At 61.2% G+C, this 64014-nt stretch overlaps 4 protein-coding genes across 7 annotated transcripts; 2 read left to right on the forward strand and 2 right to left on the reverse strand.

The window, feature by feature from the left end:
- Positions 1-2879: 2879 nt before the first annotated feature.
- Positions 2880-5180, reverse strand: LOC128829783 (solute carrier family 35 member G3-like). The gene is made up of 2 exons (XM_054015188.1): positions 5132-5180; positions 2880-3960 (listed from the first exon to the last, which is right to left on the reverse strand). Exon 2 carries the CDS (start codon positions 3927-3929, stop codon positions 2880-2882), a length of 1050 nt encoding a protein of 349 aa, XP_053871163.1. The 5' UTR covers positions 3930-3960; positions 5132-5180.
- A 14764-nt stretch (positions 5181-19944) lies between these two features.
- ZBTB4 (zinc finger and BTB domain containing 4) lies at positions 19945-40690 on the forward strand. 4 transcript variants are annotated; one of them, XM_054015191.1, is made up of 4 exons: positions 19945-20049; positions 26491-26567; positions 30293-30369; positions 33354-40690. In XM_054015191.1, the coding sequence occupies exon 4, from the start codon at positions 33369-33371 to the stop codon at positions 36957-36959; it is 3591 nt and encodes a 1196-aa protein (XP_053871166.1). In that variant the 5' UTR covers positions 19945-20049; positions 26491-26567; positions 30293-30369; positions 33354-33368; the 3' UTR covers positions 36960-40690. The 4 variants fall into 4 exon arrangements, with proteins under 4 accessions (XP_053871166.1, XP_053871167.1, XP_053871168.1 ...); XM_054015192.1 differs by lacking the exon at positions 19945-20049 and adding an exon at positions 23028-23212; XM_054015193.1 differs by lacking the exons at positions 19945-20049; positions 26491-26567 and adding an exon at positions 28247-28408.
- Positions 40691-41610: 920 nt separating this feature from the next.
- SHBG (sex hormone binding globulin) lies at positions 41611-49956 on the forward strand. Its single transcript, XM_054015195.1, has 8 exons — positions 41611-42048; positions 46078-46193; positions 46389-46578; positions 47087-47248; positions 47739-47904; positions 48365-48510; positions 49141-49360; positions 49595-49956. Exons 1-8 carry the CDS (start codon positions 41965-41967, stop codon positions 49762-49764), a joined length of 1254 nt encoding a protein of 417 aa, XP_053871170.1. The 5' UTR covers positions 41611-41964; the 3' UTR covers positions 49765-49956.
- An 11309-nt stretch (positions 49957-61265) lies between these two features.
- On the reverse strand, positions 61266-63214 carry LOC128829784 (rhodopsin kinase GRK1-like; the record flags this gene model as incomplete). The annotated part of the gene is made up of 2 exons (XM_054015190.1): positions 61266-61696; positions 63013-63214. Coding segments are annotated over 2 exons (498 nt in total), but the record flags the coding sequence as incomplete, so codon positions are not given.
- Positions 63215-64014: the final 800 nt, after the last annotated feature.

A 64014-nucleotide genomic window follows, 5' to 3' on the forward strand; every position in this document is an offset into this window, starting at 1 on the left:
TTTGGGCCCCATTCCCCGCCCCCCTGAGCCAGCCAGTCCCCGCCCTGGGGCCCGAGGGGAGCCGGCGCCCCCTAGAGGGGACAGGCCCCCTGCCCCATTCCCCACCCCCCTGAGCCAGCCAGTCCCCGCCCTGGGGCCCGAGGGGAGCCGGCGCCCCCTAGAGGGGACAGGCCCCTGCCCCATTCCCCACCCCCCTGAGCCAGCCAGTCCCCGCCCTGGGGCCCGAGGGGAGCCGGCGCCCCCTAGAGGGGACAGGCCCCTGCCCCATTCCCCGCCCCCCCTGAGCCAGCCAGTCCCTGCCCTGGGGCCGGAGGGGAGCCGGCGCCCCCTAGAGGGGACAGGCCCCATGTCCCCTGAGCTGGTCAGTACACAGCCCAGCTGTCTGGTGCCTGTATCTGGGTGACTCTATTAGCATGTGAATGAGGAGCTTGAGCTGGGCCAGATGGGAGACCCCAGCCGGTCTGGATGGGGGGTTGCGCTGAAGGTCTCCTGCCTGCTAATTCCCCCCCCCCCCCCCCAAAAAAAAGCTGGTGTTACAAAGGAATGGAACAGAAATGTCCTAATGAGCAGATATTAAATAAAGCCTGAATCACCTGCCTTCCCTCGTCCGCCTGGCCTTTCTGCCTCCCTGCTCTAACGCACCACCCCTACTCCCCTCCCAGAGCTGGGGAGAGAACCCAGGAGTCCTGGCTCCCAGCCCCCCCTTCTGTGACCCACCAACCCCTACTCCCCTCCCAGAGCTGAGGAGAGAACCCAGGAGTCCTGACATGTTCCCCCTCCTGTCCAAAATGAGAAGAGTTTATTATGAGCATGGCGGGAGTGCTGCCCAGACCCCCCTGTCCGAAATTGGGGCCCCATCATGCCGGACACTACCCAGCCCCCCCCCCCCCAAGATCGGGGCCATTCAGGGAGTCAGCACGTTACACCCACTGGGCAGTTCTACTGCCAGGCGTCAATTTCTGTCCTCAACCAACTGCAGCTGCTCAGAAAGGGACTTGACTCTCTGTGACCCCTATCCCCCCCCCCCCCCCCCCCAATCAACCTGGCTGGATACACTGGGGCAGCTCCGAAGGTACCACGCTGGTAACACTAATGTCCCAGAGCCCACACGGGCATCCCTTTGCTCCCTTTCAGCCCAGGCCCCACCTTAAACCTCAAGCTTCAGGGCTGTAATGGCCAAGGGTCAGGAAGGGATCTATGGGGCAGGATGGTTATCAGCCAATGGGGTACTTACAGCTTCATGGGGGCCTATTTAGGGTGGCCAAGACAGCCCCACCCGCCCAGCGAGGGCACCTTGCCCCGGGGGACACCTGTATCGAGCTGCCCTGCAGGCCCATCCTCAGACATACACATTTTATTTCTGGCTCTCGGCTCTGGCCCCGTGGCGTCCGCAAGACCTGTCGGGGAAGAGCTCTGGGAAGCCAAAGTCTGGCATGTCCAGCAGGCCCCGGGGTGGGGTGGGGCCGGTCCCTTCCATCCACACTGCATGGGAAGGGTCTGTACCGGGCGGGTGTGTCCACACCAGGAAGTGGGTGCTAAGCCGGTGCCCATAAGAGGGCACTGGTGCCCTGTGGGATCAGGCCTCGTTTCAGCATCGGAGGGTCCCAGCATGGCCTGGTACATGGGGTTCTCCTCTGGGTGTGTCCATGGGGTGGAGAGTCCCATCCAGGCCTGGTACATGGGGATCTCCTCCGGGTGTGTCCATGGGGTGGAGGGTCCCAGCCAAGCCTGGTACGTGGGGATCTCCTCTGGGTGTGTCTATGGGGTGGAGGGGCCCAGCTCGGCCTGGTACATGGGGATCTCCTCTGGGTGCGTCCATGGGGTGGAGGGTCCCAGCTCGGCCTGGTACATGGGGATCTCCTCTGGGTGTGTCCATGGGGTGGAGGGTCCCAGCTCAGCCTGGTACATGGGGATCTCTCCAGGTGTGTCCGTGGGGCGGAGGGTCCCAGCTTGACCTGGTACATGGGGATCTCCTCCGGGTGTGTCCATGGGGTGGAGGGTCCCAGCTCGGCCTGGTACATGGGGATCTCCGCCAGGTATGTCCATGGGGCGGAGGGTCCCAGCCAAGCCTGGTACATGGGGATCTCCTCCAGGTGTGTCCATGGGGTGGAGAGTCCCATCCAGGCCTGGTACATGGGGATCTCCTCCGGGTGTGTCCGTGGGGTGGAGGGTCCCAGCCAAGCCTGGTACGTGGGGATCTCCTCTGGGTGTGTCTATGGGGTGGAGGGTCCCAGCTCGGCCTGGTACATGGGGATCTCCTCTGGGTGCGTCCATGGGGTGGAGGGTCCCAGCTCGGCCTGGTACATGGGGATCTCCTCTGGGTGTGTCCATGGGGTGGAGGGTCCCAGCTCAGCCTGGTACATGGGGATCTCTCCAGGTGTGTCCGTGGGGCGGAGGGTCCCAGCTTGACCTGGTACATGGGGATCTCCTCCGGGTGTGTCCATGGGGTAGAGGGTCCCAGCTCGGCCTGGTACATGGGGATCTCCGCCAGGTATGTCCATGGGGCGGAGGGTCCCAGCCAAGCCTGGTACATGGGGATCTCCTCCAGGTGTGTCTGTGGGGCGGAGGGTCCCAGCTTGGCCTGGTACGTGGGGAATCTCCTCCGGGTGTGTCCATGGGGTGGAGGGTGCCAGCCAAGCCTGGTACATAGGGATCTCTCCAGGTGTGTCCGTAGGGCGGAGGGTCCCATCTTGGCCTGGTACGTGGGGATCTCCTCCGGGTGGATCCATGGGGCGGAGGGTCCCAGCTCGGCCTGGTACATGGGGGTCTCCTCCAGGTGTGTCTATGGGGCGGAGGGTCCCAACTAGGCCTGTTACCTAGGGGTCTCCTCCGGGTGTGTCCATGGGGCACAGGGTCCCAGCCGAGCCTGCTCCCTGCCCTCACCCCTCCTCATCCTCCCCCTCCTCCTCGTCCCGCGGGTGGCAGCTGACGTTCTGGGCGGCAATGATGGAGATGCTGCCCAAGATGACGCCTGCCCCCATGACGTCGAAGGGCGTCACAACCTCCCGCAGCACGTAGTACTGCACGGCCAGGGTCACCACCACCTCGGAGTGCAGCACCGCGCACACCAGGGCCGGGTGCGCCAGGGTGACGGCGTGACTGGCGCAGAGGAAGGAGACCACGGCCAGCATCCCGATGGCCACCGTGCAGCTCCAGGTGAGCGGCTCAGCCGGCAGCACCGGCTCCTGCAGCAGGAACATGGCCGGGGCGCACACCAGGCCCCCCAGCGCCCCGAAGGCGAAAGCTGCTGTGGGCAGCTTGGCCGGGAAATCCAAGGCCCGGAAGATGACCAAGGCCAAGGCCAAGGCCACGCCGCCCAGGCAGGCCAAGGTGTAGCCGAAGGCGTCGTCCAGGCGGGTGCTGGGGTCCAGGCTGAGCAGATCTGGCACCACCATGATGAACAGGCCCAAGGTGCTGCCCAAGAGCCCAAACCAGTCGTAGCCGCTCAGCGGCCGGCTCTCCACGCACAGGGCCAGCAGGGCCGAGCCCAGGGTGGAGGAGCCCTTGCGGACGGTGGCGGCGTTGGCACTGGGCACGGCCACGAAGGAGCTGTAGGCGCAGGCCACGGAGACAACATTGGCAGCGGCGTGCAGGAGGAGGCGGCGGCGGGCCTGGGCGGGCCCCAGCAATGGGGCCTGGCCGCAGCGGAGCCGGCAGGCGAAGGCCAGGTGGAAGAGGCAGCGGACCAGCAGGATCTCCAGCGAGGGGATGGCGGAGGCGTCGTGGGCCATACGGGTGAAGGGGGCCACGAAGCCGGCTGGCACCCCACCCCCCAGCAGGGCCACCAGCAGCCCCTTCATGCTCTCCGAGAGGCGGTACCGACGCCAGGGGGCCCAGCGGGCTGGGACCGCGGGGGAGCAGGGGCGGGAGGAGCGCAGCAGGGTGGCCAGCGGCCAGGATGGTGTGGGCGGAGCACTGGGGGGCCGCATGGCCGGCGGGGGGCAGCGCTCACACCGCAGCCTAGGGGAGAGAGGGAGGGAGGGGGAGGTGAACGGGGCATTGGCAAGACGTGCACCCCCCTCCCCCATGAGCATCTACCCCATCCACCCACCCTGTCCGTCCGCCTGTCCAGCCCCATCTACCCCATCCACCCACCCTGTCCGTCCGTCTGTCCAGCCCCATCTACCCCATCCACCCACCCTGTCCGTCCGTCTGTCCAGCCCCATCTACCCCCATCCACCCACCCTGTCCGTCCGTCTGTCCAGCCCCATCTACCCCCATCCACCCACCCTGTCCGTCCGTCTGTCCAGCCCCATCTACCCCCATCCACCCACCCTGTCCGTCCGTCTGTCCAGCCCCATCTACCCCCATCCACCCACCTGGTCCGTCCGTCTGTCCAGCCCCATCTACCCCCATCCACCCACCCTGTCCGTCCGTCTGTCCAGCCCCATCTACCCCCATCCACCCACCCTGTCCGTCCGTCTGTCCAGCCCCATCTACCCCCATCCACCCACCCTGTCCGTCCGTCTGTCCAGCCCCATCTACCCCCATCCACCCACCTGGTCTGTCTGTCTGTCTAGCCCCATCTACCCCCATCCATCCCTCCATCCCTCTGTCCATCTATCCGTCCCTCTGTCCTTGCACCCACCATCCCCATCTACCCCCTCCACCGCATCTGTCCAACCCCATCTACCCCCCTCCATTCACCCCGTCCATCAATCTGTCCATCCCCATCTCCCCGCATCCATCCGTTCCTCTGTCCTTCCATCCACCCTGTTCGTCCCCATCTACCCCCATCCACCCCCCCGTTTGTCTGTTCGTCCCCATCTACCCCATCTACCCACCCTGTCTGTCTGTCTGTCCATCCCCATCTACCTCCATCCACCTGCTCTGTCTGTCTGTCCCTCCATCCCCATCCACCCCGTCCCTCTGTCCATCCATCCATACATCTGTCCTTCCATCCACCCCATCCATCCATCCCCATCTACCCACCACCACCGCATCCGTCCCTCCATGCCCATCTACCCCTCTCCATCCACCCCTTCCATCCCCATCTACCTCCATCCATCCGTCCCTCTGTCCTTCCGTCCACCCGTCCGTCCGTCCCCATCTACACCGATCCACCCACCCCGCCTCCATCTGTCCGTCCAGCCGGCCGCGCCTCCCGTCCGGTCCCGTGCGTGGCCCTCACCTCTGGCCTCGGTCTGGGGTCGGGTGGGGGGCCTGACTCGTGCCCCACGGGCAGGACTCAGGGAGGTCCTGCAGCAGCTGCTCAGCTCCCTGGGAACTGTGATGTCACCCACACGGCTCTATGACATCACCTCCGCCACAGATGATGTCATGACCCCCCTCCTCCCACCCCCTGGCTGGGCTGATTGCTACGGGGTTAGGATTTGGAGGGACTGGCTAAGCCATAAAAGGAGGTGTGCAGGGGTGTGTGTGTGTACACACTCAAGTGCAACCTGGTGTGTGTGAGAGATGTGGGCCAGTGTGTTGTGAGTGTGCAATCTGGGCCTGTGGGAGATCTAGGGGGTGTGTCGTCTAGGCCTCTATAGTGTTACTGGGTGATTTGAGTCTGTGTGTACATGTGAGATTTGTGTGTGTGCGTGTGCGCGTGCACATGTGTTTGAGAGATGGATCCAGGCATATGTGTGTGTGTGTGTGCACATGCATGTGAGAGATGGATCCAGGCCTCTGTGTGTGTGTGTGTGTGTGTGCACATGCATGTGAGAGATGGATCCAGGCATATGTGTGTGTGTGTGCACACGCATGTGAGAGATGGATCCAGGCATATGTGTGTGTGTGTGCACATGCATGAGAGATGGATCCATGCCTCTGTGTGTGTGTGTGTGTGTGTGTGCACACGTGTATGAGAGATGGATCCAGGACTCTGGGTGTGTGAGACAGAGATTTGGGAGAGTGTGTGTGTGTGTGAGAGAGAGACAGACAGATGGAGAGCAAAATGTCTGTATGTTCGTATATATGATGGAGTTGGTGGGTGTGATTTAGGCATGTGTGTGTATGTGAAAGAGAGAGATATAGGCCTGTATGTGTAATCTAGGCCTCTGTGTGTGTGTGCGTGCATACAATCTAGTCCTCTGTGTGTGATCTAAGCCTGTGTGTGTGATCTAGGCCTGAGTGTGTGTGAGCTAGGTCTGTGTCTCTGTCTAGATCTTTGTGTTTCCAATACCTCAGCCTCTGTCTGTCCAGGGGTCAGCTATTTAGGGTTGCGTGTGAGAGAAATCTGGGCATATGTGTGTGAGAGATCTAGTATGTGTGTGTATCTGATATCTAAGCCTTTGTGTGTCTGTGAGTGAGATATCTAGGCCTATGTGTGTGCGCATGTGTGTTAGGCCTCTATGTGTGTGCACGTTTGTGTGTGTGTGTGATCAAGGCCTCTGTGAGAGCTAGGCCTTTGTGTTTGTCTAGGCCCTTGTGTTTCTGATATCTAGGCCTTTGTGTTTTGTGATGAAATATTTAGGCCTGTGCATGAGAAATGTGTGTGTGTGTGAGTGAAAGAGAGACAGAGAGAGAGTTCTAGGTCTCTGTGTGATCTAGGCCTTTTTCTGCCTGTGTGTGTGTGTGTATCTGATATCTTAGGGTTACCATACGTCCGGACCATATTTCCCCGGACATGTCTGGCTCTTTAGTTGTTAATTGCCATCTGGGAGGATTTTTTAAAGATATAAAAACGTCTGGAAAATAGGGACGTATGATAACCCTACCCACTGCCCCCTCTCCTCTTGGGGTGTCGGCTCGCTCAGCCTGCGGATTGCAACCCCCCGTGCTGCTGCAACCCTGCGCTCCATGGCTAGGAGCGGTGGCGTCTCTGCAGCCAGCTGCTGGTGCAGGGGACCCGCAGCCGCTTCTCCCTCCTCCGAGCATCCCCCGGCTCTGACAGAGCCTCAGTCTCCCCCCTCCGTCCCGGCCATGCAAGGAGCCCCCCCGCCAGCGATCTGTGCAGCTGGGGCTGCCTCCCCCCACCCCCGGCCGAGCCGCTGCTCGGGGGTGAGTCCCGGCGCAGGGGAAAGTCGCTCGGTGCGCGGCGGTGCCGTCGGCTCCCCCACTGGGGAAGGGCCCGCGCTCCAGCGCCTCCCGCAACCTGAGCTGCCGCGGCCTCTCCGGGTCCGGCTGGGAGCGGGGTGGAGGCTCCCCTGAGGGAGGTGAAGGGTGGGGGATTCTGAGGGTAGGGGGCTATGGGAGGGGGTGAGGGGCTCTGAGGCAGGGGCTGCGGAGGGCAGGCTCTCAGTAGAGGGGGCACTGAGGCAGGAGAAGGCTGAGGATGGGCCCTGTGGAGAGCGGGTGGCTCTGGGGTGAGTCCTGGGGGGTCTGGCTAGGGTGACCAGTCAGTAAATGTGAAAAATCGAAACAGGGGTTGGGGGGGTAATAGGAGCCTATATAAGAAAAAGACCCAAAAATCGGGACTGTCCCTATAAAATCGGGACATCTGGTCCCCCTAGGTCCGGCGGGCGGGTGGAAGGCGGCTCGGGGTGAGGCCTGGGGTGGTCTGGCAGGCGGGAGGAAGCATCTCTGGGGTGAGGCCCGGGAGGTCCGGAGGGCGGGAGGCAGCTCTGGGGTGAGGCCTAGGGGGTCGGGCGGGCGGGAGGCAGCTCCGTGGTGAGGCCTGGGGGGGTCTGGCAGGCGGGAGGAAGCATCTCTGGGGTGAGGCCTGGGGGTTCCACTGGGCGGGCGAGAGGCTGCTCTGGGGTGAGGCCTGGGGGGGTCCGGCGGGCGGGCAGGAGGCGGCTCTGGGGTAGGGTTACCATACATCTGGATTTTCCCGGACATGTCTGGCTTTTTTGTCCTCAAATCCCCGTCCGGAAGGAATTTCCAAAAAGCCGGACATGTCCGGGAAAATAGGGAGGCATGGTAAGGGGACCGACTCCTCCCCGGGCTCCAACTTTCCCGGCTCCCGCCGCTCTCCACCGCAGCAGGGGCCGAAGCAACTTCCCCAGCGCAGCAGCAGCCGGGGGGCGGGAGGGAGGAGGGGGAATGTGGGGTGCTCAGAGAAGGGGTGGAGTTGGGGCGGGGCCAGGGGCGGAGTTGGGGCCGGGCCAGGGCCCCGTAGAGTGTCCTCTTTTTTCAGTATTGAAATATGGTAACTCTATGATATCTAGGCCTGTGTGTGTGTCTGTGTGTTAGGCCTCTGTGTGTGTGTGTGTGTCATCTAGGCTTCTGTGAAAGCTAGGCCTTTGTGTTTGTCTAGGCCGTTGTGTTTCTGATATCTAGGCCTCTGTGTTGTGTGATGACATATTTAGGCCTGTGTGTGAGAAAAATTGGTGGGTGTGTGTGTGAGTGAGAGAGAGAGACTCACACACACACAGAGTTCTAGGCCTCTGTGTGATCTAGGCCTTTCTGTGCCTCTGTGTGTGTGTGTGTGATTTGTGCCTGTATGTGAGATCTGGGTGTGTGTGTGTGTGTGAGAGAGAGAGATCTAGGCCTGTGTCCATGTGTGATCTAGGCGTGTGTGCGCAAGACAGAGAGATATCTAGGCCAGTGTGTGTAGGATTTAGTGTGTGTGTGTGTGTGTGTATGTGTGTGAGCTGGACCTGTAACTTTGTGTGGGTCTGATATCAAGGCCTGCGTGTGTGTGAGATTTGTGGGGCGTGTGTGTTTGTACGTGTGATCTAGGCCCGTGCGCATGAGACAGAAGAAGATAGTGCAAGGCCTCTGTGTGAGATCTAGCCCCCTCCAGATGTGTGTGTGTGTGTGTTTAGCTCACATACACACCAACACACACAAGGAGGCCTCTGCGTGTGTGATCCAGGCTGCTCTGTGTGTGCGTGCACGTGCTATCCAGGCCGCTGTGTGTGCACGCGTGTGATCCATCCCTCTGTATTTGTCTGTGTGCAATCCAGGCAGGTGTCTGTGTGTGTGCATGCATGATCCAGGCCTTTGGGTGTGTCTGATGGTGTGTGCACACGATCCTGGCTAGTGTGTGTGTGTGTGTGTGCCCACACATGATCTAGGCATCTGTGTGTGTATGCGTGTGCAATCCAGGCCCATGTGTGTCAGTGTACACACACAATCCAGACCTGTGTGAGTGTGCATGCAATCCAGGCGTCTGTGTGTGTGTATGTGTGTGATCCAGGCGTCTCTCTCTGTGTGTGTGTGTGTGTGTGTGTGTGTGTGTGTGATCCATGCCTCTGTGTGTATGCGCGATCCATGCCTCTGTGTGTATGCGCAACGCAGGCCCCTGTGTGTGTTATGTGAGACAGATGCGTGTGTGTTGGTACGTCTGTGTGTGTGATGCAGGCCCGTGTGTGTGAGTGACACAGAGCCCTCTGTGCGTGTGTGTGTGTATGTTGGGGTGTGTGTCTGCTTGGGTGTGCACGTGATGCAGGCCTGCAAGTGTGTCAGTGTGAGTGTGCACCAGGTGCTGGCCAGGGCTCTGGTTATGTGTCTATGTCTCTGGGTGATGCAGGCCTGTGTGTGTCTGTGAGTGTGTCTGTGTGTTTCAAGATGTGTGCGCGTGACACAGGCTTGTGTATGTGTGTGTCTTACTGTGTGTGTGTGCATGTGTATTAATCTGTGGCTCTGTGTATGATGCAGGTCAGTGTCTGTGTGTGTGTGTGTGATGCAGGGCTGTGTCTGTGTGTGTGTGTCTGACAGGCCGGTGTGTGTGTCTGTGTGTTTGACGCAGACCTGTGTGTGTGTGTGTGTCTGACAGGCTGTGTGTGTGTGTCTCTGGGTGTGTGACAGAGGCCGGTGTGTATCTGTATGTGTCTGTGTGTGTGTGACAGGCTGGTGTGTGTGTCTGTGTGTGTCTGTGGGTGTGTGATGCAGACCGGAGTGTGTGTGTGTGTGACAGGTTAGTGTGTGTGTCCCTGGGTGTGTGATGCAGGCCGGTGTGTGTCTGTGTGTGTGTGTGTCAGGGTATGTGACGCAGGCTGGTGTGTGTGTGTCTGTGTCTGACAGGCTGGTGTGTGTGTCTGGATGTGTGATGCAGGCCAGGGTGTGTGTGTGTCTGTGTGTGAGCGCAGGGAGGCTGGTGAGTGTGTGTGTGTGTCTGACAGGCTGTGTCGGGGTGTGTGTGTGTCAGAGTGTGTCGGTGTGTGTCTGTGTGTGTGTGTGTGTGTGAGATGCAGGCTGATGTGTGTGTGTTGGGGTGTGTGTGTGTGTGTCGGGGTGTGTGTGTGATGCAGGACGGTGTGTGTGTCGGAGTGTGTGTGTGTCGGGGTATGTGTGTGACGCAGGCGGTGTGTGTATGTCGGGGTGTGTGTGTGTCTGGGTGTGTCTGGGTGTGTGTGTGATGCAGGCAGTGTGTGTGTGTGTGTGTCGGTCAGAGTGTGTGTGACGCAGGCGGTGTGGGTGTGTGTCAGGGTGTGTGTGACGCAGGCGGGGTGTGTGTGTGTGACGCAGGGGTGTGTGTGTGAGTGTGACACAGGCGGTGTGTGTGTGTGTGTCGGGGGTGTGTGTGTGTCGGGGGGCGTGTGTGACGCAGGCGGTGTGTGTGTGTCGGGGTGTGTGTGTGTGTGTCGGGGTGTGTGTGTGTGTGTGTGACACAGGCGGTGTGTGTGTGTGTGACGCAGGCGGTGTGGGTATTTGTCGGTGTGTGTGTGTGTGTGTGTGACACAGGCGGGGTGTGTGTGTGTCGGGGGTGTGTGTGTGTCGGGGGGCGTGTGTGACGCAGGCGGTGTGTGTGTGTGTCGGGGGGTGTGTGTGTGTGTCTCGGGGTGTGTTGTGTGTGTGTGTGTGTGACGCAGGCGGTGTGGGTATTTGTCGGGGTGTGTGTGTGTCAGGGTGTGTGTGTGTGTGACGCAGGCGGTGTGTGTGTGTGTGTGTGACGCAGGCGGTGTGTGTGTGTCGGGGTGTGTTGTGTGTGTGTGTGACGCAGGCGGTGTGTGTGTGTCGGGGTGTGTTGGGTGTGTGTGTGTGTGTGTGTCGGGGTGTGTTGTGTGTGTGTGTGTCGGGGTGTGTGTGTGTGTGTGTGTGACGCAGGCGGTGTGTGTGTGTCGGGGTGTGTTGTGTGTGCGTGTGACGCAGGCGGTGTGTGTGTGTCGGGGTGTGTGTGTGTGTGTGATGCAGGCGGTGTGTGTGTGTCGGGGTGTGTGTGTGTGACGCAGGCGGTGTGTGTGTGTGTGTGTGACGCAGGCGGTGTGTGTGTGTCGGGGTGTGTTGTGTGTGTGTGTGACGCAGGCGGTGTGTGTGTGTCGGGGTGTGTTGGGTGTGTGTTTGTGTCGGGGTGTGTTGTGTGTGTGTGTGTCGGGGTGTGTGTGTGTGTGTGTGTGACGCAGGCGGTGTGTGTGTGTCGGGGTGTGTTGTGTGTGTGTGTGACGCAGGCGGTGTGTGTGTGTCGGGGTGTGTTGTGTGTGTGTGTGACGCAGGCGGTGTGTGTGTGTCGGGGTGTGTGTGTGTGTGACGCAGGCGGTGTGTGTGTGTCGGGGTGTGTTGGGTGTGTGTGTGTCGGGGTGTGTGTGTGTGTGTGACGCAGGCGGTGTGTGTGTGTCGGGGTGTGTCGGGGTGTGTGTGTGAGTGTGACACAGGCGGTGTGTGTGTGTGTGTCGGGGGTGTGTGTGTGTCGGGGGGCGTGTGTGACGCAAGCGGTGTGTGTGTGTCGGGGTGTGTGTGTGTGTGTCGGGGTGTGTGTGTGTGTGTGTGACACAGGCGGTGTGTGTGTGTGTGACGCAGGCGGTGTGGGTATTTGTCGGTGTGTGTGTGTGTGTGTGACACAGGCGGGGTGTGTGTGTGTCGGGGGTGTGTGTGTGTCGGGGGGCGTGTGTGACGCAGGCGGTGTGTGTGTGTGTCGGGGTGTGTGTGTGTGTGTCTCGGGGTGTGTTGTGTGTGTGTGTGTGACGCAGGCGGTGTGGGTATTTGTCGGGGTGTGTGTGTGTCAGGGTGTGTGTGTGTGTGACGCAGGCGGTGTGTGTGTGTGTGTGTGACGCAGGCGGTGTGTGTGTGTCGGGGTGTGTTGTGTGTGTGTGTGACGCAGGCGGTGTGTGTGTGTCGGGGTGTGTTGGGTGTGTGTGTGTGTGTGTGTCGGGGTGTGTGTGTGTGTGTGTGACACAGGCGGTGTGTGTGTGTGTGACGCAGGCGGTGTGGGTATTTGTCGGTGTGTGTGTGTGTGTGTGACACAGGCGGGGTGTGTGTGTGTCGGGGGTGTGTGTGTGTCGGGGGGCGTGTGTGACGCAGGCGGTGTGTGTGTGTGTCGGGGTGTGTGTGTGTGTGTCTCGGGGTGTGTTGTGTGTGTGTGTGTGACGCAGGCGGTGTGGGTATTTGTCGGGGTGTGTGTGTGTCAGGGTGTGTGTGTGTGTGACGCAGGCGGTGTGTGTGTGTGTGTGTGACGCAGGCGGTGTGTGTGTGTCGGGGTGTGTGTGTGTGTGTGTGACACAGGCGGTGTGTGTGTGTGTGACGCAGGCGGTGTGGGTATTTGTCGGTGTGTGTGTGTGTGTGTGTGACACAGGCGGGGTGTGTGTGTGTCGGGGGTGTGTGTGTGTCGGGGGGCGTGTGTGACGCAGGCGGTGTGTGTGTGTGTCGGGGGGTGTGTGTGTGTGTCTCGGGGTGTGTTGTGTGTGTGTGTGTGTGACGCAGGCGGTGTGGGTATTTGTCGGGGTGTGTGTGTGTCAGGGTGTGTGTGTGTGTGACGCAGGCGGTGTGTGTGTGTGTGTGTGACGCAGGCGGTGTGTGTGTGTCGGGGTGTGTTGTGTGTGTGTGTGACGCAGGCGGTGTGTGTGTGTCGGGGTGTGTTGGGTGTGTGTGTGTGTGTGTGTCGGGGTGTGTTGTGTGTGTGTGTGTCGGGGTGTGTGTGTGTGTGTGTGTGACGCAGGCGGTGTGTGTGTGTGTCGGGGGTGTGTGTGTGTCGGGGGGCGTGTGTGACGCAGGCGGTGTGTGTGTGTGTCGGGGTGTGTGTGTGTGTGTCGGGGTGTGTTGTGTGTGCGTGTGACGCAGGCGGTGTGTGTGTGTCGGGGTGTGTGTGTGTGTGTGATGCAGGCGGTGTGTGTGTGTCGGGGTGTGTGTGTGTGACGCAGGCGGTGTGTGTGTGTGTGTGTGACGCAGGCGGTGTGTGTGTGTCGGGGTGTGTTGTGTGTGTGTGTGACGCAGGCGGTGTGTGTGTGTCGGGGTGTGTTGGGTGTGTGTTTGTGTCGGGGTGTGTTGTGTGTGTGTGTGTCGGGGTGTGTGTGTGTGTGTGTGTGACGCAGGCGGTGTGTGTGTGTCGGGGTGTGTTGTGTGTGTGTGTGACGCAGGCGGTGTGTGTGTGTCGGGGTGTGTTGTGTGTGTGTGTGACGCAGGCGGTGTGTGTGTGTCGGGGTGTGTGTGTGTGTGACGCAGGCGGTGTGTGTGTGTCGGGGTGTGTTGGGTGTGTGTGTGTCGGGGTGTGTGTGTGTGTGTGACGCAGGCGGTGTGTGTGTGTCGGGGTGTGTCGGGGTGTGTGTGTGAGTGTGACACAGGCGGTGTGTGTGTGTGTGTCGGGGGTGTGTGTGTGTCGGGGGGCGTGTGTGACGCAAGCGGTGTGTGTGTGTCGGGGTGTGTGTGTGTGTGTCGGGGTGTGTGTGTGTGTGTGTGACACAGGCGGTGTGTGTGTGTGTGACGCAGGCGGTGTGGGTATTTGTCGGTGTGTGTGTGTGTGTGTGACACAGGCGGGGTGTGTGTGTGTCGGGGGTGTGTGTGTGTCGGGGGGCGTGTGTGACGCAGGCGGTGTGTGTGTGTGTCGGGGTGTGTGTGTGTGTGTCTCGGGGTGTGTTGTGTGTGTGTGTGTGACGCAGGCGGTGTGGGTATTTGTCGGGGTGTGTGTGTGTCAGGGTGTGTGTGTGTGTGACGCAGGCGGTGTGTGTGTGTGTGTGTGACGCAGGCGGTGTGTGTGTGTCGGGGTGTGTTGTGTGTGTGTGTGACGCAGGCGGTGTGTGTGTGTCGGGGTGTGTTGGGTGTGTGTGTGTGTGTGTGTCGGGGTGTGTTGTGTGTGTGTGTGTCGGGGTGTGTGTGTGTGTGTGTGTGACGCAGGCGGTGTGTGTGTGTCGGGGTGTGTTGTGTGTGTGTGTGACGCAGGCGGTGTGTGTGTGTCGGGGTGTGTTGTGTGTGTGTGTGACGCAGGCGGTGTGTGTGTGTTGGGGTGTGTGTGTGTGTGTGTGTCAGGGTGTGTTTGTGTGTGTGACGCAGGCGGTGTGTGTGTGTCGGGGTGTGTCGGGGTGTGTGTGTGAGTGTGACACAGGCGGTGTGTGTGTGTGTGTCGGGGGTGTGTGTGTGTCGGGGGGCGTGTGTGACGCAGGCGGTGTGTGTGTGTCGGGGTGTGTGTGTGTGTGTCGGGGTGTGTGTGTGTGTGTGTGACACAGGCGGTGTGTGTGTGTGTGACGCAGGCGGTGTGTGTGTGTCGGGGTGTGTTTGTGTGTGTGACGCAGGCGGTGTGTGTGTGTCGGGGTGTGTTGGGTGTGTGTGTGTGTGTGTCGGGGTGTTTTGTGTGTGTGTGTGTCGGGGTGTGTGTGTGTGTGTGTGTGACGCAGGCGGTGTGTGTGTGTCGGGGTGTGTTGTGTGTGTGTGTGACGCAGGCGGTGTGTGTGTGTCGGGGTGTGTGTGTGTGTGTGATGCAGGCGGTGTGTGTGTGTCGGGGTGTGTGTGTGTGACGCAGGCGGTGTGTGTGTGTCGGGGTGTGTTGTGTGTGTGTGTGACGCAGGCGGTGTGTGTGTGTCGGGGTGTGTTGGGTGTGTGTGTGTGTCGGGGTGTGTGGTGTGTGTGTGTGTCGGGGGGTGTGTGTGTGTGTGTGTGACGCAGGCGGTGTGTGTGTGTCGGGGTGTGTTGTGTGTGTGTGTGACGCAGGCGGTGTGTGTGTGTCGGGGTGTGTGTGTGTGTGTGACGCAGGCGGTGTGTGTGTGTCGGGGTGTGTTGGGTGTGTTGTGTGTGTGTGTGACGCAGGCGGTGTGTCGGGGTGTGTGTGTGTGTGTGACGCAGGCGGTGTGTGTGTGTGTCGGGGTGTGTTGTGTGTGTGTGTGTGTGTGACGCAGGCGGTGTGTGTGTGTGTGTGTCGGGGTGTGTTGTGTGTGTGTGTGTGACGCAGGCGGTGTGTGTGTGTCGGGGTGTGTTGTGTGTGTGTGTGACGCAGGCGGTGTGTGTGTGTCGGGGTGTGTTGGGTGTGTGTGTGTGTCGGGGTGTGTTGTGTGTGTGTGTGTCGGGGTGTGTGTGTGTGTGTGACGCAGGCGGTGTGTGTGTGTCGGGGTGTGTTGTGTGTGTGTGTGACGCAGGCGGTGTGTGTGTGTCGGGGTGTGTTGTGTGTGTGTGTGACGCAGGCGGTGTGTGTGTGTCGGGGTGTGTGTGTGTGTGACGCAGGCGGTGTGTGTGTGTCGGGGTGTGTTGGGTGTGTGTGTGTCGGGGTGTGTGTGTGTGTGTGACGCAGGCGGTGTGTGTGTGTCGGGGTGTGTCGGGGTGTGTGTGTGAGTGTGACACAGGCGGTGTGTGTGTGTGTGTCGGGGGTGTGTGTGTGTCGGGGGGCGTGTGTGACGCAGGCGGTGTGTGTGTGTCGGGGTGTGTGTGTGTGTGTGTGACACAGGCGGTGTGTGTGTGTGTGACGCAGGCGGTGTGGGTATTTGTCGGTGTGTGTGTGTGTGTGTGTGACACAGGCGGGGTGTGTGTGTGTCGGGGGTGTGTGTGTGTCGGGGGGCGTGTGTGACGCAGGCGGTGTGTGTGTGTCGGGGTGTGTGTGTGTGTGTGTCGGGGTGTGTGTGTGTGTGTGTGTGACACAGGCGGTGTGTGTGTGTGTGACGCAGGCGGTGTGGGTATTTGTCGGTGTGTGTGTGTGTGTGTGTGACACAGGCGGGGTGTGTGTGTGTCGGGGGTGTGTGTGTGTCGGGGGGCGTGTGTGACGCAGGCGGTGTGTGTGTGTGTCGGGGTGTGTGTGTGTGTGTCTCGGGGTGTGTTGTGTGTGTGTGTGTGACGCAGGCGGTGTGGGTATTTGTCGGGGTGTGTGTGTGTCAGGGTGTGTGTGTGTGTGACGCAGGCGGTGTGTGTGTGTGTGTGTGACGCAGGCGGTGTGTGTGTGTCGGGGTGTGTTGTGTGTGTGTGTGACGCAGGCGGTGTGTGTGTGTCGGGGTGTGTTGGGTGTGTGTGTGTGTGTGTGTCGGGGTGTGTTGTGTGTGTGTGTGTCGGGGGGTGTGTGTGTGTGTGTGACGCAGGCGGTGTGTGTGTGTCGGGGTGTGTTGTGTGTGTGTGTGACGCAGGCGGTGTGTGTGTGTCGGGGTGTGTTGTGTGTGTGTGTGACGCAGGCGGTGTGTGTGTGTTGGGGTGTGTGTGTGTGTGTGTCGGGGTGTGTGTGTGTGTGACGCAGGCGGTGTGTGTGTGTGTGTGTGACGCAGGCGGTGTGTGTGTGTCGGGGTGTGTTGTGTGTGTGTGTGACGCAGGCGGTGTGTGTGTGTCGGGGTGTGTTGGGTGTGTGTGTGTGTGTGTGTCGGGGTGTGTTGTGTGTGTGTGTGACGCAGGCGGTGTGTGTGTGTTGGGGTGTGTGTGTGTGTGTGTCGGGGTGTGTGTGTGTGTGTCGGGGTGTGTGTGTGTGTGTGACACAGGCGGTGTGTGTGTGTGTGACGCAGGCGGTGTGGGTATTTGTCGGTGTGTGTGTGTGTGTGTGTGACACAGGCGGGGTGTGTGTGTGTCGGGGGTGTGTGTGTGTCGGGGGGCGTGTGTGACGCAGGCGGTGTGTGTGTGTCGGGGTGTGTTGTGTGTGTGTGTGTGTCGGGGTGTGTTGTGTGTGTGTGTGTCGGGGTGTGTGTGTGTGTGTGTGTGTGACGCAGGCGGTGTGTGTGTGTCGGGGTGTGTGTGTGTGTGTGACGCAGGCGGTGTGTGTGTGTCGGGGTGTGTTGTGTGTGTGTGTGTGACGCAGGCGGTGTGTGTGTGTCGGGGTGTGTTGTGTGTGTGTGTGTGACGCAGGCGGTGTGTGTGTGTCGGGGTGTGTGTGTGTGTGACGCAGGCGGTGTGTGTGTGTCGGGGTGTGTTGGGTGTGTGTGTGTCGGGGTGTGTGTGTGTGTGTGACGCAGGCGGTGTGTGTGTGTCGGGGTGTGTTGGGTGTGTTGTGTGTGTGTGTGACGCAGGCGGTGTGTGTGTGTCGGGGTGTGTGTGTGTGTGTGACGCAGGCGGTGTGTGTGTGTCGGGGTGTGTTGGGTGTGTTGTGTGTGTGTGTGACGCAGGCGGTGTGTCGGGGTGTGTGTGTGTGTGTGACGCAGGCGGTGTGTGTGTGTGTGTGTCGGGGTGTGTTGTGTGTGTGTGTGTGTGTGTGACGCAGGCGGTGTGTGTGTGTGTGTGTCGGGGTGTGTTGTGTGTGTGTGTGTGACGCAGGCGGTGTGTGTGTGTCGGGGTGTGTTGTGTGTGTGTGTGACGCAGGCGGTGTGTGTGTGTCGGGGTGTGTTGGGTGTGTGTGTGTGTCGGGGTGTGTTGTGTGTGTGTGTGTCGGGGTGTGTGTGTGTGTGTGTGTGACGCAGGCGGTGTGTGTGTGTCGGGGTGTGTTGTGTGTGTGTGTGACGCAGGCGGTGTGTGTGTGTCGGGGTGTGTTGTGTGTGTGTGTGACGCAGGCGGTGTGTGTGTGTCGGGGTGTGTGTGTGTGTGACGCAGGCGGTGTGTGTGTGTCGGGGTGTGTTGGGTGTGTGTGTGTCGGGGTGTGTGTGTGTGTGTGACGCAGGCGGTGTGTGTGTGTCGGGGTGTGTCGGGGTGTTTGTGTGAGTGTGACACAGGCGGTGTGTGTGTGTGTGTCGGGGGTGTGTGTGTGTCGGGGGGCGTGTGTGACGCAGGCGGTGTGTGTGTGTCGGGGTGTGTGTGTGTGTGTGTGACACAGGCGGTGTGTGTGTGTGTGACGCAGGCGGTGTGGGTATTTGTCGGTGTGTGTGTGTGTGTGTGTGACACAGGCGGGGTGTGTGTGTGTCGGGGGTGTGTGTGTGTCGGGGGTGTGTGTGTGTCGGGGGGCGTGTGTGACGCAGGCGGTGTGTGTGTGTGTCGGGGTGTGTGTGTGTGTGTCTCGGGGTGTGTTGTGTGTGTGTGTGTGACGCAGGCGGTGTGGGTATTTGTCGGGGTGTGTGTGTGTCAGGGTGTGTGTGTGTGTGACGCAGGCGGTGTGTGTGTGTGTGTGTGACGCAGGCGGTGTGTGTGTGTCGGGGTGTGTTGTGTGTGTGTGTGACGCAGGCGGTGTGTGTGTGTCGGGGTGTGTTGGGTGTGTGTGTGTGTGTGTGTCGGGGTGTGTTGTGTGTGTGTGTGTCGGGGTGTGTGTGTGTGTGTGTGTGACGCAGGCGGTGTGTGTGTGTCGGGGTGTGTTGTGTGTGTGTGTGACGCAGGCGGTGTGTGTGTGTCGGGGTGTGTTGTGTGTGTGTGTGACGCAGGCGGTGTGTGTGTGTCGGGGTGTGTGTGTGTGTGTGTCGGGGTGTGTGTGTGTGTGTGACGCAGGCGGTGTGTGTGTGTCGGGGTGTGTCAGGGTGTGTGTGTGAGTGTGACACAGGCGGTGTGTGTGTGTGTGTCGGGTGTGTGTGTGTGTCGGGGGGCGTGTGTGACGCAGGCGGTGTGTGTGTGTCGGGGTGTGTGTGTGTGTGTCGGGGTGTGTGTGTGTGTGTGTGACACAGGCGGTGTGTGTGTGTGTGACGCAGGCGGTGTGGGTATTTGTCGGTGTGTGTGTGTGTGTGTGTGACACAGGCGGGGTGTGTGTGTGTCGGGGGTGTGTGTGTGTCGGGGGGCGTGTGTGACGCAGGCGGTGTGTGTGTGTGTCGGGGTGTGTGTGTGTGTGTCTCGGGGTGTGTTGTGTGTGTGTGTGTGACGCAGGCGGTGTGGGTATTTGTCGGGGTGTGTGTGTGTCAGGGTGTGTGTGTGTGTGACGCAGGCGGTGTGTGTGTGTGTGTGTGACGCAGGCGGTGTGTGTGTGTCGGGGTGTGTTGTGTGTGTGTGTGACGCAGGCGGTGTGTGTGTGTCGGGGTGTGTTGGGTGTGTGTGTGTGTGTGTGTCGGGGTGTGTTGTGTGTGTGTGTGTCGGGGTGTGTGTGTGTGTGTGTGTGACGCAGGCGGTGTGTGTGTGTCGGGGTGTGTTGTGTGTGTGTGTGACGCAGGCGGTGTGTGTGTGTCGGGGTGTGTTGTGTGTGTGTGTGACGCAGGCGGTGTGTGTGTGTCGGGGTGTGTGTGTGTGTGACGCAGGCGGTGTGTGTGTGTCGGGGTGTGTTGGGTGTGTGTGTGTCGGGGTGTGTGTGTGTGTGTGACGCAGGCGGTGTGTGTGTGTCGGGGTGTGTTGGGTGTGTTGTGTGTGTGTGTGACGCAGGCGGTGTGTGTGTGTCGGGGTGTGTTGGGTGTGTGTGTGACGCAGGCGGTGTGTCGGGGTGTGTGTGTGTGTGTGACGCAGGCGGTGTGTGTGTGTGTGTGTCGGGGTGTGTTGTGTGTGTGTGTGTGTGTGTGACGCAGGCGGTGTGTGTGTGTGTGTGTCGGGGTGTGTTGTGTGTGTGTGTGTGACGCAGGCGGTGTGTGTGTGTCGGGGTGTGTTGTGTGTGTGTGTGACGCAGGCGGTGTGTGTGTGTCGGGGTGTGTTGGGTGTGTGTGTGTGTGTGTGTCGGGGTGTGTTGTGTGTGTGTGTGTCGGGGTGTGTGTGTGTGTGTGTGTGTGATGCAGGCGGTGTGTGTGTGTCGGGGTGTGTTGTGTGTGTGTGTGACGCAGGCGGTGTGTGTGTGTCGGGGTGTGTGTGTGTGTGTGTGACGCAGGCGGTGTGTGTGTGTCGGGGTGTGTTGTGTGTGTGTGTGACGCAGGCGGTGTGTGTGTGTCGGGGTGTGTGTGTGTGTGTGACGCAGGCGGTGTGTGTGTGTCGGGGTGTGTTGTGTGTGTGTGTGTGACGCAGGCGGTGTGTGTGTGTCGGGGTGTGTTGTGTGTGTGTGTGTGTGACGCAGGCGGTGTGTGTGTGTCGGGGTGTGTTGGGTGTGTGTGTGTGTGTCGGGGTGTGTTGTGTGTGTGTGTGTGACGCAGGCGGTGTGTGTGTGTCGGGGTGTGTTGGGTGTGTGTGTGTGTGTCGGGGTGTGTTGTGTGTGTGTGTGTGACGCAGGCCGGGCTGGGAGCGGAGCGGGGCTCGGGGCGGGGCCGGGCCGGAGCGGAGCCTTCACACGCCAGCGCCGCGGCTGCCGCTGGGCGGGACGGGCCGGGGCGGCGCCTCCATCTTGGGCTGCAGCGGCCGCGGGGAGCCCAGGTACCGACCGGCCCCCCCGGGACCCCCCCGCGCCTCTCACCCCCCGCGGCCCCTCCGGCCCCCCCGCTCCCGGCCCCCCCCCGGAGCCCCCGCCGGCGTCACCCCCGCCCCCCCCCGCGCCCTCCCCACTTCCGTCCCCCCCGGGACCCCCTTCGGAGCCCCCCCGCCGCCGTCATCCCTGCCCCCCCCGCGCCCTCCCCACTTCCGTCCCCCCCCGGGACCCCCCTCGGAGCCTCCCCGCCGGCGTCACCCCCGCCCCCCCCGCGCCCTCCCCACTTCCGTCCCCCCCGGGACCCCCCTCGGAGCCCCCCCGCCGGCGTCATCCCTGCCCCCCCCGCGCCCTCCCCCGCGCCCTCCCCACTTCCGTCCCCCCCAGGGACCCCCCTCGGAGCCCCCCCGCCGGCGTCACCCCCGCACCCCCCCCCGCGCCTCTGGCCCCCCGCCGCTCCCTCGGAGCCCCCCCGCTCCCGTCACCCCCTTGACCCCCCCCGCGCCTCTCACCCCCCGGGACCCCCCCCCCACACGGACCCCCCACACCAGCCGGAGCCCCCCCGGGATCCCCCCCGCTCCTGTCACACCCCCTTGAGCCCCCGCTCCAGCCCCCCCCAGCGTCTGTCACTGCTCGGGACCCTCCCTTTTCCAGCCCCCCCTGCACACCCCCCTCCCCCCAGCACCCCCCCGTCTGCCCCCTCCTGCTCCTGCCACCCCTCCGCACCCCCCCAGTTCCCCTCACCCGCCCGGAACCCCCCCCATCCTCCTGCCTTGTTCCTCCTGGGACCCCGCCCCCGGCCTGACACTGTCATCCCCCCATCCCTCTGGTCCCCTTCCCCCCCTTGCCAGCGCAGGTAGGCCTGGGACCCCCCCAGCACCCTCCCATCTCCCCCGGGTCTCCCCAGTACCCCCTCCGGCCCGCAGGCCTCCCCCCAGCTACTCCCCACCCCAGGCTATGGGGGGGGCCCAAAGAGGTCACCAGTGTGTGTGTGGGGGGGTCCCTGAGCCATTCTCAGCTCCTTCCCCCGCGGGGAAAGTGGGGGGTACTGGGGGGTTGGCCAGGGCACTCAGGGAGCCCCCGGTAGGGGCAAGGGGGCGTCCAGGCGGTGGAGGGCAGGGTCCTGCTGGGGCTTGGGGGGTGTGTGTGTGGAGACCAGCGGGGGGGGAGGATCCAGACCACTGCCTCCCTCACACCACCAGTGCACCCCCCTGCCGCCCCCTTGCACCCCCCTGCTGCCCCGTTTGCTGTCACGCCCCTCTGCCCCCCCGTCACACCCCCCTCGTTGCTACCATCCCCTCCCCCTCCCCTGCTGTCACGCCCCCCACTGCCCTCTCCCCCTGCTGATGTCAAAGAGTTAAAAGTGCCCCCTCATACTGCCTCCTGCCACCCCTATTGCACCCACCCTAATGTAACCCCCCAACAACCCCTCCAAAACCCTACTGCCCTCACCCCTTCTAACTTCCTTGCTCCCCAATTCGCCCACGTACCTCCTCCCCCGGCCCTTCTGACCCCTCGTGGGCCCCGTTGTGCGCTGCCTCCACCCGTACCCCTCCACTGCACCTCTCCCATGTACCCCTGCGCCCCCACACCCTGCTGCAGCCCCTCCCTTGTACCCCCACCCTGACTGTACCCTCTGCGCCCCCACCCTCTGCTGTGACCCGTCCCTTGTACTCTCACCCCGACTGTACCCCCCGCGCCCCCACCCTCTGCTGCGACCCCTCCCTTGTACCCCCACCCCGACTATACCCCCGCGCCCCCATACCCTGCTGCAACCCCTCCTTAGTACCCCCACCCCAACTATACCCCCGTGCCCCCACCCTCTGCTGCGACCCCTCCCCTTGTACTCCCACCCCGACTGTACCCCCCGCGTCCCCATCCACTGCTGTGACCCCTCCCTTGTACCCCCACCCCGACTGTACCCCCCTGTGCCCCCACACCCTGGTGCAGCCCCTCCCTTGTACCCCCACCCCGACTGTACCTCCTGCACCCCCACATGCTGCTGCAACCCCTCCTTAGTACCCCCACCCTCTGCTGCAACCCCTCCCTTGTACCCCCACCTTGACTGTACCCCCTGTGCCCCCACACCCTGCTGCAACCCCTCCCTTGTACCCCCACCCCGACTGTACCCCCACGCCCCTACATGCTGCTGCGGCCCCTCCTTTGTACCCGCACCCCAACTGTACCTCCACGCCCTCACACCCTGCTGCGACCCCTCCTTTGTCCCCCCACCCTGACCGTACCCCCCGTGCCCCCACCTTCTGCTGCAACCCCTCCCTTGTACCCCACCCCGACTGTACCCCCTGTGCCCCACATGCTGCTGCAACCCTTCCTTTGTTCCCCCACCCCGACTGTACCCCCTGTGCCCCCACCCTCTGCTGCGACCCCTCCCTTGTACCCCCACCCCACTGTACCCCCCACATGACACACCTGGCACATAGGGTCATTTCCCTCCCCTCAGAAACACAGTCATTGCCTGCATCCCTCATGCCTCCTCACCCCGTAGCCTTTCCCCTCAACCCTCTACACCCTCACACCGCCCTTCACCTCATACACACCCCTCACCTCCCTACCGCCTTACCCTAACCGCTCACATGCCCTCCCTGCACATCCCCTTCCCCTATAGACACATCCTTCACCCACACATCTTTCACCCCTTACACACTCATATCACATACACCCCTTACCCACAACCCTTACTGCCCTACACCCTCATACATACCCCTCACACACACTGCTCATCACCCTACACCCCCTTCAGCTCACACATCCGCCTCACCACCCTATACCCCTCACATGTCCCCTTCGCTCCCTTACGCAGGCCCCTCACTGCCCTACCCCCCCCCACCCCACCCCACCCCATTGCCCTGTCACACGTCCCTCCAACACAAACACAACCGCACACCCCATGGTCCGTTACACCCCCTCCCCTCCGTGCACACTGCACTGCTGCTGTGAGGAGGAGGGGTGGAGGGTGGCTGCAGCCGGGGCCTGGTGTGGTTCTCCTTAAAAATTAATTAATGACAGGCCCTTGTGACTGCGTGTGTGTGAGAGTGCGTCGCCGTGTGTGTTTGTGCGTTGCTGGTCGTATGTATGACACACTGCCGTGTGTGTGTGCGGTGCTGCGTGTGTCTGGGTGGTACCATGGACGGGCATGCGGGTTCGGTGCCATGGGTGAGTGTGTGCGTGGGGTTGTGTGTGGTGTTTGTGTGTCTGTGCGGTGCTATGTGATTGTGTGTTTGTGCGGTGCTGCATGTGTGTGGGGTGTATGCTTGTGGGTCTGTGTGGCGCTGTGTGTGTGAAGTGCTTTTGTCTGTGTGGCGCTGTGTGTGTGTGTGTGGTATGCTTGTGGGTCTGTGCGGTGCTGCGTCTCTGTGTGGTGCTCTGTATGATTGTGTGTGCAGTGCTCTGTGTGTAGTGTTGGGTGCTCTGTGTGTGTAGTGCTGGGTGCTTGTGGGTCTGTGCGGTGCTGCGTGTGTGTGTGTAGTGCGTGAGTCTGTGAGGTGCTATGTGTGTGGTGCTTCTGTGTCTGTTCGGTGCTGCGCGTGTGTGGGGTGTGCTTGTGGGTCTGTGCGTGTGGTGCTGCGTACTTGTGTGTCGGCAGTGCCGGTGTGTGCGTGTCCGTGGGGTGTCAAGTGTGATTGAGTGTATGGAGGGCCGTGTGTGGTGCTGTGCGCTTGTGTGTCTGTTCGGTGCTGCGTGTGGGTGCGTCTGTGGGGTGCTGTGTGTGTGTGTGGGATGGGCAATGGAGGGGGCAAGTTTGTGTTTGTGCGCACTGGCTCGTGGGCCTCAGGGCCAGCGAATGGGGCCAGGAAGCAGGACGTGGAGGGGGTCCGGGTCTGGGGTGAGGACAAGGCCGAGGACCGGGGAGGAGTCCGGGGGGGTGACCAGGGCCTGGTCTGGGTGGGTGGGGATGGGCCAGAGGGTGCCAGGAGCTGCATGGGGGGTGGGGGATTGAAGAACAAGTGTGGGGGGGGTGTCTTATGGGACCGGTCTGGTGGGGGTGGCGTATGGGACTGGTGGGGTGGGGTATATGGCTCCAATCCGAGGAGCAGGGGCGTTTGGGCCTGTACGACTCCTACTCGCGCCCCCCCCCCCCAGTGTGCATGTGTGTGGGGGGTGTTCTTCGGAGGACAGGTGGGGTGTGCCCCTGTTTGTGTGGATGATATGTGGGGGCGGGGTGTCAGAGAGAAGGGGGTTGTCTCCCTTCCCCAGCACCCCCGGGTCAAGACATGGCTCCGGGCTGCTGGTGGCTGATCTGGGCAAGGCAAGCCGTGTGTGTGTGTGTGTGTGTCTCTTTTGTCCCTGGTCCCCTGGAGCCTTTCCGCCCCTTTGATCTGTCAGCCGCCCGCCTCTCTCCCTCAGTCCCTATGACTCAGGCCTCTTGCGTTTCCCGGAGGGAAAGGTCACTTCTCCACGGAAAACAGCAGCCGTGTAAATCCCGCCACTTGGGCCCCATTGTCGCCTGGATTCCTCCCGCCCCCCGGCGGCCCTGCCTGGCTCTGGGTGGGAGCCGTTGGGATAAACCCGGCCACAAATCCGAGAGACCCGCCACCATCTGCACTCGCTACCCAGCGGGCAGGTCAGGAGGAGCGGGAAGGGCTGGCGTTAAAAAGTCCGGGACAATGCCCTCTCGCCTGACACTGAGATGCGGCCAGCTCTGGGGCAGGGCGGCTGGTTACACAGGGACCCCTCGCCCGACTCTGAGATGCGGCCACCTCTGGGGTGGGGCGGCCGTTAATACAGGGACCCCTCGCCCGGCGCTGCAGCACCGGGCTCAGTGCTGACTGCTGGGGGGAGAGTGCCCCCTGCTGAGCCCCCCACCCCTCTCCCTGCAGCACCCTGGGTCTCCCATCCTCTTACTGATCCATCTGCTCACTGATTAATGGTGAGATCAGCCTGGATCCCCGGCCAGGGCCGGGGCGGCGGGCGGCCAAGAGAGAGGAGTTTAAGATATTCCAGATGTAAGGGATGGGGAATTGCAGACGGGTTTTGTTCAACATGTTTGAAATTCACCCCAGTGTGAGGCTGTCCTAGTGCAAAAACAGTTCAGTCGGCTAGTGAGTGCTCAGTCTGTGTCAGGCGCGCGTGTGTGTGTCTCCGGGGGGGGAGCATGTGTACGTGCGTGCAGGCTGCGCTTGTGAGCGTGTGTTCATGGATGCGCCTTTGTGTGTGTGTGTTTCTGCAGCGGATGTGAACGAGTATGGATTTGCGTGTGTACCGTGGGTGGGTTTGTGAATGAGTGTGCGTTTGTGGGTGTAGCATGGGCGTGTACAATGTGAGTGTGCATGTGCCGTGGGTGTGCTTGTGAGTGGCTGACAGGATAAGTGTGCCTTTGTACAGTGTGTAGGTGAACAGGTGTGCATTTGGGGATGTGTGAGAGTGAGGCTGTATTTGGGTGTGTACCATGTAAGGGTGTGTTGGTGAATGTGTGGCCTTGTTTGTACAATGGGCGTGCAAACAGGAGTATATTTGTGTAACAGTGGGTGTATTTGTCAGTGAGTGTATTTGTGTATGTAGAAAGTGACCGTGAGTGAATGAGTGTACCTATGTGTGTTTGTACGGTGTGCGTGTGAATAAGTGTGCATTTGTGTATTCAGTTGGTATGCTTGCAAGTAGGGTGAGTGTGTTTGCGAGTGTTTGTACAATGAATACGTTTGTGTGTGCATGTGATGGATGGGTGTGTGTTTGTCAGTGTCTGGTGTCTGGGTGTGTACACTACAGGTATGGATGCTTGTGAACATATGTTCTGATGGGCTGGTATGTACAGCGTAGGTATGTTGTTGTTTGTATGTGAAGTGTGTGTATGTGCAGGTGTAGAGCATAGGAATCAGTGTGTGTTTGTGTATTTGGAGTGTGTACGCAGTGTAGAGGTAATAGAGGAGTAGAGGTGTTGAGTGTCTGTGTATAGAGAGTATTAGGAAGTTTGTGTATGGTACGGGCCTACAAGGGTGTGTTTGTGAATTAGTGTGTGTCTGGTGTGTTGGTGAGGGATGTGCATGTTGCGTGTGTACAGCGGGTGAATCTGTTGTTGTGTGTGATGCCGCCGGAGTCTTACTGAACTGAACTGTGTCCGATTGTCCGTGTTTGGTATGCTGTATCCCATGTGTTTGTGTGACAACACGTTTGTGCCAACATCTCGGTGTGCGGTTGTGTACAGCATCAGTGGGTGTGGTGCTTGATATGGGTCTGTCAGTACTGTGTGTGTGCGCACGCGTGCGGTGTAGGGGTTGTCTGTTCTGGGTGTGAGTGTATTCGTGTGTGTGTGTGTGAGAGAGAGAGAGAGATTTGCAGTGTGTTTGTGTTTGTCCAGTGTGTTTGTGGGAGGTTGTCTGTACTGTGTGTGTGTGTGTGTGCATGTGTGTTTGTACAGTGTGTTTGATCACACCCCTCCTTTTAAAGGGGCATTTTGCTTGGAGAACATTTTTGTAGGGGCTGTTTCTTTAACGCAGATCCCAGCTGAATCACAAGGGTTGACATGGGAAGGGGCCTGGTGACATCACAGCCAGCTCAGCCAACGAGTATTCAGGTGAGCCGAGTGCATCCCCTCGCTTGCATCCTATTGGCTTGGGGTGTGCGTGATGCGGGTGTTGGGCTGTCAATATTCTGTACTGGCCAGGTTAAAGGTCTTTCCCCTGCCAAGACCTGGGTTCTGGGGCCATTACCACAGCAACAGCAGGTGACATCCTCATCCCCAGAGAGCAGGGCTCCTCCTGCTATTGGGGACGTCATAGGCTGTTGCCATGGGGACCGCCTGACCCAGCTCTCAGGTCTTGGCAGGTAGGTGAGGGAGGAAACAGATCTGTCAGTCGCTGTGGCTGGGGAGGGGGAGGGTAAGGGAAAAACAGCAGTTTGTGGTTTCTATGGCAATGCGTAGTTTTTGGTGAAGGGTTTTGTTCAGGGGTCCATTTGATTGAGTGCTGTTTTTTGCAGCGAGGGGTTGACATGGTCGGGAGGGATTTAAGGGCCCCAGATTTCCAGCACAGCTGTGACAGGGATGCTCCCGATGCTGTCAGACTGTACTCGGCATGTACACCTCAAATCCTGAGAGTGTATTCCTCGTGTCTGCCCCCAACGACGTCCGACTGTATTCCTCATACACACCCCAGTCACATCATTCTGTACCTGACACACACCCCAATTATGTCTGACTGTACCTGAATGTACACTCCTGTTACATCACGCTGTACCTGTGAGAGACAGACCGATTACATCAGACTGTACCTGACGCATACAGCACACTGTACTTGACACATACAACTCAGTCGTCAGATTGTACCTGACCCATCCACTCCAATTACGTGAGATTGTACCTGGCACCTATGCCCTAATTACATTACGTTATATCTAATGCATACACGCCAATTACTTGTGATGGTATTGTGACACACACACACGGACCAGTTAAAGCACGTTGTACCTCCATTTCTAGCTCTTGCTATTCTCACACACACACATCAAATACATCACGCCCTACCTGATGTGCATCCCAGAAACATCACAACCGTATGTAAAACTTACCCCCAGACCTATCTTGTGTCAAATGAAACACACAGCAACTTCATCAGACCGCACCTCGGGACCTGCCCCCCGGTTACATCAGAATGTAGCAGTGATACACCTTCCCCTATCTCTAAGTACTTCTGACGGTCCCCGGGACAAACATACACACCATTTGCATCAGACTGTAGGTGTGATACACCTTCTCCCCATCTTTGATTGTCCCTGACTGTATCAGGGGCACACACTCCCCACCCCCCCCATTACATCGGACTGTAGGTGTGATACACCTCCTCCCCATGTCTGATTAGCTTCGACTGTAAACAGCCTGGTTACCTCAGAGTGTACCTTTTCTTCCACTTGTGATTACCTCTGACTGTACCTAGAGAAACAACGCGCTCCCCCCCCCCCCCCCATTAATCAGCACGTAGCTGTGATATACCTCCCCACTGTCTCTTGATTAACTCCAACTGTAGCTTGGGGGGGAGACACCCCCCACCATTTATATCAGAGTGTAGCTGTGACACATCACCCACCTCAACCCTGATTATATCCGACTGTTCCCACCCCCCCCTTCTGAATTTTAATCCCGACATAGCCTGCGATACAGCTCCCCACCGTCTCCAATTAGCTCTGGCTGTATCTGGGACACGCACACCAGTTACGTCACGGTGTAGCTGGGCTACCCCTCCCCCCCCCGCTCCGGTCTCGGAGCCTGTACCACTGACACGCACCCGCCTCTCCGGTTTCTAACACGTATCCAGCTGCTCCGCCAGCCCGTGATCCATTTGCCTGGATTCGTTGCAACCTGCGGGTGCCGCTGGCCGATGACAGTGTGGCGGAAGGTTTTGTTTGGCTGCTGGGGATTTTGTGCGTGTGTGTGTGTGTGTGTGTGTCTCTGTCCGCCTGGCTGGGCCCCTCCAGCGTCAGGCCGCGTTGTTAATGTAACGCGACGGCTGCTCGGCCGAGATCCCAGGCTGTCTCCGGAAAGACGCGGGGATCGTTTATAATCCCCCAGCCCAGCCCACCCCACCCTCCCCACCACCGCAGTGTTTGCTTAGCCGGTGGGATGTTGGGAGCCCCACAGGAGGGGTGTGGGGGAGGCTCCCTTTGAATTCAGCCGGGAGCTGGAGCCGCCCCTTAATTAGTAACATGTTACCCACCATGTGACCTTGGTATGGGACTGGAAGCCAGGACGCCTGGGTTCTCTCCCCGGCTCTGGGAGGGGAATGGGGGCTGGTGGGTTAGAGCAGGGGGCTTGGGAGCCAGGACTCCTGGGGTCTCTCCCTGGCTCTGGGAGGGACGTGGGGGCTGGTGGTTAGATCAGGGGGGGCTGGGAGCCAGGACTCCTGGGGTCTCTCCTTGGCTCTGGGAGGGACGTGGGGGCTGGGGGTTAGAGCAGGGGGGCTGGGAGCCAGGACTCCTGGGTTCTTCTTTGAGTGATGTGCTCCGAAAAATCCCTTCCCTTCCGTGCCTCAGTTTCCCCACCTATAAAATTGGGCTGGCTGTCTTTCCTCCTCCCATGTGGGGGCTTCATTCGTTAATTCCCCTCTGAGACCAGCAGAAGGAAGGTGTCCCCTATAAATAAACCCGAGTAATTCACTGATCGCTGGGCCTGGGATCATCTCTTTGTCCTTTGTGTGTACAGCCCCTTGCGCAAAGGGGAGTCGGGTGACTGGGGCTCCCAGGTGCTGCCCCAAGGCAGTAATTAAGAACAGTATTAATCATAATTAATTCAATGTTCCTAGAGTCTCAATTACCCGATCCCCTATCAGTGTCCCATGTTAGGTCCCCCTTCGTCAGGGCCCATTCGTTCATAATTTTATGATTTAATTATCAGTCGTTTTTGGAGGCCGTGCGCCCTGGGTACTAGACACGTGAGCCAGGGATAGAACCCAGGAGTCCTGTCGCTGGCCAAGTCGCTTTCCCCGTGCTGTGCCTCAGTTTCCCCCTGTTTAACATGGTGCTCTCTTTCCAACGTTTAACCGCCGGAAGATGCGCAAAGTCGTCAGCTCAGGGAAATCTCCGCAGGGCAGTGAAAGACGGAGGCAGCTGGGTTTTAACCGGCAGGTGGCGGGGCCTAGTGGGTAGAGCACGGGGCTGGGGTTCTGGACGACCTGTATTCCCTGTATTTTTCGGAAGGAGGAGGGGGGAAATTCACTGCCAAAAAACTTCGCCCGGGTGGGGCAACTGGGAGCGGCAAATGCGGAGGTTTGGGCTAGGAAGAGACGGATCATCGAATCCAGGCCCCTCTTGTCCGGGAAACCCTGATCCTGCTTCATCCTTGCGCTCAACCTCGCATGTGTAAACCCCCCGGATTAGCTTCGTAATGGAGGGATTTTAAACCTGGGCCTTGGTGTATAATTATTTTTTGTTCTGGGATCTGGGCCCGTAGCTGGGTCCCTTTCCCCAGCGTTTTCTCTCCCAGTGACGAAAGCTTTGAAGCTGGGGCTTTAATAGAAAATGAAAACCACCCAATTGGGTCTGCGCCTCCCGGCGCCGGGCCCAGACTTGCTGCTTTGGACACCCCCAGAGCAGGATGCAATGAGAGTGACAGGTGTACGTTACCCCCCACACAATCAGTCACACTGCTACCCGGGTTTACAGTGAGGGGAAACTGAGGCACGGGGGGGGAAGAGATGAGATTCACCCAGGGACAAAAAGTGAGTCAGGAATAGAACCCAGGAGTCCTGGCTCCCAGCCCCCCGCTCCTGCAGTGGGTCTCAGCACCTAACCCTTGGCATCTCCCCACAGTGGATCCTGTCTGGGGAGAGGCAGAGCGGAGGAGCCGTGGGGCAGGAAGACGTAGTCGATGAGGGCACCTCCCACAGGTAAGGGGCAATTCACCCCGGCTTAGACTCCTCGGCCCGGGTCTCCATGGCAACGCCGGCTGCATCTAGGCCCCCTCGTGTTTTGTTCTAGACCCAGTTGCCCAGGTCTCCATGGTAACACGTGCCTGTGGTTTGGCCCAGGAGGGATGTGTCCTCGGTGGGTGCAGGGGTGGGGTAAATTTCTGCCCCCCCCCCCCCCCCCGCACGTCCCAGAGCCTCCCGCCCCCTCTAGGGGGCGCCAGCTCCCACCAGGCCCCTGGGCGGGGACTGGCTGGCTCTTTTAGAATGGAGGACCCAGCTGATCTCCAGTCCCTCTTCAATTCTCGCCCCCAGTTTTGGGGACTCTATTCCTTGGGGACCATGGGAAGGGGAGATCTGGGTACCAGCCTGGATAGATCCCGGATCCATGGGAAGGGGAAGGTGGGATGAGGGGATGGGCAGGGGAAGGAGGGATGAGGTGGAGGAGAGGAGGCTGAGGGGACAGGCAGAAGAAGGAGGGATGAGAAGGAGGAGGGGACGGGCAGGGGATGGAGGGATGAGAAGGAGGGATGAGGAGAGGCTGAGCGGACGGACAGAAGAAGGAGGGATGAGGGGGGGAAGGGGAAGGAGGGATGAGGAGGCTGAGGGGATGGGCAGAGGAAGGAGGGATGAGGAGGGGAATGAGGGGGTGGGCAGAGGAAGGAGGGATGAGAAGGGGGGATAAGCAGGGGATGAAGGGATGAGGAGGAGGAGGCTGAGGGGATGGGCAGAGGAAGGAGGGATGAGCAGGGGATGAAGGGATGAGAAGGAGGAGGAGGCTGAGGGGATGGGCAGAGGAAGGAGGGATGAGAAGGGGGATGAGCAGGGGATGAAGGGATGAGAAGGAGGAGGAGGCTGAGGGGATGGACAGAGGAAGGAGGGATGAGAAGGGGGATGAGCAGGGGATGAAGGGATGAGAAGGAGGAGGAGGCTGAGGGGATGGACAGAGGAAGGAGGGATGAGAAGGGGGGATGAGCAGGGGATGAAGGGATGAGAAGGAGGAGGAGGAGGCTGAGGGGATGGACAGAGGAAGGAGGGATGAGAAGGGGGGATGAGCAGGGGATGAAGGGATGAGGAGGAGGCTGAGGGGATGGGCAGAGGAAGGAGGGATGAGAAGGGGGATGAGCAGGGGATGAAGGGATGAGAAGGAGGAGGAGGCTGAGGGGATGGGCAGAGGAAGGAGGGATGAGAAGGGGGATGAGCAGGGGATGAAGGGATGAGAAGGAGGAGGAGGCTGAGGGGATGGACAGAGGAAGGAGGGATGAGAAGGGGGATGAGCAGGGGATGAAGGGATGAGAAGGAGGAGGAGGCTGAGGGGATGGACAGAGGAAGGAGGGATGAGAAGGGGGATGAGCAGGGGATGAAGGGATGAGAAGGAGGAGGAGGCTGAGGGGATGGACAGAGGAAGGAGGGATGAGAAGGGGGGATGAGCAGGGGATGAAGGGATGAGAAGGAGGAGGAGGAGGCTGAGGGGATGGACAGAGGAAGGAGGGATGAGAAGGGGGGATGAGCAGGGGATGAAGGGATGAGGAGGAGGCTGAGGGGATGGGCAGAGGAAGGAGGGATGAGAAGGGGGATGAGCAGGGGATGAAGGGATGAGAAGGAGGAGGAGGCTGAGGGGATGGGCAGAGGAAGGAGGGATGAGAAGGGGGATGAGCAGGGGATGAAGGGATGAGAAGGAGGAGGAGGCTGAGGGGATGGGCAGAGGAAGGAGGGATGAGAAGCAGGGGAATGAGGAATGAGGGGGTGGCAGAGGAAGGAGGGATGAGGAGGAGGAGGCGGCGGGTGAAGGAGGGATGAGGAGGCTAAGGGGATGGGCAGAGGAAGGAGGGATGAGGAGGAGGGGAAGGAGGGATTAGGGGACAGGCAGTGGATGGAGGGAGGAGAAAGAGGAGGGATGAGGGGACAGGCAGAGGAAGGAGGGATGAGGGGACAGGCAGAGGGGGGAGGAGGAGGAGGCGGCGGCTGAGGGGACGAGGCGGCTCTGGGCCAGGCAGGCAGGAGCCGGCTGGCTGACTGACTCCCAGGCCCCAGCCTGCCCTGCCCTTTCCCTGACCCTGTCCTGGCCCGTCCCCGTCCCCACCCGCCCTCTGGCCGGAGGTGGGGCTGGGCACGGCCGGTGCCAGGCTGGCGCAGGTGGCCCCAGGGGCTGGTCGTGTGCCCGGGGGCGGGGCGGGAAGCGGCCGAGCCGGCAGTGGGGCCGGGCCAGCTCCTTTGCTAATCGCAGCTGGCACCGGCCCCCGCTTCCCTCAGCCATTTTAGCTGCCAGCTGGGAATCCCTGTGCAAAATGGCTCCCGCCTGGAGGGAGGAGTGGCCCCGAGCCAGCGGGCACGGCCACGGGCCACCCCCCCGGCCTGGCCCAGCCCCTCCGACGGGCACCTGCACCTCTGGCCCGGGCCCACAGATGCCAACCCCAGCATCTGGCCTGGCCCCACAGACTCCAGACCGCACCCCCAGCTCGGCCTGACTGACGCCAACCGCGGCCTGGTCTGACCGGCACCGCCCCGCACCCCCAGCCCGACCTGACCCTCGCTGACCCAGGTCCCCAACCCGGCCTGACCCACGCCAACCGGCACCCCCAGCTCAGCCCGACCAACACCAGCCACGGCCTGCGGCCTGGCCCAACTGACGCCCATTGCGGCTTGAGCCGACCGGCACCGTCCTGCACCCCCAGCCCCGCCTGACCCCCCGGCTCCATCCACACCGGCCTGTGATCCAGCCTGACCCACACCGACCTCTGGCCCACGCCCCTGCCTCACTGACGTCAAATCCAGCTCCACTGACGTGCACCCGGCCTCCCCGACCCACGGCACCCCGCCTCCCCAACGCCGAGCCCTGCAACTGTAACTACTAACTCCCACCCCTCTCCCAGAGCCGGGGAGAGAACCCAGGAATCCTGGCTCCCAGCGCCCCCTGCTCTAACTACTAGCCCCCGCTCTCCTCACGCCTGTCTCTCCCTCCCCAGCTCTGTGGCCGCGCCATGGCTCCGGTGCTGGAGCTCTCGGACGCCGCTCACTCCCGCTGCCTGCTGGTGGAGCTGAATGAGCAGCGGCTGCGGGGCCACTTCTGCGACGTCACCATCATCGCCGAAGACACCAAGTTCCCGGCCCACAGGAACGTGCTGGCGGCCTGCAGCCCGTACTTCAAGGCGGTGCTGTCAGAGGAGCCGGCCGGCCACCAGCCGGCCCAGGTGCTGGAGCTGCCCGACATCCAAGCCGGGGTCTTCTCTGACATCCTCAACTTCATCTACCGGTCTCGCCTCTCGGTGCCCAGCCCGGCCGCCGCCCGGCAGATTGGAGCCGCCGGCCGCCGCCTGGGCATCTCCTGGCTGGAGAACCTGGACCCCGCCGCTCAGGCCAAGGAGATGAGCGAGCCCTGGAGCCCCGAGGCCGCCGGAGACACCTCGGCCTCCTCCCCGAGATCCTGCGCCTCCCCCGTGGACCTGACCTGCCCATCGCGGCCGGCCGCCAGCCCCGTCTGCCTCCAGGAGCCGGCCCGGCCACCCAGCCCGCAGCGGGAGGCGGATAACGAAACCGAGACGGCAAAGATCCTCTACGCCCTAAGCACGGCGCCAGCCGAGCCGGGCGCCCCGGACTGGGAGCAGGAGCGTGGCGCTGCAGAACTGCCCGCCGCCGGGGGCGAGCCGGCGCCGTCTTCTTCCTCGCCGGCAGGCAGCGCCTTCCGCTGCGGGCTCTGCAGCCGCTCCTTCGCCACGCCGGCCGCCCTGAGCCTCCACCTGAAACTGCATCGGAGCCGGCGCTCCCTCTCCTGTCGCCACTGCGGCAAGAGCTTCATCCACGTCAAGCGGCTGCAGACGCATGAGGTACTCTGCAAGGAGGCCGGCGAGGAAGAGGAGGCGGCGGCGGTGGGCGGCTCAGCGGTGGCGGGCGGCTCGGAGGCGGCGGCCCCAGCGGCGCCCCTTCCTCCCGCCGCACCGGCGCTGCCCAAACCGGCATCTTCCAAGAAAGGCCTGCTCTTCCGCCACCGGGCCCTGCAGCGGCTGGAGTACATCCCGGAGCAGGATCACTTCGTCAAGGTGGTGGACGGGCATGTCATCTACTTCTGCACCGTCTGCGAGCGCTCCTACATGACCCTCTCCAGCCTCAAGCGCCACTCCAACGTTCACTCCTGGCGGCGTAAGTACCCCTGCCGCTACTGCGACAAAGTCTTCGCCCTGGCTGAGTACCGGACGAAGCACGAGGTGTGGCACACCGGCGAGCGCCGCTACCAGTGCATCTTCTGCTGGGAGACGTTCGTCACCTACTACAACCTGAAGACCCACCAGAAGGCCTTCCACGGCATCAACCCGGGACTCATCTCCTCCGAGAAGACGCCCAATGGGGGCTACAAGCCGCGGCTCAACGCCCTCAAGCTCTACCGCCTCTTGCCCATGCGCTCCCAGAAGCGACCCTACAAGACGTATAGCCCGGGGCTGCTGCCGGAGGGCCTGCTGCTGCCCCCGCAGCCCCTCCCTGTGGCGCTGGGCGAGGGGGACCCTGCGGCCGGCCCTGGTGGGGAGGCGGGGCCCGGCTTCGCATCTGCCAACACTTTGGAGGCGCCGGAGGCCGAGCGGTTCCTCCTGCCAGCGCCGGCCGAGCGGCACGAGACGGGGCCGCCCCCGTTCCTGGCAGAGGAGGCGCGGCGGGCGCCGGCGGATGGTGAGGCCCCGTCGGTCATCGCCTACGGCCACCCGGCCGCCTCGGTCATCGTGCACAGCACCTCGGTGGGAGGCGGGGGCGGCCAGGCATCCTCGGTCATCACCTACAACAGCACGCCCGCCGCCCCCCGCCCCACCCCGGCTGAGCCCCTCAAAAAGCAAGTGCTGAAGGAGTACATCCAAGCCCAGAAGGCGGCCGAGCAGGCGGCGGAGGAGGCAGGCGGCGGGGAGCCGCCAAAACCCCGCAGCCTGCGGCCCGGCCGCACCATGACCTACATGGCCAAGCCGGCCTACGTGGGCGCCGCCTCAGAGAGCCGCAGCGCCCCGCTGTGCCAGATCACTGTGCGCATCGGCGAAGAGGCCATTGTCAAGCGGCGCATCTCCGAGACCGACCTGATGCTGGACAAGAGCCCGAGGGGCCCCAAGCGTTTCGATTTCGGGCCGGCCGAGAAAGCAGCTCCCGGCAAACGGGCCGGCAGCTCCTATGCCCACAACGAGAGCGGCGAGGAAGAGAGCGACCGGGACGCTGAAGACCAGCTCTGGCGTCCGTACTACACCTACAAGCCCAAGCGGAAGGCCTGTGGCTCCGGCGGGGCTGGCTCCGGCATCCCCAAGGTGAAGCGGTCTTCCCGGTGGCGCCGCAAGCTGCGTTCCCTGCGCTGGATGAAGCGGGCGGAGGAGGAGGAGGAAAGGGAGGAGCCCAGCCCGGCGCCCACCCGCGCCTCGCCAAGTCCCGGCGGCTCCGACGCCCCGGCGCCCGAACCGGCGCACAAGGCTGGGCGCGGCAGCGCCGACTGGAAACACGAGTGCGGTGCCTGCGGCAAGTTCTTCTCGGCGCTGAAGAAGCTGCGGAAACACGAGCGGGTGCACGGGCGGCCGGGCAAGGACGATCCGGCGCCAGCGCCGGCCCACCGGGTGGGCCGCAAGCCCTCGGTCAAATTCACCTGCGCCCACTGCGCCAAGGTCTGCAAGACCGCGGCGGCCCTGAGCCGGCACATGAAGCGGCACGAGGGGGAAAGCCGAGAGCCTGGCCCGGCCGCCCTGACCACCGTCATCGCCTATTCCAAAAAGCCGGAGGAGCCGGAGCCGGCGCTGGCGGCCGTCAAGGAGGAAATCACGCAGGAGATGCAGGTCTCTTCATCCAGCGGGGAGCCGCCGGCAGCGGAGGCCAGCCAGGCCTGCACCGCCGGCCAGCCGGCCATGCCAGAGAGTCAGGGGGCAGCGCCGCCCCGGGAGGAAGAGGTGATGCCGCCGGAGACGGGCGGGCCGCAGGAGGCGGCTGCCCCGCTAGCCGAAGCCACCACCAGCTGTATCGAGCTGGCCCCAGCGCCGCCCGCCCCCCAGGCTGCCCTCTCCTTGCAAGATCCCGTCATCTCGCACACCAGCCCGGCCCCGGCGCCGCACGAGGAGGAGGAGGCGGTGGGTGGCTACCCAGAGAGGTACCCGGTGCAGGAGTACCCCCTGCCCCTACTGGCGCCCGGGGGCTGCCGGATCCGGAAGGAGGCAGAAGACAAGCCCGCGTTCCTCGCCTACCCCAGCCCTCTCCCTTTCAATGCCGTGGGCAAGGCCGGGGCCGGCGAAGGGGAGGGCAAGGTGAGCTTCTACCCCGACCCCTACCCGCTCATGTACGGGCACCAGCTGCTGGCCGCCTACCCGTACAACTTCACCAACCTGGCCGCCCTGCCTGTGGCGCTGAACATGGTCCTGCCGGACGACAAGGGTCAGCCCCTCCCTTTCCTGCCCAGCGTCTTCGGTTACTCGGTCAACCCGTGCCGGAACGAGGCCCAGGACGGGGCTGGTGCCGGGGCCCACGGGGCCGGCAGCGGGGCGGGGGGCGGGGCGGCCCTGCCCCGGGGGGTGGTCCGCGGGGAGCCCCCGGCCCCCGAGCGCCTGAAGAAGGGAAATTTCCTGTGAGTGGCAAGGGGGCAGGTGCCCGAGCTGGGCTAGGCTCTGGGGTGGGGGAGGGGGGGTGATGCTGGAGGGGGTGCTGGTGTTGCAATGTGGGACGGGGGGGCATGGCCCAGCAGGGGAGGCACCCGGCGCCGAGGGGCGCTGGAGCTGTGTGCCCCCCCCCCCCCGAAGTGTGAGATAAGGACCGGGGGGGGGGGATCCTGGAGCTAGGCTGTGAGCTGTCACTCCAGATGGATCAGCCCCCCCTCCAACTCTCCCCCCCCTTCAGTGACTCCTGGGGACCCCCCCTCCCCACGGTCCTTAGGACCCCTTTCCCCTCGCAGTCCCCCGCCCCTGACCCCCAGGCCTTGCAGCTGGCAGATGTGGGGTGGAGGGGGGTTGTTACCCCAAGGGAGGGGCTATAGAGAGGGACCAATATGTGGGAGATGGGGGAGCCCTATGTACCCCGCCAAAGAGTAAGGAGGTGGTTTAGGGGTGGGGGATCCCAGCTGTGAGGGGGGGCACTACAGTGCCCCCCGACCCAGAATGCACTGCAAATCCCCCCCCCCCCACGCACCGGCTCCAGCAGTGTTCCAGCAGGGGGCGCTAATACTCCAGCAGGGACCTGCCCCGGGCTCCCCTCCCCACACTGCTGTCCTCAGCTTCCTGCCCTGGGTACCCCCCAATCCCATGCCCAGTACCCCATGCACCCCCATTCCCCTGTCCTGGTACCCCATGCACCCTCCATTCCCTTGCCCCAGGCACCCTCCCCACCCCCTGCTGTCCTCAGCTTCCTGTCCTGGGCACCCTCCATTCCCCTGCCCTGGGCACCCCCCCATGCCCTCCCACGCCCATCCTCCTCCCCAGGCCCCCCCCCCGCGCTCCCAGCCCTGGCGGGGCGCCAGGCTCAGCGGGTGACGCTGCGTTTTGGAGCTGCGACCGGCTGACTCACTTTTTCCTTTCGGGGCCGGGAACCCAGCTCCAGCCCTTCCAGAAACTTCCCTGGTCCCCCCGCCCCCCTGGCCTCTCCCAGCAGGGGGCCCTGTCACCCGACCCCCCACAGATCTTCCCTGGGGGAAGATCGGGGGGGTTCCCATTTGCACTAGTCATTTTCTGTTTTGGGCCACTGACCCCCCCCCCCCCCCGACTGCACTAGCACCTCCCCTGATTACAGCCCCCGTCTTTCTCCATCACCCCCTTCCTTCACCTCTGGGACCCCCCCCTTGTAGGAATTGGGACCCTGGAGCTGGCTCTGAGGTGCCAGTTCCGCCCCCCCCCCCCCCGCTGGCAAGGCGGGGGGTGGTGGTATAGGAAAAAGGGGGGTATCCCCCTAAAAAGAGACCCCTAATAAATGACTGTGGTTCAAAGGACTCCAAAAGTGGGGGGGCTCTGCAGTGAGCCCCCCGGCCCACCCAGCCCCCCACGATCCCTCCCCACACCGGCCCCCCTAAAATCCACTCCTCTGCCCCCCGCAAACTGCTTCCCTGCCCGTGTCCCTAAAATCCCCCTGTCCGCTTCCCCTGCCTGTGCACCCCAAATCCTGCCCCTCTACTATCCAGCTGCACTGTCACTCCAATCCATCTGGCCCCCCCATGTACCCTCTGCGCCCTGAAACCAGCACATTTTAAACCATCCAATCTCTGTAGCGGGTTGCATTACAGATCTTTGGGGGGACCTGTCACCCCTTATTCTGCAGATCTTGCCCCTCCAATTGCCAGCTCCCCATCCTCCCCTTTTGGGGGGACCCCATGCACCCCCCCATTCCCCTGTGCTGGTTTCCCCATGCACCCCCATGGGGGGGGACATGGGGAGGGGGGTCTGCACCCCTTTGACCCTTGACATCTGGGTCATGAAGGACTTGTGCTGTGCAGGGGGGTGGGTTGTGCCGCTCCCAGAATCCTTTGTTGCCCCAGGAGGAGAGTGGGTCAGATTTGGGGGAGCAAAGGGGTGTGTGGATTTCCCTGGGGGATTGAGGGGGTGGGAATCTGGGGTTTGGCCCATTTATACACCCCGGTAGCTGGGAGGGGGATGATCTCCCTTGCTCAACCTGTGGGGAGGGGCTAAGGAGGAAATGGGGACAGCCCCCCCAACCTTGCCCCCAAACCAACCCCTAAACTCCCTCGCCCCCAAACTCGCCCATGACCCCTATGGGGCTGGGGAGGGGAACAGAGAATCCCCCCCCCCCCCCAATTCCAGGGATGCGGGGGGCGAGGTCTCTATCACTTACCCCCCGCCGCCCTAGCTTTCCAGCCAGCAGGGGGCACTGCTGGGCATGGAGCTTTGATCTCCCTGAGGGCCTTCCCAGGCCGCCTGATACCCCCCACAGTAGTGGGCGTGCTGCGGGGCTGCAGGGAAATGCTCCCCGCTCTGCTGCGGCGCGGCAATGCTCCCCGCTCTGCTGCGCCGCGTAGCGACGGGCGATGGACCCCGCTCTGCTGCGCCGCGTAGCGACGGGCGATGGATCCCGCTCTGCTGCGGCGCCGCACTGCGACGGGCGATGGACCCTGCTCTGCTGCGCTGCGTAGCGACGGGCGATGGATCCCGCTCTGCTTCGGCGCGGCGCCGCACTGCGACGGGCGATGGACCCCGCTCTGCTGCGGCGCGGCGCCGCACTGCGACGGGCGATGGACCCCGCTCTGCTGCGCTGCGTAGCGACGGGCGATGCTCCCCGCTCTGCTGCGGCCCGGCGACGCGTAGCGACGGGCGATGCTCCCCGCTCTGCTGCGGCCCGGCGACGCGTAGCGACGGGCGATGCTCCCCGCTCTGCTGCGGCCCGGCGACGCACTGCGACGGGCGATGCTCCCCGCTCTGCTGCGGCCCGGCGACGCACTGCGACGGGCGATGCTCCCCGCTCTGCTGCGGCCCGGCGACGCACTGCGACGGGCGATGCTCCCTGCTCTGCTGCGGCCCAGCCATGCAATTTCCAGCGCTCCCCGCTGTGGCACAAGCCTCACCCAGCAGCTCCCCGTCGCTCCCGGTTCCTGCAATAAAACGAGCATTCCTCCCTCTCCTGCAATACTTCGGTGCAGCGTGGTGCACATTCCAGCCACACACACCCCCCGGCTGCATTCCACCCTGCGGCCCGCCGCTGTAGGGCGAGGACCATTGCAACCCCCCCACCCCACCCGCCCCAGCCACCTCTTCTGGCTGGCAGGGAGAATCGCGCACACATGCGTCCGCTGCATCGCAATGACCTTCCCACCCCTCTGCTTGCTGGGCTGTGCCCGAGGAGGGCACTGGTTGGGGTATTAGCAGAGCGCACCAAAGGCATTCTGGGCACCTGTTCCGCTCCCCCCCCCCAAGCTGCAGTGGGGGGCAGGGGGGATCGCAGGGGATCGGGGGCAGGGGAGGGCAGTCACTGATTTGTACATAGCTGTCCGTCTCCGCGACCTCTTTTGCACTTTCGTCACTGAGTCCTCAGTGAGCGTCGAGCATCGCTACCGAATGTACCTTCGTCTTTCTGTTCTAGATTGCACCTCTCCTTAGTTTTACGGCACTTTAGAGCTCTAACGAAATGGTTTAACCCCCCCCTCCACCAATCAAAGAAACAAAGGAGAAAAAAAAAAAAAAACACCAACAACAACCTGGTAAAATGTTTCCGAAAACCCACCTTCCAGCCGCTTCGATCCTGGTCTCTCTGTTCCAACCGTGACTGTGTGGACGACCCGTAGAGAACAAGCCAATATTTATCTTTCTGCATCTCTGTGTGTAACTATAATAACTTCTCCGAAATAAAAAGACGACTATACGCTCAACCCCAACTCTCGATCTGGCGCTGAGATGCGGCCACCTGTGGGGTGGGGTGGCTGGTTATCCAGGGACCCCTTCCCTGGTGCTGAGATGCAGCCACCTCTGGGGCGGGGCAGCTGGTGACACCGGGAACCCTTGCCCGGTGCTGAGATGTGGCAATTTCTGGGGCGGGGTGGCTGGTTACACAGGGACCCCTCGCCCGGTGCTGAGATGTGGCAATTTCTGGGGTGGGGCAGCCCGTTAACCAGGGACCTCTTCCCTGGTGCTGAGATGCAGCCACCTCTGGGGCGGAGTGGCTGGTTACCCAGGGACCCCTCGCCCAGCGCTGAGATGTGGCCACCTCTGGAGTGGGACGGCTGGTTACACAGGGACCCCTCGCCCGGCACTGAGATGTGGCCACCTCTGGAGTGGGACGGCTGGTTACCCAGGGACCCCTCGCCCGGCGCTGAGATGCGGCCACCTCTGGGGTGGGGCGGCCCGTTAACCAGGGACCCCTTGCCCAGTGCCGAGATGCGCCCATCTCTGGGGTGCGGCGGTTGGTGACACAGGGACCCCTCGCCTGGAGCTGAGATGGGGCCACCTCTGGGGCAGAGCGGCCAGTTACCCAGGGACCCCTCGCCCAGCGCTGAGATGCGCCCACCTCTGCTGTGACTCCCAAGGGACGAGTGGGAGTCTGAACTGACTGTCAGGGGACTGGGGGCTACCCGGGGCTGGGCATGGCCAGCAGGGGGTGTTGCAGGAGGATATTCCCTCCCCCCACTGCCATCCTGTCTAGACAGACCCCTCCCTGTCTGGGATTGTGGCCAATGTAACGCCTAGCAAACAGCCACTGCCCAGAGGGGGTTGCTGGGAGATGGAGGTTTACTGCAGGGCTGAGAAAGGGGTCCCCGGTCCATTGGGGGGGCCTGTGTTTATTGGGGTCCCTGTGCCCATGGGGGGCTCCCCGCTGCTGGAGCTGTCCCCCCACGGGCATTAACTCCCTCCCCACTGCTTCCCCCATCCCACAGCACCAGGTTCCACCCCTCGTGCCTCAGTTTCCCACTCCTCGATCCAACCAACCAGGGCCTGAGCTGACGCCCGCCTCCGCACACCGGGGCGAACGCCCTGTCATCTTTTCCCCCCGGCTGGGCAGCCCTGACCCTTGAGCCGGCTGCGACGCCAACCCGTTGGCATCAGCGAGCAAGCCCCTGTTTACCCGCCCCGCAGATTGGCCGGCGGGGCAGAGGGGCTCGGAACGGGTGGCCTTCGGCTCCAGTGCTGGGTCTCTTCTCCGGGCACCATGGGCTTCCCAGCCAGGCTCCTGGTCCTGTTGTCCATCGGGGCCCTGCTGTACCAGCCGATAACCCGCGGGGACTCAGCCAAGGTGAGGCTGGTGTGGGGGCGGGGAGGGAGGCCGATCCGCTGGTGCCGGAGCTCATTGGCATGCTGGCAAAATGGTATAACACCCCCCCCCAGCTCTGCTCCCTCTGTTGCGCCCTGCCTCAGTTTCCCTTTGAGGAAAGCAAGGGGACAATTCCAGGTGGGAAGTGAAAAGTCTGGCTAGCCCTGAGCTGGGGGGGTTTCTGGTGCCCCCCGTGATGGGGCGGTTACACCCACGGGGCAGGAAGGAGGATTCACTGGGCCTTAAAAACCTCTAAGGGCGGAGTGATCCTCTGGGACCTCATCCCATGCTTTTCGCAACATCCCTCTGGTGAGGAGTTCCACAGGCTGATGGCGCGCTGGGTGGCCGTTTGAAACCCACTGCGTATTCCCAACAGAGCCTCAGAGTTACGGACACCCGAGTTACAGACCGGGCAGCTCTGCACCCCTCGGCCGGCACCGGAAGGACACGATCAGCGTTAGAGACCCAAAAACTGAACAAACAAAAAAAATAAAGCACGCACCGTACAGTACCATGTTAAACATAAACTACTGTACTAACAAAACACAGGGCAAGGGGCCAAAAAAATGGTGTCAAGGGCAGGAAACGGCTTCTGGGCTGGTTTAATTTGAACGCCGAGGGTTCAAAACAGCGTTTTGCTCCTACTGCTGTGCGTGGGCCGTGTTCGGCAGTAAAAGTCGGCTGCGTTCGGCGGACTACGGGTTTGGAGTGACCGATGCCCTCCGCTCCCGAGGGGTGCGTGACGCCGAGGTTGTGCTGTCATTTCATGGGGTGAATGCTTGTGCGTGGATCAACAGTGACTTTCACGTGCCGTTGTGTTGCCCAGTTTTGTGAGATCCCTTCGCTGTCGGCCTGGGCCTTAACGATCTTGAGTCATTTTGTGTCGTCTGCAAATGTTGCCGCCTCACTGGTTACCCCTTTTTCCAGATCGTTTATGAATCTGTTTAATAGGAGTGGGCCCAGTACAGACACCACTAGTTACCTCTCTCCGCTCTGAAACCCGTCCATTTATTTCTACCCTTTGTTTCCTGTCTTTTAACAAGTTACCGAGCCATGAGAAAACCTTCCCTCTTATCCCATGACAGCTGACTTTGCTTAATAGCCCTTGACGAGGAACCTTATCAAACGCTTTCTGAAAATCTAAGTACACTGGATCCCCTTGGCCCACATGCTTGTCGACCCCCTCAAAGAATTCTAGTAGATTGGCGTGGCATGATTTTTCCTTACAAAAACCAGGTTGATGCTGCCCCGACGAATCGTCTTCATCTCTGCGTCTGATCATTTGGTTCTTGACTAGAGTTTCAACCCATGTGCCTGGCACTGACGTTAGACTCACTGGCTTGGAATTGCCTCTGTAGCCTTTTAAAAAAAAAAATCAGCAGCACATCGGCTCTCCACCAGTCATCCGGTCCGGAGGCAGCGTTAAGCACTGGGTTACATACAGACCGACGACGCCTACCGTGCCTCTAGAGTCAAGGGCATGGTTATTAGGTGTCCTCTGTGTGTGGCATGTACGGGGTGCCCATCATTGTGGTCTCTAGGCCCCTTGCCCTCTTTCCTGCATGTCTTCTCACAGCCTCCACTCCCAAGAGGTAGGGCAAGGTGGGGAAACTGAGGCACAGGGCGACTTATCCAAGGGCCCACGGTTTGTGGCAGAGCCAGGAGGCGAGCCCACAACCCGGCACTCTGACCACCGGGCAAACCTTCCTCTGCAACCCATCCCAGACCTACAAGGGCTCTGGGGTGGTTATAGCCGACGGCTCATCCCCCTTGCCGGTGAGTTGGTATGCTGGCGGAGGTGTGCTGTCGCACGGGGTGTACAGGCTGCCTGGCTGTCCCAGCTGTGAGTGGATTGACAGGGAGCTGCGGTGGGGGACGGGTAGCCAGGGGGGCTGTGAGTCTGGGAAACAACCTACTACAGAGGCAGTGGTAGGAAGGAGCAAGGAATCGCGAGGAAAAGTGGGTGCGGCAGCTTCCCGCAGGGTCCCTGGGCTGGGTCCTGGACGAGGGGTAGCTTGCACCATGGTGATCATCCGGCCTGACCCCCGATTTTCCACTGATAGGGGTCAGCCTGAGCTGGTCCTTGTCCGTGACCCGTTCAATCTCAGACCACTCAGCAACACGCCTCGAGCGCAGACTTCATCCTGTTCCCCCCCTACCCCACGGAGCAGCCCTGGAGAGCCTAAGAGGGAAACCGAGGCAGGGCGAGACCTCGTCAAAAAAATATCGCAAAAGCTGCCCGCTCCGTTGCGCCCGGGCCAGAGACCTGCCCGAAATAATTCCCAGAGCAACACCTGGGATCGGCGATGGAGAATCCTGGTGAGCCCCTCGCCCCAAAGTAAACTCCCCATAATTCATCCCTTGTGAACAAAGAGTTGTAGCTTTCCCGCAACTGTTGCTAAGAACATCTGGGGCAGTGAGCCAATCCCGGAAACGTCTTTCACGGGGTCCGCAGTTCGTCACAGCTGAATACCTGAATACGGCCGGCAGATCTGGTTGCCCCATCTCAAAAAGGATTGATTGGAATCAGAAAAGGTTCAGAAACAGGCAACAAAAATAATTCGGGGTCTGGAACGGCTTCCATGTGAGGAGAGATTAATAAGATGGGAACTTTTCAGTTTGGAAAAGAGACAGCAAAGGGGGGATATGAGAGAGGTCTATAAAATCATGATGGGTGTGAAGAAAGTCAATAAGGAAGTGTTATTTATTCCTTCTCACAACACAAGAACTAGGGGTCACCTGATGAAATGAATAGGCAGCAGGTTGAAATCAAACACAAGGAAGTATTTCTTCACACAATGCACAGTCAACCTGTGGAACTCCTCGCCACTGGATGTTGTGAAGGCCAAGATGAGAACAGGGTTCAAAAAAGAACTAGAGAAGTTCATGGAGGATGGGTCCATCAGTGGCTATTAGCCAGGCTGGGCAGGGATGGTGCCCCTAGCCTCTGTTTGCCAGATGCTGGGAATGGGCGACGGGATGGGTCACTGGATGATTCCCTGTTCTGTTCTTTCCCTCTCGGGCACCTGGCATTGGCCACTGTCAGAAGATAGGACGTTGGACTAGATGGACCAGTGGCCTGACCCAGTACGGCCAATAACACCCAAGAATCCATAAAACAGGAAGAGACAAAACAGGCTGCTCTGAAGGGAGACAGGCACAGCACCCCTTGCCTGGCTCTAGGCTAGTTCTCTGCAGACTGCCTGTGATCTCGCACTTCACAACACACCCCACTACGAAAGCCTGCCAAGCAAAGGACCCCCAAAAGGCCCTTCCCTCCTAACCCACTAGCTTCGTTATCGCCGAGTGGGGATGGATGATTAACGAGCCAGCTGGAGGCATAGCAAGGGACTGCCAGCCACGGGGCTAAATGGTGATTGGCTCAAAGGGGAAACTGAGGCAGGGTTGCTCCACTGTAGGGGAAGCCAGGGAGTGAAAGCAGCCCTAGACATGCTTTTTGTGATGGATCAGCTGCCCGGGTACCCCAGCTGACAACAGGGGTGGCTGAACGCTGCGAGCGAACTCCCCCCTTCTCACCCTACAATCCGAGGCCAGCAATGAGAGGCAGGAGCCAGTGAAAAAGGAGAGACCCCACTTCTTTCCTGGAGCCGGACAGAGAACCCAGGAGTCCTGGCTCCCAGCCCGCCCTGCTCTGACCCACCAGCCCCCACTCTCCTCCCAGAGCCGGGGAGAGAACCCAGGAGTCCTGGCTCCCAGCCCGCCCCCACTCTAATCCCCCAGCCCCCACTCCCCACAGTGTGTCTTTCCTATCCATGGAGCAGCGGTGACACCTGGTGGCCAGCAGGGGTAACAGATGGTGATTTAAAGGCCCACAATTGGGAGCTGATTCTCATCCCCGGTAACCTGCGGAACTCCTGGCAACCACACTCTGCGAGACCTCACGGGCAGGCAGGGTAACGCCCAGCAGTGCCACCCAGAGGCCAGCGAGGGGGATGCATATGGCCCTATGAGTAACCCACTGCTTGTCTGCCCCCCCCCTCCCCCCAACAGGACAGTCCCTGCTTCCTGGTCCTCCCAGGTGAGGAGGGGGCCCTGAATATCGGCCGGCACTGGGGGGACGCCACCCCAGCAGCCACCATCTTCATCGACCTGCGCAAGGTGACCAGGTACAAACCCCGGGGGAGGTGGGGGGGCTTTCCTGCAGGGGGTTAGATGGCGGGTGGGGGGTGGAAGTCAGGACGCCTGGGTTCTCTCCCTGGCTCTGGGAGGGGAGGGGGGGCTGGTGGGTTAGAGCGGGGGGGGGGGCTGGGAGCCAGGACTCCTGGGTTCCCTTTGTACGGTGTGGGCCCCCCTCTCCCCAGCGCCGCCTCGTCCTTCGAGTTCCGCACGCTGGACCCCGAGGGGGTGATCTTTTTCGGGGACATGGGGGACCACAGCGATTGGTTCGTCCTGGGGCTGCGGCGAGGGAAGGCCGAGATGCAGATCAGCAGTGTCATGACCAACATCAGCGTGCGGGGCGGGCAGCGGCTGGACGACGGACAGTGGCACCGAGTATGGGGGAGTCGGGGGGCTCCCATGAGGGGTGGGGGTGCTGGGAAGAGGGACGGGGGGGCTGGGTGCATTGGGGACAATTGGGGTGGGGATAGCCAGGAGGAGGGGGAAGGTTTTGGGGGGTCCCCTTGGGGAAGTGGTAACTGGGGTGTGGGTGTGTTTTACGGGGGCCCTTGGAGTGGGGGGAGCTGTGTGGCTTTGGGGAGACCCAGGGGGTGGGGGCAGCTGGAGGGAGGCTAGGTGGGTTTTGGGGGGTTCTCTCAGGGTGGAGGTGGGCTGGGTGGGTTTTGGGGGACCTTGGATGTGAGGGCAGATAGACAGGGGGTTGGGAGGGTTTGGGGGGGTTCTCTCAGGGCAGAGGGGGGCTGGGTGGGTTTTGGGGGGACACTGGGGGTATGGTGGCTGGAGGGGGGGATGGGGTAAGTTTGGGAGTTCCCCTGGGGTGAAGGGGCAGGGGTGGGGGGCCCCTTGGTCCGCAGTAGCCGAGTGCTCCCCCGGTTCCCCCCAGATGCTGGTGATGAATGAGGGGGACAGCGTGCGGCTAGACGTGGATGGCGACGAGCTGCTGACCCTGGGCCATGTCTCGTACCCCATCATAGAACGCCACGCACCCGAGATGCGCCTCGCCGTGGGGGGGCTGCTTCTCCCAGCCTCCCACCTGCTGGCCCCGGTGAGGAGCCCGGATGCCTGGGTTCTCTCCCCAGCTCTGGAAGGGGAGTGGGGGCTGGTGGGTTAGAGCAGTGGGGGCTGGGAGCCAGGACTCCTGAGTTCTCTCCCTGGCTCTGGGAGGGGAGTGGGGGCTGGTGGGTCAGAGCAGTGGGGGCTGGGAGCCAGGACTCCTGAGTTCTCTCCCTGGCTCTGGGAGGGGAGTGGGGGCTGGTGGGTCAGAGCAGGGGGCTGGGAGCCAGGACTCCTGGGTTCTCTCCCCGGCTCTGGGAGGGGAGTGGGGGCTGGTGGGTTAGAGCAGCGGGGCTGGGAGCCAGGACTCCTGGGTTCTCTCCCGGCTCTGGGAGGGGAGTGGGGGCTGGTGGGTTAGAGCAGCGGGGCTGGGAGCCAGGACTCCTGGGTTCTCTCCCCGGCTCTGGGAGGGGAGTTGGGGGGGCTGTGAGCTGGGGTTTGGGGGGGCCCGGCTCTCTCAGCCCCCCCCCCCGGTGTTTCAGATGAACACGGCCATGGACGGCTGCCTGCGGCACTGGATCTGGCTGAACCAGAGCACAACCTGGCGGGAAGGCGCCGCCCTGCAGGCGAAGGCCAAACCCTGCTTCAGCGCCCTGCGGCCCGGCAGCTTCTTCCCCGGGGCCGGGCTGGCCAGCTTCCGCCCGGCAGGTACCCCGGGGACCCCTGCGTCCGGGCGGCCTGGGCTCACCTTCCTTCTCAACACGGTCTCTGTCCGCCCTGGGGACCCCCACCCTGCCCCCCGGCCTGCCCCCTCCTCCCATGGGGACCCCCCATCCCGCCCCCTGCCCAGGACCTGCCCCCATGGTGACCCCTCCATCCTGCCCCTCCTCACCCAGCGCCATCCCCCCATGGTGACCCCCATCCTGTCTCATTGTCTGGCCCCCTGCCCCTGCGGTAACCCCCCCATCCCACCCCCCTCTGCCCAGCACCCCCTGAAGTGATCCCCCAGCCTCTCTATGGTGACAACCCCAGGCCCCCCCTTCCCGGCCTCCCAACCGTGACCCCCCACTCCCTCCTTCTCCCCAACTCCCCCCCCCGGCAGCATCTGCTGGGGGAGGGTCCAGCCCCCCCCCCAGTTAACCTGCCCCTGGTGTTTGCCCCCCCCCAGACCTGGCTGGCAGTGCTGCGCCCCCCAACGGAAGCTGGGGGCTGCAGGTGGAGCTGGGGCTCCGGGCCCCCCGGCAGACGGGGCTGGTGCTGGCTGTGGGGGCCCCAGACGGGAGTCTGGCACTGACCCTGGCCCTGCAGCCCACGGTGAGTCCCGGGGGGGGGGGCAGGATGGGGGGGGACCCCATGGGGGGAGGGCGCTGGGTGAGGGGCATGGTGCCAGGGATCTGCTCACTTGGGGGAGCGTGGAGCCAGGGATCCATCCACCAAGGGGAGATGCTGGGGATCCGCTCATGGGGAGGACACAGTGCCAGGGATCTGCTCACTTGGACGGGCGGAGTGGCAGGGACCCACTCACTGGGGGGGGCGTGGTGCCAGGGATCCGTTCATGAGGGGGAAAGGCTGGGGATCCGCTCACCAGGGCCATGGTGCAGGGGATCTGCTCACTTCAGGGGCACAGTGCCAGGGATCCGCTCACCACGGGGCGTGGTGCTGGGATCCTCTCTCCAGGAGGATGTGGTGACAGGGATGCACTCACCGGGAGACATAGTGCTGGGGGATCCACTCACCAGGGGGACGGGGCTGCGGATCTGGTCACTGGGGGGGCGCTGTGCCAGGAATCTGCTCATGGGGGGGTGCAGTGCCAGGGACCCGCTCACTGGGGGCACCATCGGGGGGGGAATCGCCACTCACGTGTAGCATGGGGGCAGATTTGGGGAGCCGGGGGGGGAGACCCGTCTCCGTCTCCCCCTGACCCTCCCCCTCACTCTCCCGCAGGCCCTGGTGGCGCGTCTGGGTAATCGGACCGAGCTGCAGCTGCCCCTGCCGGAGGGGCCCTGCCTGGACGCCCCCCTGCGCCTGCGGGTCTCCCCCACCCAGCTGGCCCTGCAGCTGGGCAACCACGGGGACACCCTGCCTGGCCAGCCCCCTGACTTCCAGTGGCTGCAGGAGGCCTGGCTGGGCCAGGATGGGCGTCTCTTCATTGGCGGGCTGCCAGGTACGTTCCCTGCCCCGTCCCGCCGGCCCGCGGTAGCAACTTCCTCCACCCCTGGGTACCACTTGATGGCTTCCCCCACACCTGGGACGGCCTTGACTGTGCCCCCATCCCAGGTTAGTTCGGCTGGCCTTGATGTGAGACCCTCCCCCAAGAAGGGGTGGCTGTGTGGGTGGTGGGGGATGCCGGGGGGGGTCCCCTCTCTCCCCTCCTTCTGACATGATATCTCCCTTGCAGAAGGGGGCGAGACCCCCAGGCCCCAGGAGTGGGGGGCCTTCCGGGGCTGCCTGCGGGGGATCCAGGTGCAAGGCCACCAGCTGGACCTGGACTCGGCCCTGTTCAGGAGCGACACCATCTGGGCCCACAGCTGCCCCGGCGGCCACGAGGGGGCGGGAGGGGGGAGCTGAGCTGGGGGCAACGGTGCTGCTTAAAGGGTCTGCCGGGCGACGCCCCCTCCCTCGTTACCTGGCCACCACCACCGGTGGTGGGACGGTGTATGTGGCCGGGGGTGTAGGAGTGGTGGTGACCTGTGCTGGTGTGGGGCTGTGACTGGGGGGGAGGGGCTGTGGCTGGGAGCGAGTGTGCGGCTGTGCTGGTGTGGGGCTGTGACTGGGGGGGAGGGGCTATGGCTGGGAGCGAGTGTGCAGCTGTGCTGGTGTGGGGCTGTGACTGGGGGGGAGGGGGCTGTGGCTGGGAGCGAGTGTGCGGCTGTGCTGGTGTGGGGCTGTGACTGGGGGGGAGGGGGCTGTGGCTGGGAGCGAGTGTGCGGCTGTGCTGGTGTGGGGCTGTGACTGGGGGGGAGGGGGCTGTGGCTGGGAGCGAGTGTGCGGCTGTGCTGGTGTGGGGCTGTGACTGGGGGGGAGGGGGCTGTGGCTGGGAGCGAGTGTGCGGCTGTGCTGGTGTGGGGCTGTGACTGGGGGGAGGGGGCTGTGGCTGGGAGCGAGTGTGCGGCTGTGCTGGTGTGGGGCTGTGACTGGGGGGAGGGGGCTGTGGCTGGGAGCGAGTGTGCGGCTGTGCTGGTGTGGGGCTGTGACTGCGGGGAGGGGGCTGTGGCTGGGAACGAGTGTGCGGCTGTGCTGGTGTGGGGCTGTGACTGCGGGGAGGGGGCTGTGGCTGGGAGCGAGTGTGCGGCTGTGCTGGTGTGGGGCTGTGACTGCGGGGAGGGGGCTGTGGCTGGGAGCGAGTGTGCGGCTGTGCTGGTGTGGGGCTGTGACACAAAGTGGGACCGTTCTTAATGTTCTCTCTGAATACTGTGTGGGTGCCTCAGTTTCCCCTATGCAGTTCTTAAGTATCTAGGTGGTGGGATAAGGGGGTGTGATTGTTGCAGAGCCCGAGAGGGCCCGTGCGATGGTGTCTGCACAGAGAATGTCTCCTGGCCACTGATGGCCTGAGCCCCTCCTCTGCAAAGGTGCCAACTGAAGGTGTTGGAGACAAAGAGATCAGGTGACCTCCTGGCCCGGGAAAGAGACAAAGGCTGGAGGAGGGGCTGGAGAGTTTCAGTTTGGAGCTGGCTGGGGAAACTGAGGGAAGCCCAGCACCGGGGTCTGAGCTCCCTACACCCCAAGATGGACCTGACTGAGGGGTCCTGTTGTCTGTACCTACAAGCTGTTTTGGACTGTGTTCCTCTCGTCTAATAAACCTTCTGTGTTACTGGCTGGCTGAGAGTCGTGGTGAATCGCAGGAAGTGGGGGGGTGCAGGGCCCGGACTCCCCCCCATTCCGTGACAGGCTGTGACTGGGAGTGTGACTGTGCTGTGTGTGTCTGAGGGGCTAATTTTTTTCATGCTCCATGTGTTTTGTTGAGGTGACTGTGATTGCGGGTGACTGTCTGATATTGTGTGTGTGTGTGTGTGTGTGTGTGTGTGTGTGTGTGCACGCACATACGCTTCTTCTCCATGTACAGCCTATGAAGACTCAGCTCTATGCACACACCTGAGACTGTGTAACGGTGAATGATTGTAGTTTGCACCGGTGTAATCCAAAGACTCGATGACTGTGTGTGGCGGTGTGGTCGTAGAGTTGATCAATTTTCAGGCCAGAAAAGAGCTTTAGATCTCAAGTCTGATCCTCCTGTTGAGCACGGACTGGAGTATTTCACCCAGACCGCCTGTACTGAGACCAACAACTCCGGGCTGCATCAAGTTATCTACCTTTCTTTCTTTGCTGATTAAAGTAGTGTGTGTGTGTGTAGCTAAGAGATTGTAAAGCTGTGACTAAGTTTGACTGACTGGTGTGTGTGTGTGTGTGTGTGTGTGTGTGTGTGTGTATGAGAGAGCGAGAGAGAAAGAGAGAGAGAGAGACTTTGTAATTGTGGACAACTGCAGTTTTTTAATTACACACACCCAGAGCCATACAGTCTCATAATCACACACCCACCAACAGTCATGCACAGATACAGCCGTACAATCTCATAGTCTCTCACACACCCACTGTGGTCATAGCTGTATAGTGTTAGTCACACAGTTGCTCTGTCATGGGCTCTTAACTACACCGCCCGCAACTACAGCCCTTCATGATTACAGTCACAACAGTACAGTCTCCTAGTCTCTTTCATACAGTCTCCCATAATCTCTTTATTCACACCCTAAACTACCGTCATTCGCAGTTACATCCATCAAGATTTAGTCACACATACAGCTACAGTCATTCATAGACACACAAACTCAGCCATAGTCTCCTAATCTCTCACACAACTACAGTGATTCCATCGTAATCTCGTACCTGTGCAGCCACGCACAACCAACACAGTGTAATTGTGAATGGCTGTAGTTGTGTGGGGGTGCATAACTAAGAGATTATGATGGCGTGACACGTGACTGGAATTGTGTATGAGATTAAGCGTCTGCATGGCGAAGACTGTGCATCTCTGAACGACTGTAGCTGTACGCGTGACTAAGACTTGACGGCTGTAACTGCAAATGACTGTAGTTTGGCGGGGTGATTAAGAGACTATGACTGTGGGAGACTGTACCATAAGAGAGAGACTAGACGACTGTGCCGGTGGTTACTGTAATTGAATCATAGAATCATAGAATATCAGGGTTGGAAGGGACCTCAAGAGGTCATCTAGTCCAACCCCCTGCTCAAAGCAGGACCAATCCCCAACTAAATCATCCCAGCCAGGGCTTTGTCAACCCAGGCCTTAGAGATTTTAAGGAAGGAGATTCCACCACCTCCCTAGGGAACCCATTCCAGTGCTTCACCACCCTCCTAGTGAAATAGTGTTTCCTAATATCCAACCTGGACCTCCCCCACTGCAACTTGAGACCATTGCTCCTTGTTCTGTCATCTGCTACCACTGAGAACAGCCGAGCTCCATCCTCTTTGGAACCCCCTTCAGGTAGCTGAAGGCTGCTATCAAATCCCCTCTCATTCTTCTCTTCTGCAGACTAAACAATCCCAGTTCCCTCAGCCTCTCCTCATAACTCATGTGCTCCAGCTCCCTAATCATTTTTGTTGCCCTCCGCTGGACTCTTTCCAATTTTTCCACATCCTTCTTGTAGTGTGGGGCCCAAAACTGGACACAGTACTCCAGATGAGACTTCACCAATGTCGAATAAAGGGGAACGATCACGTTCCTCGATCTGCTGGTAATGCCCCTACTTATACAGCCCAAAATGCCGTTAGTCTTCTTGGCAGCAAGAGCACATTGTTGACTCATATCCAGCTTCTCGTCCACTGTGACCCCTAGGTCCTTTTCTGCAGAACTGCTACCTAGCCACTCGGTCCCTAGTCTGTAGCAATGAATGGGATTCTTCCGTCCTAAGTGCAGGACTCTGCACTTGTCCTTGTTGAACCTCATCAGGTTTTTTTTGGCCCAATCCTCTAATTTGTCTAGGTCCCTCTGTATCCGATCCCTACCCTCTAGTGTATCTACCACGCCTCCTAGTTTAGTGTCATCTGCAAACTTGCTGAGAGTGCAGTCCACACCATCCTCCAGATCATTAATAAAGATATTGAACAAAACCGGCCCCAGGACCGACCCGATCATGGAGCCATTGATCACTACCCGTTGAGCCCGACGATCTAGCCAGCTTTCTATCCACCTTACAGTCCATTCATCCAGCCCATACTTCTTTAACTTGGCAGCAAGAATACTGTGGGAGACCGTATCAAAAGCTTTGCTAAAGCCAAGGAATAACACGTCCACTGCTTTCCCCTCATCCACAGAGCCAGTTGTCTCCTCATAGAAGGCAATTAGGTTAGTCAGGCACGACTTCCCCTTGGTGAATCCATGCTGACTGTTCCTGATCACTTTCCTCTCCTCTAAGTGCTTCAAAATTGATTCCTTGAGGACCTGCTCCATGATCTTTCCAGGGACTGAGGTGAGGCTGACTGGCCTGTAGTTCCCCGGATCCTCCTTCTTCCCTTTTTTAAAGATGGGCACTACATTAGCCTTTTTCCAGTCATCCGGGACCTCCCCCGATCACCATGAGTTTTCAAAGATAATGGCTAATGGCTCTGCAATCTCACCCGCCAACTCCTTTAGCACCCTCGGATGCAGCGCATCCGGCCCCATGGACTTGTGCACGTCCAGTTTTTCTAAATAGTCCTGAACCTCTTCTTTCTCCACCAAGAGCTGGTCACCCCCTCCCCATACTGTACTGCCCAGTGCAGCAGTCTGGGAGCTGACCTTGTTCGTGAAGACAGAGGCAAAAAAAGCATCGAGTACATTAGCTTTTTCCACATCCTCGGTCACTAGGTTGCCTCCCTCATTCAGTAAGGGGCCCACACTTTCCTTGATTTTCTTCTTGTTGCTAACATACCTGAAGAAACTCTTCTTGTTACTCTTAACATCTCTTGCTAACTGCAACTCCAAGTGTGATTTGGCCTTCCTGATTTCACTCCTGCACGCCTGAGCAATATTTTTATACTCCTCCCTGGTCATTTGTCCAATCTTCCACTTCTTGTAAGCTTCTTTTTTGCGTTTAAGATCAGCAAGGATTACACTGTTTAGCCAAGCCGGTCGCCTGCCATATTTACTATTCTTTCTACACATCGGGATGGTTTGTTCCTGCAACCTCAATAAGGATTCTTTAAAATACAGCCAGCTCTCCTGGACCCCTTTGCCCTTCATGTTATTCTCCCAGGGGATCCTGCCCATCAGTTCCCCGAGGGAGTCAAAGGCTGCTTTTCTGAAATCCAGGGTCCGTATCTGTGACGAACTGGGCCTGTTCTCACGGTGGTCTGTGAATGCTGACAGGGGAGTGTTCTGGGATAGTCTGCATTGCAGGATGTGATCTGCCCGAGGGCGGCCGAGGGCGCATACCTGAGTGTGTAACATGAGAACCCAGGAAGGGGTTGAAGGGGAGGCGACTCCTTAGCCCGGGAAACTGAACAAAGGCGGTGGGAGGGGGCGCTGAAAGGAGAGTGCTGGAAGCAGGCAGGGAGAGAGGGCTGGGGGGCAGAGATGGCTCTGACCTCCCAAGGGGGGCTGGGCTGGAATGCCCGGGGACCCCAAGATGGACCTAACTGAGGGGGGCCCTGTTGTCTGTGCCTGCAAGACCTGTCTTGGACTGTATTCCTGTCATCCAAATAAACCTTCTGCTTTACTGGCTGGCTGAGAGTCATGGTGAATCGCAGGAAGCCGGGGGTGCAGGGCCCTGAGTCCCCCAATACTCCGTGACAACTGGTGGCAGCGGCGGGATCTACTGCACCCCGTGGACGGCGCTTCCTGCAGTAAGTAACTGGGGAGCAGTAAAACGAAGGGGGATTGACGGGGACCAGGCGTGCTGAAGAGTAAGAGAGAGACGGTTATTACCCCTGGGAGTGTGTGACCAGCGAGAAGGACTTTTGCAGTAACAGGGTCCCCCGGGGGGATCGCAGCGAGTGGTCCCAGGGGCGGAGGAGTCTGCAGCTCGACCCTGGCAGAGAGGTGGTGACCTCAAGAAGGGCTGGCACACTAGGGGTCCCCCTGGGAACTGTGGGGAGCTGTGAGCACACAGGCCGGTGAGTGGCCAGCAGGAAGATAAAAGAAGAACAGGAGTACTTGTGGCACCTTAGAGACTAACAAATTTATTAGAGCATAAGCTTTCGTGGACTACAGCCCACTTCTTCGGATGCATATATGCATCCGAAGAAGTGGGCTGTAGTCCACGAAAGCTTATGCTCTAATAAATTTGTTAGTCTCTAAGGTGCCACAAGTACTCCTGTTCTTCTTTTTGCGGATACAGACTAACACGGCTGTTACTCTGAAACTTGTCAGCAGGAAGATGTATGCCAAGCGGCTTAAGAGCGACCTGGTGGAGCTGTGCAAGCAGAGGCGGCTGCGCATTGGGAGGCTCACCAAAGAACAGCTCATTGCCCAGCTGGAGGCGGAAGATCGCGCGAATGAACTGATCCCTGTGTCTCAGGGAAGCAGCCTGGCAAATGCAGCGCAGGCACCAGTGTCTGTCCCAGCTGGGAGTGGTCAGCCGGCTGCTGAGGGCTTCCCGAGACCCCTCCTTCCTATGCCTAGGAGAAGGGTGGGGAGGAGCCCAGCAAATACCGAAGGCGCCGTGAACCCCCCGGCCAGCAGGGGGTCCCCCCGGCGAAGCCCACCGGCCAGCAGAGGATCCTCCCGGCGGCGTTCGGCATCCGGGGAGCGGAATTGGCTGGAATGGGAGAAAGAGCTAAAACTGAGAGAGCTGGAGGATCGTGAACAACAGAGACAGCATGAAGAGAGACAGCGTCAGCATGAACGGGAGGAGAAAGAGAGACAGCATCAGCGTGAACGGGAGGAGAATGAGAGACAGCGTCAGCATGACCTGGAACTGGCGAGATTGAAGGGCAGCGAACCCCCGGCTGCGGTGAGTGAGGGGGGACCCAGGACTGCACGGAGCTTTGATAAGTGCATCATGGCCCCATACAAGGAGGGGGAGGACATGGATGACTTCCTGGAGGCCTTTGAGACGGCCTGCGAGCTGCACCGTGTGGACCCCGCGGACAGACTCCGGGTCCTTACCCCCTTACTGGACCCCAAATCCGTGGCATTGTACCGCCAACTGGGAGAGGCAGAGAAAGGGGACTACGAACTATTCAAAAGGGCCCTGCTACGAGAGTTTGGGCTGACTCCTGAGATGTACCGGGAAAGGTTCCGGAGTCAAGATAAAACCCCTGAGATCTCATATCTGCAACTAGCCGCCCGCATGGAGAGATACGCCAGCAAGTGGGCTGGTGGGGCCCAGACGAAGGAGGACCTGATTAAACTGCTGGTACTGGAGCAACTGTATGACCGGTGCCCATCCGACCTGAGGCTGTGGTTGGTGGACAGAAAGCCAGAGAACCCGCGACACGCCGGGCAGCTGGCTGATGAGTTTGTAAAGAGCCGGTCAGGAGATAAAAGGGAGGAGTCCCAAAGGAACAGTCCCACCACAACGCAGAGAGAGAGTCACCATGGGACCTCCCCATGGGAAAATACAGAAAAAACCCATCAGAGGGGAGCATCCGGCATCAGGACCATCCGACCTACTCAAGGGGACCCATGGGACATGGGCTGCTACCACTGTGGCCAAAAGGGCCACATACGGGCCCAGTGCCCTAGGCTCAGGGACAGACTGAGCAGACCGAACCCACAGAGGGTTAACTGGGTAGAGACCCAGCCCGGCGAAAGGCAGCATTCCCAGGGAAGAGGGGCTGGCAGAGTACCACCTGCTAAGGAGGGAGGAGAGCTCCAGGCCAGCTCCTCTAGGGGGCTGGATGCTCCAGACTCAGGGTTTTTGGTTTATATGGTAGGCGCGGGGCTGTCCCTCCGGAGAGAGTACCTTGTTCCCCTGGAGGTGGATGGGAGGAAGGTCAATGGATACTGGGATACGGGCGCAGAGGTGACGCTGGCCCGGCCCGAGGTGGTGGCCCCAGATCAGGTGGTGCCCAACACCTACCTGACCCTGACGGGGGTGGGCGGAACACCAGTCAAAGTACCCGTGGCAAGGGTACACCTGAAGTGGGGGGCCAAGGAGGGCCCCAAGGATGTGGGGGTACACCCGTATTTGCCCACTGAGGTATTGATGGGGGGGGACCTGGAGAACTGGCCAAGCAACCCCCAAAAGGCACTGGTTGTGACCCGCAGTCAGAGCCGGCGAGGGGCACTGCGCCCTGGCCTTGGGGGGGGTGCCTTGCCTGAGGCGCAGGGCCCTAACCTGGTGGGGAGGGAACGCCCAGGGACACGGCTCAGGGAGGCTGCAGCTTCAGGCCCAGCGGGAGAGGAAGAGCAGGTGGCCATCCCTGTCCCAGCTGCTGAGTTCCAGGCCGAGTTACAGAGAGACCCCTCCTTGCGGAAAATAAGGGACCTAGCCGACCTCAATGCGGTACAGACCATGGGACGAGGTGGCCGGAAAAGGTTCCTGTGGGAGAAGGGGTTCCTGTACCGAGAATGGGCTCCCCCAGGGGAAATGAAGTCAGGGGGGATCAGGAGGCAGCTGGTGGTACCCCAGAAGTATCGCCGCCAGCTGCTGTGCCGGGCCCATGACATTCCCCTCGCAGGGCACCAGGGAACCTGGCGTACCCAGCAGAGGCTGCTACGGAGCTTTTACTGGCCTGGGGTCTTTGTTACTGTCCGACAGTACTGCGGATCCTGTGACCCCTGTCAGAGGGGGAGGAAGGCCTGGGACAAGGGGAAAACAGCTTTAGGACCCTTGCCCAGCATAAAGGATCCTTTCCAGAGGGTGGCCAAGGTTAAAAGGGCGGCTCTGAACCAAGAGAGCCCAAAGCACAGACCTCCAGACTGGAGCGCTGGGAGAAGACCACAGCCCAGTTGGAACCCCAGAGGTATGGGGGTGGGAAAAGGGCACAGGCCGCATAAACCTTCCCACATGCGAACTGCGAGTGCCATCAAGCACCCCGACCTAAGGGGGGGCGTGAAACTGGAGGGGCCTGGTGTAATTCTCACCAAGGAATGGGAGGGATGCGGGGGCATCCATGGGAACGGGGGTAGGTTCGAACTTCCCCGGGTCACTGGCTAAAGTGACCCTGCTCAGTTCGGTCTCGAAGGGGGGAGAGATGTGACGAACTGGGCCTGTTCTCACGGTGGTCTGTGAATGCTGACAGGGGAGTGTTCTGGGATAGTCTGCATTGCAGGATGGGATCTGCCCGAGGGCGGCCGAGGGCGCATACCTGAGTGTGTAACATGAGAACCCAGGAAGGGGTTGAAGGGGAGGCGACTCCTTAGCCCGGGAAACTGAACAAAGGCGGTGGGAGGGGGCGCTGAAAGGAGAGTGCTGGAAGCAGGCAGGGAGAGAGGGCTGGGGGGCAGAGATGGCTCTGACCTCCCAAGGGGGGCTGGGCTGGAATGCCCGGGGACCCCAAGATGGACCTAACTGAGGGGGTCCCTGTTGTCTGTGCCTGCAAGACCTGTCTTGGACTGTATTCCTGTCATCCAAATAAACCTTCTGCTTTACTGGCTGGCTGAGAGTCATGGTGAATTGCAGGAAGCCGGGGGTGCAGGGCCCTGAGTCCCCCAATACTCCGTGACAGTATCCTGCTGCTCTCCTTTCTTCCTTGTGTCAGGATCCTGAACTCGACCATCTCATGGTCACTGCCTCCCAGGTTCCCATCCACTTTTGCTTCCCGTACTAGTTCTTCCCTGTTTTTGAGCAGCAGGTCAAGAAAAGCTCTGCCCCTAGTTGGTTCCTCCAGCACTTGCACCAGGAAATTGTCCCCTACACTTTCCAAAAACTTCCTGGATTGTCTATGCACCGCTGTATTGCTCTCCCAGCAGATATCAGGGTGATTAAAGTCTCCCATGAGAACCAGGGCCTGCGATCTAGTAACTTCTGCTAGTTGCCGGAAGAAAGCCTCATCCACCTCATCCCCCTGGTCTGGTGGTCTATAGCAGACTCCCACCACGACTTCACCCTTGTTGCTCACACTTCTAAACTTAATCCAGAGACTCTCAGGTTTTTCTGCAGTATCATACCGGAGCTCTGAGTAGTCATACTCCTCTCTTACATACAACGCAACTCCCCCACCTTTTCTGCTCTGCCTGTCCTTCCTGAACAGTTTATATCCATCCATGACCGTACTCCAGTCATGTGAGTTATCCCACCAAGTTCCCTGACTGTGCCAGGACTTCCAGTTCTCCCTCATTGTTTCCCAGGCTTCTTGCATTTGTGTCTAGGCACTTAAGATAACTCGCTGATCGTCCCGCTTTCTCAGTATGAGGCAGGGGTCCTCCCCTCTTGCACTCTCCTGCTCGTGCTTCCTCCCAGGATCCCATTTCCCCACTTACCTCAGGGCTTTGGTCTCCTTCCCCCGGTGAACCTAGTTTAAAGCCCTCCTCACTAGGTTAGCCAGCCTGCTGGCGAAGATGCTCTTCCCTCTCTTCGTTAGGTGGAGCCCGTCTCTGCCTAGCACTCCTTCTTCTTGGAACACCATCCCATGGTCCTTCTCTCCGACACCACCTGCATAGCTATTCGTTGACTTCCACGATTCGACGGTCTCTACCCCGGCCTTTTCCTTGCACAAGGAGGATGGACGAGAACACCACTTGCGCCTCAAACTCCTTTATCCTTCTTCCCAGAGCCACGTAGTCTGCAGTGATCCGCTCAAGGTCATTCTTGGCAGTATCATTGGTGCCCACGTGGAGAAGCAGGAAGGGGTAGCGATCCGAGGGCTTGATGAGTCTCGGCAGTCTCTCCGTCACATCGTGTATCCTAGCTCCTGGCAAGCAGCAGACCTCTCGGTTTTCCCGGTCGGGGAGGCAGATAGATGACTCAATTGTGAGTGACTGTAATTATGTGTAGGGAGGTGTAGTTAAGAGCTTATGACTGAATGACTGTAGATGTGTGTGCAACTGTGACTGTACACCTACAACTGGTGTGTGTGTGTGTGTGTGTGAGAGAGAGAGAGAGAGAGAGAGAGACTGACAGATTGTGTGGCTGTGGTTGTATCTCTGAATGACTGTAGCTAGGCATGTGACTAAGAGATTGTCTGTCCTGCTGTGAACGTGCATCTGTGAGCGACTGTCAGGGGTATGCATGTGTCTTGGGAGACTGTACCCCCATGACCGCCATTGGTGTGAGCTTGAAACCCTCCTGGCTGTGTTCTCTGCATCTACACTCAGCCACAACACACAGAACGGGTGTGTCCCCACCTCCCTAGGGATGCCCGGGGCTAACACACAGACACAGGCTATGCCAGCTACACAGCGACCACAACCCAATTTATTATTATATACAAAATTGGCTACTAAGCAGCTCACGACAAGGGGGTCCGGAGCGACCGCGCCTCCAGCTGAACGGCAGAAGAACATACACCGAACCGGACGGCGGACCCCGGAGCTGGGTCACATGCCAGACCCTGGTGACCGGCTCTAGGTAACTACGGAAGGGATTTCGAATCAACCCCACCCCCGCCCCTCCGGTCCAGAGACAGGATGGGCCAGCTTAGAGGTGACAGGCCCAGGACGCCTGGGTTCCAATGCCCTCCCTGATGGAGCATAAGCCCCTACCCCCAGCAGTGTGTGAAATTGGGAGGATCCTGGCAGTGGGGGATGGGAAGGGGAGTTACTTAATGGGGGGTAAAGCACTATTGAAATGTTACGCTGATTATTAGCAAGGATTATCATTTTTCCCCGAAGTCTCATGCTCAAACTCCCCACCCCAGGAATGGAACCCAGGAGTCCAGATTTCCATCTCCCCCTGCTCTAAACACCAGAACTGGGGAGAGAACCCAGGAGTCCTGGCTCCCGACCCCGCCTGCTCTAGCCCACCAGACCCCACTCCCCTCCCAGAACCGGGGAGAGAACCCAGGAGTCCTGGCTCCCAGCCCCCCCTGCTCTGACCCACCAGCCCCCACTCCCCTCCCAGAGCCGGGGAGAGAACCCAGGAGTCCTGGCTCCTAGCCCCCCCACCCCGCTCTAATCCTCCAGACCCCACTCCCTCCCCCAGCTCTGTTAAGGGAAGGGGGGCTGGGAGCCAGGACTCCTGGTTTCTCTCCGCATCTCATGCAGCTGTGAGACGAGGGCTGTAGGGGTCACCAAGTCCCTAGTGGGATGGGAGCAGGGGGCCAAGCCAAGTCTCTGGGGGCGTGACACAAGGTGGGGGGGAGGCGTGTTCCCACCCCCCCCTTCACAGCAGGAGGCATGTCCCCGATTTGCTGCTGACGCTGTTGGCGGGCGCGTTGGGGTCGAGGTCCCTGGGGACAGTGCCCTTGGGCCCCCACACGTTCAGTTCCCCGAAGACGCCGGTCTCCACCATTTCCTCCTGCCAGGGGATGGGGATGTTGCCAGAGGAGAAGTCCTCGTAGAACGCCTTGTCCTGCTCGTCCAGCACCACGCCCTTCACCGTGGAGAAGGCGCCCACCTCGCCGATGTCCTTGGCGTAGACCGTCTTGGGGTCGGGAACGAAGGGCGGCTCCACCAGGCCTGGGGGGGAGGTGGGGGGCGCATGGAAACCGGGCTGGGGTGGTGGTAGGGGCGTGGGGTGACAGCCCCAATGCAGAACATGACCCGCCGCATGCACAACCCAACCCCGGGGACACGACCACCAGTTCCCCACTGCAACCATCGCACGCACAACCCTGCCGCAACCACTGCATGCACAACCCAACCTCAGAGACAACACCGCCCTGTTCCCCACCGCAACTGCCACAAGCACAACCTAACCCCATGGACACCACCCGCCCCGTTCCCCACCGCAACCACCGCACGCACAACCCCGCCGCAACCACCACATGCCCAACCCAACCCTGGAGACAACACCGCCCCGTTCCCCACCGCAACCGCCGCACGCACAGCCTAACCCACGGACACCACCGTCCCGTTCCCCACCACAACTGCTGCACGCACAACCTAACCCCATGGACACCACTGCCCCATTCCCCAAAGCAACCACCGCACGCACAACCCAACCCCACAGACACCACCTTCCAGTTCCCCACCACAATCATTGCATGCACAACCCCACTGCAACCATCGCATGCACAACCCAACCCCAGAGACACCACCACCCAGTTCCCCACCACAACCACCACACACACAAAACCCAACCTCGGAGACACCACCACCCTGTTCCCCACTGCAACCACCGCACGCATAACCCCACCGCAACTACCGCACACACAACCCATCACCAGGGACACCACCACCCTGTTCCCCACCGCAACCACCGCACACACAACCCAACTCCATGGACACCACCGCCCAGTTCCCCACCGCAAGCACCGCACACACAACCCAACCCCGCGGACACCACCATCCTGTTCCCCACCGCAAGCACCGCACGCACAACCCCACTGCAACCACCACACACACAATCCAACTCTGCAGACAACACCGCCCAGTTCCCCTCCGCACCCACCACAAGCACCACCCCAATACAATCACCGCACGCACAACACAACCCCGCCGACACCTCAGCCCTGGGGATGGGTTGGGGGGGACTCCTCATCCAGTTCTGTGGGGGGCTCGGGGGACGGGTAAGAGGTACCCCTCATTCTAGCATTTGGGATGGGCCTGGGGGGGGGAATCTCTCAGCCCTGGAGGATGGGGGCGCTCTAGGGAGATGGGTTGGGGGACCCCTTGTCTAAGCAATGGAGGAGCTGGGGTGACGGATTGGGGGGACCCCTCATCCTGGGGGTCGGTGGGACTTGGGGGGACTTTGGGGGGACCCCACAGCCTGGGAGGAGCTCCAGGGGAGACAGGTGGGGGGCTCACCCTGGGGAGAGGGGGGGGCGTGTTACCTGCCTCCAGCCGGCCCCAGTTCACCATCTGGAAGAGGGGCTGGGCCTTGAGCTGGGCGCACTGGTTGTCCCGGAAGCCCAGGCGGCCGGCAGGATCCTTGGCCATGAGCCCCTCGCAGGCGGCCCGGCAGGCGGTGCTGAACTTCTCAGAGTATTTCACCGGGTCGTGCAGGATGCGCCGGGTCACCTCCTTGTTCTCCACCTGCGCGGGGGGCGGAGTGACGGACTGGTGAGCACCCCCTTTCCGACGCCCCTTCCCCCTTCCAATGCCCCCCTCCAGCCCACCGATCAGAGCCCCCCCTCCTCCCACCCTGCCCCCTTCCCGACGCCCCTTCCCCCTTCCAATGCCCGCCTCCAGCCCCCCGATCAGAGCCCCCCCTCCTCCCACCCTGCCCCCTTCCCGACGCCCCTTCCCCCTTCCAATGCCCCCCTCCAGCCCCCCGATCAGAGCCCCCCCTCCTCCCACCCTGCCCCCTTCCCGATGCCCCCCTCCAGCCCCCCGATCAGAGCCCCCCTCTCCTCCCACCCTGCCCCCTTCCCGACGCCCCTTCCCCTTTCCAATGCCCCCCTCCAGCCCCCCAATCAGAGCCCCCCCTCCTCCCACCCTGCCCCCTTCCCGACGCTCCTTCCACCTTCCAATGCCCCCCTCCAGCCCCCCGATCAGAGCCCCCCTCTCCTCCCACCCTGCCCCCTTCCCGACGCCCCTTCCCCTTTCCAATGCCCCCCTCCAGCCCCCCAATCAGAGCCCCCCCTCCTCCCACCCTGCCCCCTTCCCGACGCTCCTTCCACCTTCCAATGCCCCCCTCCAGCCCCCCGATCAGAGCCCCCCTCTCCTCCCACCCTGCCCCCTTCCCGACGCCCCTTCCCCCTTCCAATGCCCCCTCCAGCCCCCCGATCAGAGCCCCCCCTCCTCCCACCCTGCCCCTTCCCGACGCCCCTTCCCCTTTCCAATGCCCCCCTCCAGCCCCCCGATCAGAGCCCCCCCTCCTCCCACCCTGCCCA

Source organism: Malaclemys terrapin, unplaced genomic scaffold, assembly GCF_027887155.1.
Source record: "Malaclemys terrapin pileata isolate rMalTer1 unplaced genomic scaffold, rMalTer1.hap1 scaffold_84, whole genome shotgun sequence".
Classification (NCBI taxonomy): domain Eukaryota; kingdom Metazoa; phylum Chordata; order Testudines; family Emydidae; genus Malaclemys; species Malaclemys terrapin.

Bases quoted from the DNA above. Each gene is read 5' to 3' on its own strand.
- ZBTB4 (XM_054015191.1), top strand. From the start codon at position 33,369: ATGGCTCCGGTGCTGGAGCTCTCGGACGCCGCTCACTCCCGCTGCCTG.
- SHBG (XM_054015195.1), top strand. From the start codon at position 41,965: ATGGGCTTCCCAGCCAGGCTCCTGGTCCTGTTGTCCATCGGGGCCCTG. The intron at 42,049-46,077 runs GTGAGGCTGGTG...TCCCCCCAACAG, and splicing joins CCCGCGGGGACTCAGCCAAG to GACAGTCCCTGCTTCCTGGT. The intron at 49,361-49,594 runs GTACGTTCCCTG...TCTCCCTTGCAG, and splicing joins CTTCATTGGCGGGCTGCCAG to AAGGGGGCGAGACCCCCAGG.
- LOC128829783 (XM_054015188.1), bottom strand. From the start codon at position 3,929: ATGCGGCCCCCCAGTGCTCCGCCCACACCATCCTGGCCGCTGGCCACC.